The 55,689-nt window shown below is 38.8% G+C and overlaps 2 protein-coding genes and 1 pseudogene across 4 annotated transcripts; 2 read left to right on the top strand and 1 right to left on the bottom strand.

Moving 5' to 3' along the window:
- Positions 1-25,814: 25,814 nt before the first annotated feature.
- On the top strand, positions 25,815-28,217 carry LOC107831448 (lysine histidine transporter 1-like; annotated as a pseudogene).
- Positions 28,218-38,504: 10,287 nt separating this feature from the next.
- Positions 38,505-42,184, top strand: LOC107787959 (lysine histidine transporter 1-like). 2 transcript variants are annotated; one of them, XM_016609584.2, is made up of 8 exons: positions 38,505-38,664; positions 39,222-39,379; positions 39,505-39,891; positions 40,583-40,976; positions 41,186-41,291; positions 41,398-41,489; positions 41,705-41,773; positions 41,869-42,184. In XM_016609584.2, the coding sequence occupies exons 1-8, from the start codon at positions 38,641-38,643 to the stop codon at positions 41,965-41,967; spliced, it is 1,329 nt and encodes a 442-aa protein (XP_016465070.1). In that variant the 5' UTR covers positions 38,505-38,640; the 3' UTR covers positions 41,968-42,184. The 2 variants fall into 2 exon arrangements, with proteins under 2 accessions (XP_016465070.1, XP_016465069.1); XM_016609583.2 differs by having other exon boundaries at positions 38,506-38,667.
- Positions 42,185-43,377: 1,193 nt separating this feature from the next.
- Positions 43,378-54,219, bottom strand: LOC107787960 (transcription factor GTE8). 2 transcript variants are annotated; one of them, XM_075234593.1, is made up of 11 exons: positions 54,033-54,219; positions 47,020-48,308; positions 46,866-46,914; positions 46,635-46,766; positions 45,440-45,507; positions 45,259-45,322; positions 44,550-44,630; positions 44,353-44,465; positions 44,195-44,261; positions 43,972-44,102; positions 43,378-43,874 (listed from the first exon to the last, which is right to left on the bottom strand). In XM_075234593.1, exons 2-11 carry the CDS (start codon positions 48,214-48,216, stop codon positions 43,599-43,601), a joined length of 2,178 nt encoding a protein of 725 aa, XP_075090694.1. In that variant the 5' UTR covers positions 48,217-48,308; positions 54,033-54,219; the 3' UTR covers positions 43,378-43,598. The 2 variants fall into 2 exon arrangements, with proteins under 2 accessions (XP_075090694.1, XP_075090695.1); XM_075234594.1 differs by having other exon boundaries at positions 47,020-48,271; positions 54,033-54,218.
- Positions 54,220-55,689: the final 1,470 nt, after the last annotated feature.

Raw genomic sequence — 55,689 nt, 5'->3', positions numbered from 1 at the left:
TGGAAATTATGTTTTTTATTAATTCTATAAACTCGTAATATTTTGGAAATTATGAATGAAGCTACTAATGGGAATGAAAAGGAAGTTGTTAATAAAATCTTTTCAGTGATTGACTAATGGAGTACATCTCTTCTTTATTCATGGATGAGTTTGGGTAGAAGTAAGTCTAATAGGCTTGCTCGGCCGGGTTCTCTCGGTTGAGCGCCGGTTGCGCTCCCTAAGTTTGGGGCGTGACAAACTTGGTATCAGAGCCTAAGGTTTTAAAGTGTCCTAGGATGTCTCGGATCCGTGTCTAGTAGAGTCCTTCTTATCAGTGTGTTGTCGACCACATCTATAATGAGGAGGCTACTTGGACATTTAGGAATTTCACACTTCTTTGATACTCCAGAATCGTGTGATAGAGCTCAAGATAGGAAGATAATTTCCTCAGTATGTCTCATGATATTTTTCAGATGAGTAATCCACGAGTTCAAAACAACGAGGAAGGAATGACCGCTCCATTGAATCTGGGGGAGATTACACAAGAGTTCGTTGGGAGAATGCGTCGAACCGTGGAGGGGTTGGAAGAACTTGGAAGAACTTGTTGCTAAGGGAAGTGTCCTTATTCCTACCACTGTCACCGCACCACCAGATCGAGTGGTGAGAGAATCTAGGAAACGAAAGAGGGTTGTTGGTGCTAATGAACCAGATTGTGTGATTTGCAAGAAGTGACACTTAGGAACATGTTGGATGACCCTTGAAATATGTTATGGTTATGGAAAGAAGGGGCACAAGAAGAGGAAATGCCCTAGGTTGGGTACACCCATCCAGTTATGTCCATCATGCGGGGAGGAACATTTGGTGTCGTGTTGTGAGTATGCTTAGTAGCACGCTAGAGGTGGTATCTTTGGGCAATTCCAAAGGCCCACACAGCAATCCGGTGCTGGAATTGTTAATCCTGCATTGGAAGCTTGGAGGAAGGATAAGGGGTATGCTTATGATGTATGCAAAAAGGGTAAATATCAGGTCAGTGAGACGAGTCAGTTCAGCGGACCTCATCCCCGTTGTGCGAAGTGTGGGAGATGCCATCCAAGAGTGTGTCACTATGGTACAAAAGTATGCTACAAGTGTGGTATGATGGGCCACTTTCAAAGAGATTGTTATTTGTCTCGCCAGAGCATGGGCAAGGGTATGGCACAGCCAACCAGTTCTGTAGCTTCTACATCCACAACGCCTCCCCCAGATAGAGGCACTATAACGCCTGCAGGGCGTGGAATAGCTAGGGGTGGTATTCAGAGCTCGGGAGGGCCCAACAAATTTTATGCTATGAGGAGACGTCAAAAGTTTGAGGCTTCTCCAGATGTGGTTACAGGTATATTGAGTGCCCGATCTCATGATGTGTATGTTCTTATTGATCCCGGTTCCACTTTATCATATGTCACCTCTTATGTTACTATGGAAGTTGGGATAGAACCGAAACAACTTTATGAGTCGTTCTCTGTATCTACTCTTAGAACGAGGCACAGTATTCGTGAAGCCTTTTTATCACAATTCCTTATATTTACAACCTCTTGAGAAATTGAGTTCTATAATGGGTTCCCTGAATTGCGTTATAACCCTAGGTTAATACTTCCTACTGCTTCCCTAAATTCTCAACAAGGGACAATACCTGATGAATTTCATACAGAACCTTTTGATTCAAATGGATAACAGCTGCTCATTTGTGCCTATACATGCATCACCGTAATATTTACCTATGCGGTATGATATCCAATAGAAAGCAGCCTAGTGCTGAGATCCTTCTTGAGTCACTATTTTTCTCTCTGGTATATGTGACTTCTATGGTTGGAACAATTATTTTACTCCTTTATGAATAGAATCATGAATCCTTTTCATTGTCTAGTAACATGAGAGTATATCTTAGCACTTATCATATGCGTACATGCCAATTGAAAGGGGCCACTTATCCGCATAAAGTTTTTGAGCAACTTGAGATTTATCACAAATTTGTCACAGGGAGGTCTTGTTGTTTACCCATCTCAGTATGACTTTCATGTCCACCTAGATCATGCCTCAGTGAGTAACTCACCTTGTTCTCAGTATTATGGTTGCCCATGAATTGGCCTGATGTGGCAACTTGAGAGTTGTTATGGCAAAAACATGTCTAGCTCACGGCAAAGTGTTCATTCTCTCTAACTAATACATGATTTCATCCAACATTAAGATGTCCTAGTTATATGATTCCACTTGTGTGAGATTGAAAGTTGAACAGCCTTATGATGAGCATATTGAATTGAAAGACAAACTCATCATATCTCTAGTACTCTCACATAGGATCAAATATTGGCAAAGGTTAAGTTGTGGGAATGATAATAATCTCACAAGTGTTCAACTTCTTTTCATCCTCGTAAGCTTGTGGCATAGATTCCTTGTGCTAGTTACTGTTAAGAGTGTAATGCAACTTTGTGTATCTTGAAACCCATATCATATTCAGGGTGCTAGAATATTCTCATTTCGAGTTAAACTGATTTTTTCCTACATACCAAGAGGCGACTGGTGTCACATAAGTGTTATCTCTCTTTAAGGCTTACTATTGCCAAACAAGGCATGTATGGAATGAAACAATTGTTGTTGTCCTTTTCCTGGCTCATAGTATTCCAAGAATAACTGACGCTAATGTCTTTATCCTCCAAACCATGCCTCTCATATGCCACATGTCTAAAATGACTCATTTATTTAAATCTCCTAATCATGAACCTGATCCCTACATTATCTATGCCTACTAGGCAACTCTATGACTCGTGTGTTGAACCGATGGTGTCACCACAACGAATCACCATGTCAGCGCTATTGGTAGTGACCTTCATGTCTCTTAGGATATAACCTCCTGAAATGCCGTGCTCAGTACGTTGATGGATTCTTGAATATTTCCAGCGAAATCTCGAACCTCGTTGTTCCTGTTTGTAGCAAATCTATCGAGTATTGTAGGTTCAGGCATGCCAAACAAGAAGCATCATCCTATGATCAAATATATAGGATAGGAAATTTTATGGTCATAGTCAAGCTAGCACATCTTAGAGAAATTGTTGAAAGTTGCCAAAGGTTTAGTTTGGGTGTTCGGCGTGGAGATTTAGAGTTGAATAAAATTAAATGGGTTATTCTAAATATTTTCTGCATGAGGATGCTATGTGAATTGTCAATAAAGGTAAAGTATGTGAAGTCATATTAGTCCTTATAAAATTTTGAAAGGAAATAAGCAAAACTATGAGTATGATGTTTCCCTATTATTGTTCTTCGTGTACCCGGTGTTTCATATGTCTATATCTAATAAGGTGAAGATAAGGAATAATGGGATTGTGAGGAGCAACTATTTGCTATTCGTGTTAGAAAAGTCCGGGAGTTGAGATTGTGTCCGCTAATATGTTATGGCGAAATGTGTAAGTTGAGCATACCACATGGAGGAAAAAAACGTGTTAAGGAAATAAAATGTTCCCACTTGAATGTATAGTTAAATGATTGTGATTTGAAAGGTACTTCTGTGTGTTATAATTTAAATATGTGCAGCTCATGTCCAGATACCACTCTTGATAGTATATTACCTGTAATGATGAGATTAGTGATGTTGTTATACATGATGATGTTTTGTCAAGTTGCGGATGTGTTGTTAGGAATTATTTTGGTGTTGCTCTAGCAGGTGGATAGGCCCAGTTACAGGGGAGACTCTGGCGATTTTTTTTTTTGGAAATTTAAGGAGTTCGCCAAATTTTGAAACTACTGATGTGTGTGAACCAACAGTTGAACCACACTGAATGCTAATGACGGATTTTGACCCTCATTCGAGGAAGAATGATCCTAAGCGGGGGAGAATGTAACACCCTGCAAAATTTTGAAGTATTTCAGTGTAAAGCCCCGTAATTTTCGCAAGTGAATTCAAGGTTTTCGTGGTGCCGGAGTAGGCTTACGTGTTTGAGGATGGTATAAGATCTTCATGGCGAGCTTGCTCGCCGCGGTTTGAACTTTTTGGGTTGAACAATGCACCGAAAAGTAAAGAAAAATATTTGGAGGAAAAGCGCATTTATGCGGCCCATTATGTGGCCGCATAATCACTCTACGGACCGCATAATGGCCGCAGAGTGAAGCAGTAAGTTTGGCCAACTTGAGGTCCGTTTTGCGGTCGATTATGCGACCGCATATCGGTCGCATAATCCCTCTTGGGTTTTTACGGATGGAGTTCTGCGGTATATTTTTGCGATCGCAGAACGAAGTATGTGGACCGCATACTGGTCGCATACCTGGGCCGAAAGTTTAGGCCCCTGAGGGCCATTTCTGCGGTCACTTTGCGGACCGCATAACTATTATGCGGTCGCATATGCGACTGCAGACCTGTGCCGGGGCACCCATTTTGTTAATTTAAAATCCGACCCCCATTCCGTTAAAACAACCCCTTAGTCTATTTTGAAGCTCATTTCTGATATTTCTAGTGTGATAGAGAGGGGGTTCTAGAGGGAGGGCCTAATTTTCATCAATTGATCTTCAACCATCACTCAAAGCCTTGGAAATATTGAAATAGAGCACCAAAATTCTTCACCCTAAAAGGTAAGGCTTCATCACCCCACCTCTTAATATCAAACATAGCTATAATGGGGTATTAGTATGATACTTCATGGGTACGAGGGTGGTTCATCTTACATGCATGTGATAAAGAGTGTGGGAAAAATAAAAAGTGAACTAGAATCATGAACGTTTTCCTAATTTTGGGTTCAATTTGTATATTGATAAAATAGATTGAGGTTGCTAAGGGTTTTGGATAATTGAAGAGTCTAAAGAAGCGCGATTGAGGTATGTTGGCTAAACTTTCTCTCTTGGAATTGAATTCCATAATGTTTCTGTAAGTTTCAAAGTGTGGGTTACGTATTAAAAGGTTATGGCTTTGAGTCGTGTTTCAATGAAAGATAGAATTGTCTAAAAGCTTTTGTACTAAATTCATACCATTAGTGGCTGCTTTAACTAATGCTTTGATTTATAAATATATCCAGTGTGATTCGAGTTCTATATACTCATGTATTGAAATTGTACATTGTCATTTCTGGGGGAGAGTATTGCAAGAGTAAATGGTGTATTGACTGTTTATGATTTTTCATGTGTATTTCTATTGTTGGTTGGTATGCTTCATTCTTTGGGAAAAAATCATTTGTGTTTGAAGTTTTCATTTCAAATGGATTTGAAGTATATGATTTCTAAAATATCCTATATGTTGATACTTGATGGTGATCTTTGAAATTGAAAGAGGTGAAAGTGTGGAATATGAAATACGGCCATCGTGCCAGGAATAAAGAATCTTGTGAATGGCCTAATGAGCCAAGGAAATATTGTCGTTGTGAATGACTGGAAATACTAATGAGAATTCATACAATGTGAAAGATGTTTAGGTGAGTACAATTGTATTTATGATATTTCTGTTTGCAAATCAAATCAAAACTATTTTTGGGAGCATCATTAGCGATATCGAGGAAGGGTGGGTCATAAGGCCCACACCTGAAACTACACGTGCCGGTGTAGGGGTTGATTGTGATATTATTCCTTTTAATTGGGTTGAAACTAGAACCTTTGTGGATTGAAAAATTCAACCCGCACGGCATATGTGGGAAGGCGGCCTAGCTGATCGGGTGGAGATTAGACGCCATATTGCGTATATGGTGGTACTACTCTTGGTAACAACTTTATTTCGCATCACATGTCAAACCACATTGTTCGTGGGGAGATGGCCTACCCGATCGGGCGTGATCGAACTCCGTGCTAACAAAGACGGTGGTATATCGGTGCTAATGATCTCCCAACCAAAATTATATATGAAGTTCGTATTTTGAAAATTATTATGTTTTAACTTGACGTTTGGATATTGTTGATTGTGACTTGCTGTTTCTATTTGTTGTCTTTTCTTATATGGGCATTCTATTTTGAAAGAGGATTTTTAGCTATACATACTAGTGCTATTCGACAGTACTAACGTCCCTTTTGTCGGGGGCACTGCATCTTTAATGGATGCAGGTGGTTCTTCAGCAGGCGGCATTGATCAGTGGTAGCATTACACTCTTTTCAGCTGATTTGGTGAGCTCCACTTCATTTCGGGGTCATGTATATTTTGTTTCTTATGTACAATATTTTGTGGTATAGCCGGGGCCTTGTTGCCAGCATTTCTATATTACTCTTCTATTGTATTTAGAGGCTCCGTAGACAGGTTGTGGGTTATGGTTGATGTTGGAAATTGAACTAGAAATGTTGGTACTTGGAAATTATATTTTTCATTAATTCTATAAACTTATAATATTTTAGAAATTATGAATGAAGCTACTAATGGGAATGAAAAGGAAGTTGTTAATAAAATCTTTTCAGTGATTGATTAATGGAGTACATATCCTCTTTATTCATAGATGAGTTTGGGTAGAAGTAAGTCTAATAGGCTTGCTCGGCCGGGTTCTCTCGGTTGAGTGTCGGTCGCGCTCCCTGAGTTTGGGGCGTGACACATATATAAACAACCAAGTTCGATCAACCATCTTGGTTGACAAAATTAGCTGCTGAAAGTTGTCTAGTAGCATAAACAGTTTAAATATTGGGCCAAAATAAAAGCCATACTTAAACATCCATAGATAACCTACAAATTAAGTTATGCAACTAACAGACTTAAGTTATCACAAAAACAAACATTTAGCAGATCATTATGGTTGAGAGTGGTTGATGTTTTGGTGAGATTGGCTTAAGTTCGGACATGGAGACTGGCTTGGTTGAGATGGGGAATGGACTTGAGGTTGGCTAAGGCTTGTTTGAGTTTGTCTTCTCCTCAATTTTTGTTGAAGTTGCCTTTGTATTATTGCATTTCTTTCTTGCTACCTTAGTCCATGTGCATTGTATCCAAGATCAATATTAGTCTGACTAGCATCCACTATTTTTGTAGGAATATTAAATACCCTATCTCTTGATCCACACTGCATAGAAAGTCAAATTAGCACCAAAACTACTAATTTCTAAATAAAACTCTAAATCCAAATCACTTGTACTTTCTATCATTGTCCCTGAATCATTAAACAAGATACCAAATCCAGCAGTTCTTAGTTTTTCTTGAAGTCCAGTAGCTCTTGTTCTTCCTCTAACACTAGATAGGATATCCTCAGAAGTCCTTGATCTCATACTCTAGTATAATGTATAGGCTAAGTTGCTATCTAATAATGTAAAAAATGATGGTTGAGTTACAGCTTAACTAAAGTAAAAAATAAATACTTACAGATGCACTTGCAATAGCTGATAGTTGAGTATTTCTGGTACCAGCAGTTCCAGATCCACTTGCAACAGCTGATGGTTGAATTGTTCTTTGAGCAGCTTCAGTAGCTTGAGTATTTCTGCTACCAGCAGTTCCAGATCTACTTGCAGCAGTTGATGGCTGAGTTGTTCCTTGAGTAGCATTATCATTTCTGGTGCTAGCTGTTCTAGATCCTTGTCCTTTCAGAAATTTCCAAAAAAAATGAGTTAAAGAAACAAAATAGAAGTCACAAACACAAAACATATGAATGCATTATGTGATCTTTTATCAGGATATAACACCCCTTCTTGTTATGGCCTACTGTCTTACAATGAGAGCATGTCATTGGTGTCCCTTTCCTTGATCTCTTACCAAACTTTTTTTTAGGTTCATCTTGAGTTTTTCTTCTATTTTTCTTAGGTCTACCATGCATGAGGCTCAATGGTGGGATTATGAGTTGATGGCCACGTCTCCATGTTGGTTAATGGTTGAATGTAACAGCTGAAAGCCTTAAGGTATGTTTCTTTCCTGTACAGTGAACAACATAGTCAGCAGGCTCAAATTTCCTAAAAATCATTGCACATATTGCATGGGAGCATGGTATTCCTTCGTGATGCCATGATTTGCATGTGCACTCTCTATTGACAAAGTTAACAATATGTTTGTATACTCCATGTTGTATATCATACCCAGTGTCCCCAGTCCATTTAAATTCATGCCTAACTGCTTGTTAAGATTGTTCCTCTATGTATCCCACTGCTAGGAGATATATCAAAAAACCACCTTGTTGCAAATTCTCTCATGGTAGTCATCCTCTCCATAACCTTCACTCTAATCTCTTTTAATATAGTTATGATAGACTTGCGCCTAGCAGACACGATCAAATTATTGAAAGTCTCATACATGTTGTTCTTCACGGATTCATATTTACTCCAATATTTAAAGAATGCTCTACACCAATATTGTTTGGGGTATTTTAGAAAATCCTTAATTATCTTACGTCACCCAATTCTGCCAACTCATCTATCTTAGGATAGAATTGCTTCAAATGAAGCTTTTGTACATGCCCAGAACTTCTTCCTTCATTCCTCACCTTTCCATTTTGTTCCCAGGTGCTCCATATGTGTCTTTTCAGCATTTGGCATCAACACAGCTACAAATTGAACAAGTCCCTTAAGCAACAAGAAAAAGAGTTACTATATCAGAAACATATATAAAGTCATGTATTAAGAATAAAAAGAAATATATACCTTTTGCATATCATAAATGATGGCCAACCTTTCACCTTGAGATTTTGTGAGCTACAAATCATGTATGAGGCACCTAAAAACCCATGACCATGTGTTCTTTGTCTCCTTTTCAACCACTGCCCAATCAACATGGTATATTAGGTTGTTACCATCATTGCCAATATATGATAGTACCTCACCTTTACACACCTCATTCATAAAAGCTCCATTAAATTCAATAATATTTCTATATCCTTCAACCAGCCTACTCTGCAAGCATGTAGACAAATGTAAATCCCCACAAAAATCTCTTTACCATGTATTATTTCCTTTGAAGTCTTCAACACAACAGTGCTGCCAGATACTTAGCAAACTCCAGGTTGTAATACCCAGATACTTACCCATAACCTGATGTTTAGCCTTGGCACAGATGAATTTTCCCCCATACACATTGTAATTTATCCTAATCAAACCCTCCAACTTCCTAAGCTTTATGTCATGTTAATTGATAATCTTGTCCTAAATGTTTAGCTACCCATGTTGTATTAGCCATCTTGTTTCTTGTTGCTCTGAAACACTTATGAATATGATAGTAGTTGTTGATAATGAAATTCCCTGTGTGTCCCTCCAAGATTCCCAAAATATGCCATCCGCATCTTATTGAGTTCGCACATGTTGCCCTAACCCTATGTTTCTCATTAGGCCTCAGCTTAATTTGAACTCTCGTTTGTACAACATAATTTTGCAAAGCAGTTCTGAACTGTTTAATACTTTCAAAAACCATTTCCAGCTGGAAACAAATTTCCTTGCAAGCATGATCAATGTATAGCCCTGCTGGATCTTCTTAGATAAGGGTTATGTACACTATATTCTTCGAGTATTTCATCATCTGTATCCTCACTACCTGGATCTGAACTGTCCAGGTATTGATAATCCCCTCCCAACTTCCCAGCATATTTGGAACCCACATCTTTGTACATGTCTTCAAAACCAGGGTTTATACCTACATGTCCACTAGGTATCTCATCAGTATTAACTTCACTATATCTTAATTTACTACTCTTTTGATTCGCTTTAGCCTGTCTAGCAGCAACAACTTCAGGTTCTAAATTACTTGTCTCTCCAAGAATATCCTCATCAGCACCATATAATGACTCATCCGTATCATCGTCATCATCATCATTAGAAATAGCCTCATGATCACCATCTTCACTCTCATAACTTCTCTCATCACCCTCAGAATCAGTTGCTAAATGAAAGTTGTAGAACTTACTTTATCCTCACTAACTCTTCTATACCACCAACCCTCTCTTTACCCTTCCCATTCGTGTTATCACCCCTATTTATATCATTGTTAGGTAAATTTGTAGCCCTAGCATTAACACCACTTGTTTGCCCATGTGCGTTTCATTAAAGCCATATGTCTGAACATCGGTGGTGTCCATATTTAAACCACCACTACTCAACATTTCATCCAGGTCCAAATCAACACTTAGTGTATTAATTGTATGACATAGATACACATTAATAAAATATCCATCCTTAAGGTCTTTACACAAAGCTAATACATCAGCATCATATTTCAGAAATCGAAATTATCCTTTTTTGTTAATTTTACATGCATATTTATCTACTGTTAAGTTCCCTTTATCCTTAGCCCACTCATTAAAACGAATTATATGTAATTCATCTATGTCAGCTTGTAGAATAACTGGCCAAATTTGCCAATTTACATACCTCATAAATGGGCCAGCCACCAACCACCAACCACCCTAGATTGTGAAACTGTAATTTGACATATACATCTATTGAAACCTATAAAAAAAGAAGAAAAAGCCAAGTCAGATACACTTTAACCCTAAAAAGCCATACTTTATCACAATGGAAGACAAGAATATTTTGATATGCCAAAAAGCCCTAAATTTTTTAACCATAAATGCCAGATCAATCATGAAAAGACAAAATCCATAAAGTAAAGTTAAGATTCGACTGCTTTCCCCAAAAACCATAATTTAAAATCCCAAATAACAAAATAATTTGTGCATGAAGACAAAAAATAGCTTTGACTATCAAGCATAATTTATAAGAAATTAGATGACAAAAGAGAAAACGACATCAAAAGAGACAAACGAACCTTCAGATCCTATAACGACACTGGAATCGAAAGCACGGACCAAACGAAGCTCGATCAGATCGAGATTAACGGATAATAAACGAAAACAAATAAATGGGTGAGTGATTATGACCGATTTTGGAAGAGGGTGAGTGATTTTTCAGGCCATTCCTAACCTAGGTTTAACAGTCGAGGGTTTGGTTGGAGAGAGGTAAAATGAGATGAGAGGGGTTGGTCTATGGAATAAAAGAGGGGAGGACCTAAGTAAGACATTAATTGGTCATTTGCTGACTAGATGGACACGTATGTGTATGTTTAATACACGCGCACATGGTTAATGGTTAAATGTGTTTATTAATTAAGGGAAAAATGAGTTCGAGTGTTCAAATGGGAAAGTTGAAAGTTAATGTATCGACTTTTAAAAACCCGACAAATTTAAGTTGGAAGGAAGCCATTACGCCCATTTTATTTTGTCCTATTGATAAATACTGGAGTAGAAAGTAGGGAACGTTATGGAAATGTACCAGAATAAAAATTGCTATTTATCCATAGAATATCATTTATTATATTTGACCAACAAAAAGTTATCAATTATATGCAATATCCAAAAGACTAAAAAAAAATAGGTATGATCGGAATATATTTGTCACGAATCCAAATCCACTAGTCGTGATGGCACCTAACCCAACCCGCTAGGTAAGCTAATTAACCACTAACCAATTTAAATAACAATTAATAAAGTGATTAAGTAAAGAAATATCTGAATCTTATACATTCACCAAGGACTGGTAGTACAAATCATGAGTTTTTAAGAATAAAGTTTACAAAGTTGAAGTGAGATAAATACATAGTCTGTTTGAAAAGTACATAAAAAGGGTTTTATAGATCTAAGGCTACCACGAACAAGAGGCAGCTACAACCGGGACGCAGGTACATCTTCAATCCAGCTCCCATCGAACACAGCAATATCAGCAGCCAACATCTACACACAAAGTGCAGAAGTGTAGTATGAGTACAACCGACCTCATGTACTCAGTAAGTAACAAACCTAACCTTAGGTTGAAAGTAGTGACGAGCTAACACAAGGTCGGGTACAGTACCAATATTCCATAATAGTTCATAACAGCATAATACTAATAAAAGCGGTATCTCACTGAAAACTCAAATCTTTTATCGAATATGCCAAAATACGAGTAAATTTGAAAACTGTGTGTCACGACCCAAACTAACCTCTGTCGTGATGGTGCCTATCGTGGAATTAGGCAAGCCGACTCATTTCCAAAATAACCCGATATTTTCATTTCAAAGATAATTTCAAGATTATTTAACATAAAACCTCTATTTAAAGAGTTCAAATCAAAGAAAAACAAAAGTCTGGAAAAGAAAAGCCCGACATCGGGGTGTCACTAGTCATGAGCATATACTACAATCTATCTAACAATATCAAGGATAACTCAGCCCGAAAAATAGCTAAATACAACTAGAGGAAGATAAGAGGGAGAAGAGCAGGGGGCTGCGATCGCCAAACAACTACCTTGCTATCTCCAAGAAAATCTGCAATCGGAATACTCAATAACCGCTACCGTGTCCAGCTACACCTGAATTTGCACACAAAGTGCAGGGAATAACGTGAGTATGCCAACTCAGTAAGTAACAACAATAAATAAAGACTGAGCAATAGTGACGAGCAATAAAGCATATAACGTTCATATCAAAAAATCTCAGTAAAATACCACATGCTCTTAAAAATCAGAATTTGAATCAAACATCTCGTTTAAACCCAGTTCCAGTAAAAAAAAATCATTTAAAGACATTTTTCTAACAATTTTTCAAACAAAGGCTCAATGCAAAGGTAAGCAAAATGATGAATTCATAAACAGCCCCTCGGGCATAACATCACTCATATATAGCCCCTCGGGCAAACCTCACAGTCACTCGTGCCACTCGGGCATACCTCATAATCATTCTTGCCACTCAGGCATACCTCACAATCACTCTTGTCTCCCAGTCACTCAGCACTCGGCACTCGACACTCGCACTCAGTAGGTACCTGCGCTCACTGGGGGTGTATACAAACTCCGGAGGGGCTCCTTCAGTCCAAGCGCTATAATCTGCACGGACAACTCACGTGCGATAATAATAAAGTATGCTGCAGGCGGGCAACCCCGATCCACACTCATCCTCACAAATCAGGCCCTTGGCCTCACTCAGTCATAAAGTATGTTGCAGGCGGGCAGCCCCGATCCACACTCATCCTCACAATTAGGCCCTCGGCCTCACTCAGTCATAAATATCTCAAGCCACTCAGGCATTTTAGTAAAACAGGGCATTCGGGCCAAAACATTTATATGCATCAAAATAGAGTCATAAAACTGAGTTATGCGGTAAACAAGTATAAACATGACTGAGTATAGATTTTTAATCGAAAACAGTAAGAGGATGGTAAGAAACAGCCCTAAAGGGTCCAAACAGCATTGACGCAAGGCCCAAACATGGCATTCAGTCCAATTTACAGAAATTCTTTCTAAAACATATAAGTATCAGTGGTTTCAACAAAGTATGCAACTTTATAGTTGCTATGGGACAGACCAAGTCACAAATCCTCAATAGTGCACGCCCACACGCCCGTCACCTAGCATGTGCGTCACTTCAAAATAGTAGAATGATACAAAATCCGAGGTTTCATACCCTCAGGACTAGATTTGCAATCGTTACTTACCTCAAAACGTGAAACTTTTTACTCTGCTATGCCTTTGCCTCGCAAATCGGCCTCCGAATGCCTCGAATCTAGTCACATATAATTTGTGTCAGTCAATAAAATTCATTGGAATTAATTCCACAAGATAATAATGAGTTTTCCATAAACATCCGAAAATTAGCTCAAAAATCGCTCGTGGGGCCCACATCTCAAAACTCGACAAAAGTTACAAAATCCGAAAGCCCATTCAACCACGAGTCTACCCATACCAATTGTACCAAAATCTGACCTCAACTTGACACTCAAATCTACAAATCTTATTTCCAAATTTCTAAGTTCCAATCTCCGATTTACACCTCAAAATCATGTAATCTAGTCGGATTATTCGATGATAATTCAATATTATGGAGTAGAAATGATCACAAGGGACTTACCTCAAGTTTTCCTTGAAAATATATCAAAAATCGCCTCCCCTCAAGCTCCAATTTGTGAAAAATGGCCAATGGGACGAAGTCCTTATTTTTATAATTCTGCTCAGACATCCTCGGTTCTGCCTCAATCTTGGCCTTCGATATTGGCCTTCGATCCTGGTCCTCGATCCTGGTTCTCGATCGTGGCCCTCGATCCTGGGCTCGATCATGCCTTCGATCGTGGCCCTCGACTCTGGGATCGATCATGGCTCTTGATCGTGGCCTTCGACTCTGGGCTCGATCATGGCTTCGATCGTGCCCTCGACCCTGAGCTTGATCGTGGCCCTCGACCCTGAGCTCGATCTGGGCTTCGATCGTGGCCCTCGACCCTGAGCTCGATCTGGGCTCACATCTAGGCTCAATTTTTGGGCAGAAGCAAATTTCCAACAGAAGGAAATTGCAGCAGCTGTTCTAGTTCAATTTTTGATCCCTTAACCATCCGAAACTTACACGAGGCCCTCGGGACCTCAACCAAATATACCAACAAGTCCTAAAACATCATACGAACTTAGTCGAATCCTCAAATCACCTCAATCAATGCTAAAACCATGAATCACACTCCAATTCAAGCCTAATGAACTTTGAAAATTTTAATTTCTACAAACAATTCCGGAACCTATCAAATCACGTCCGATTGACCTCAAATTCTGCATACAAGTCATAAATGACATAACAGAGGTATTCCAATTTTCAGAATCGGATTCCGACCCTGATATCAAAAAGTCAACCCCCCGGTCAAACTTCTCAAAAATAAAACTTTCGGCATTTGAAGCCTAATTCCTCTACGAACTTCCAAATAATATTCCGGACACGCTCCTAAGCTCAAAATTACCATACAGAGCTATTGGAATCATCAAAATTTAAATCTGAGATCGGTTACACATAGGTCCATATCAGGTACACTTTTCTAACTCAATTTTTCAATTATGAGACTAAGTGTCTCTTTTCACTCCGAGTTCCTTCCGAACTTGAACCCACTAACCTGATATAACATAATATAACTGAATAACACAAAAAGAAGTAGGAATGGGGAAAACGGGGTTATAACTCTCGAAATGACCGGCCAGGTCGTTACATCCTCCCCCTCTTAAACATTTGTTCGTCCTCGAACGGGTCTAGAAATATACCTGGAGTCTCGAATAGGCGTGGATATCTGCTCCGCATCTCCTGCTCGGTCTCCCAGGTGGCCTCTTCCACAGACTGACCTCTCCATTGCACCTTCACTGAAGCTATATCCTTTGACCTCAACCTTCGAACCTGCCGATCTAAAATAGCCACCGGCTCCACATCATAAGTCATATCACCCTCCAACTGGACCGTGCAGAAATCCAAAACATGGGACGGATCTCCAATATACTTCCGGAGCATGGAAACATGAAACACTGGATGCACACTCGACAAGCTGGGTGGCAAAGCAAGCTTATAATCCACCTCTCCTATCCTCTGAAGCACCTCAAAAGGCCCAATGAACCGGGGGCTCAACTTGCCCCTCTTCCCAAACCTCATAACACCCTTCACGGGTGATACCTTTAGCAAAACCTTCTCCCCAACCATAAAAGACACATCACAGACCTTCCTATCTGCGTAGCTCTTCTGCCTGGACTGCGCCATGCGAAACCGTTCCTAAATCAATTTCACCTTATCTAATGTGTCGTGGACCAAGTCTGTACCTAATAGCCTAGCCTCACCCGGCTCAAACAATCCAACTGGAGATCTATACCTCCTCCCATACAAAGCCTCGTATGGAGCCATCTGAATACTCGACTGATAACTGTTGTTATATACAAACTCCGCGAGTGGCAGAAACTGGTCCTATGAACCCCAAAAGTCAATGACACAAGCACGCAACATGTCCTCCAATATCTGAGTAGTGCACTCGGACTGCCCGTCCGTCTGAGGGTGAAAAGATGTGCTTAACTCAACCTGAGTACCCAACTCTCGCTGCACGACCCTCCAAAATTGCGATGTGAACTGAGTACCCCTATCTGAAATGATGGAAACTTGGACACCATGCAGGCGAACGATCTCTCGGATGTAAATTTCAGCCAACCGCTCTGAAGGGTAAGTAGTACCAAATGGAATGAAGTGCGCGGACTTGGTCAGCCGATCCACAATAACCCAAATAGTGTCGAACTTCCTCAAAGTCCGTGGGAGCACAACTACAAAGTCCATAGTGATCCGCTCCCACTTCCACTCTGGGATCTCTAACCTCTGAAGCAAGCCACCCGGTCTCTGATGCTCATACTTAACCTGCTGACAGTTTAGACACCGAGCCATAAACCCAACTATATCCTTCTTTATCCGCCTCCACCAATAGTGCTGCCTCAAATCCTGGTACATCATCGCGGCACCCGGATGGATGGAATACTGCGAGTTGTGGGCCTCCTCAAGAATCAACTCTCGAAGCCCATCTACATTAGGCACACATATCCGGCCCTGTATTCTCAGCACCCCGTCATTACCAATAGTCACATCCCTAGCATCACCTCTCCGAACCCTGTCCTGAAGAATGAGCAAATGAGGGTCATCATACTGATGCTCCCTGATACGGTCATAAAGAGAAGACATGGAGACCACACAAGCCAATACCCGACTAGGCTCCGAAATATCCAATCTGACAAGCTGGCCTGCTAAGGTCTGAACATCTAATGCCAAAGGCCTCTCTGTTGCTGGAAGATATGCTAAACTCCCCAAACTCTCTGCCTGGCGACTCAAAGCATCGGCCACTATATTGGCCTTCCCCGGATGGTACAAAATAGTGATATCATAGTCCTTGAGAAGCTCCAACCATCTCCGCTGTCGCAAATTAAGACCCTTCTGCTTTAACAGATACTGCAGACTTCGGTGATCAGTATAGATCTCACAATGAACCCTATACAAATAATGACGCCAAATCTTCAAGGCATGAACAATGGCTGCTAACTCAAGATCATGGATAGGATAGTTCTTCTCATGGGTCTTCAACTGGCACGAGGCATATGTAATCACCCTACCCTCCTGCATTAAAACACAACCAATGCCTATCCTCGAGGCATCACAATACACGGTGTAAGAACCTGAAGCTGATGGCAAAACTAACACTAGAGCTGTGGTCAAAGCAGTCTTGAGCTTTTGAAAGCTCTCTTCACATTCACCCGACCACCTGAATGGAGAACCTTTTGGGTCAATTTGGTCAAGGGCGATGCAATAGATGAAAATCCCTCCACAAAGCGACGGTAGTAACCCGCCAAACCATGAAAGCTCCTAATCTCCGTGGCTGAGGACGGTCTGGGCCAACTCTGCACTGTCTTTATCTTCTTCGGATCCACCTGAATACCCTCGCTGGACACCACATGCCCCAAGAATGCTACTGAACTAAGCCAAAACTCACATTTGGAGAACTTCGCATAAAGCTTCTCCTCCCTCAATCTCTACAATACAACCCTCAAATGCTGAGCGTGCTCCTCATGGCTACAAGAGTACACCAGGATGTCGTCAATGAATACAACGATGAATGAGTCCAAATAGGGCCAGAATACACTGTTCATCAAATGCATGAACGCTGTTGGGGCATTGGTCAACCCAAAAGACATCACCAAGAACTCATAATGGCCATATCGGGTCCTGGAAGCTGTCTAGAGAATATCTGAATCCTGAATCTTCAGCTGGTGATAACCGGACCTCAAATCAATCTTGGAGAACACCTTCGCTCCCTGAAGCTGGTCGAATAAATCATCAATACGAGGCAAAGGATACTTGTTCTTGACTGTGACCTTGTTCAACTGCCAGTAATCAATACACATTCTCATGGAACCATCCTTCTTTTTCACAAATAGAACCGGTTCACCCCAAGGTGACACACTAGGCTGAATAAACCCCTTATCGAGGAGTTCTTGAAGCTATTCTTTCAATTCCTTCAACTCCGTCGGTGCCATACGATACGGTGGAATAGAAATGGGCTGAGTGCCCGGCACCAATCAATACCAAAGTCAATATCCCTGTCAGGCGGTATGCCCGGTAGGTCTGCAGGAAACACATCTGGAAAATCACACACCACCGGAACAGAATAAATGACAGGAGTGGAGATGCCCTCAACTTTCTATTTTTCTTCAAAGACTTCTTTTCCTCTATTATAGAGTCGACTATGAACAAAAATCGGAAAACCTACTAAAATTTTTACTTACATTGAGAGCAAGAGTAAACATGGAGAAGCTGTGTTTGAGAAGAAATGGTGTTTCGAGAGGCGGGTCAGTGCATTGAGAGCCGAGTGCAATAAAAAAATGAGTTAAGAGGCGGGTGAGTGTATTATGGATTATGGGCCATTAGATGTAATATGTTTGGGACGGAGGGACATTTCGGGTGCAGGAGAAAATATGGGCTATTAAAATTTTTAGGGGCTATACAGGGTAGTTTACTCTTTTTAAAATGCCCTAACTTCACCTCTCAACTTCTCTGCCCTCCCACTCTATATTTTGCCTAATCATCCTCCTCCATGGCTAAAATACAATAACTCACCATTGCCGACGAAGGACCACCATCGGCTATTTTCAGATCTTCACCCTTCAGCACCCACAGATCTCCCTCTCCCACTCAGATTTTTAGGCCTTAATTTAATTTTTAAATTAACATTTTTTTGTAAAATTAATCCGAGTAAATCTGGTATTCTTTGGAATTAAATTAATGATTTAATTAAAAATTTTATGGTTTGATAAGTTATCTTTCTGCCAAAGTTATATTTATTGTGCCACCATGTAGCTTTTTAGGATTAATTGAAATCATGAGAGCAAATTAGCTTCACAGTTCGTCGGCGGTGATTTGGTTGGGAAACTGTTGGCGGTTAAGTTGGGGAAGATAAACAGGGAAAGGGATAGGGTACCAAATAATAAATTAATTAAAAAAAAATATGAAATTTTGAAAAATGAAACCTAAATAGCGATTGGATCGTGAGTTGGATATGGAAGAAAAGGGTTTGACGGGTTGGAACGATTAAGATGGATCGTGAGTGGGTTATTTACGGACTAGATTTGGGTTAAAGTGTGATTTTTTAATTTTGACCAATAAGCAATTGCCAAGTCATATATAATAAAATATTTTTTCATTCAGTAAAGGTCCGTCAGAAATAAGGGCATGAATGCGCCAGATTTTTAACAGCGAGGCCAGTTTTTACAAAGAGAAATTTTCAGAAACCACTATTGTTTAGTGGCTATTAACTTCCTATAGCTACTATTCAGTTGTTACGATAGTGTATTCATTGTATTCGCGCTGCGGTATTCATTAATACAGCAGCAAAAAGCGCCTAAAAATTAGGGGGTTCAGTTGTACTCGCATGTATTCACATGTATTCGTATTGTTGTATTCATGAATACAGCAGTAAAAAGCGCCTAAATCAGGGAAGTCCAGCTGTATGCGCATGTATTCGCGCTGCTGTATTCATGAATACAACAGTAAAAAGAGCCTAAAATCAGGCAGTCCAGCTGTATGCGCATGTATTCACATGTATTCGCGCCATGAATTCATGAATACAGCAGCAAAAATGTTACATCCCGTAATTTTGTACGTTGGATTTGTCGTAAGATAATTGACATAGGTTCAAGGATAAGACTATTTTTGAGGTTATAATTATTTATGCTATTTTAAACAAGTGATAAGTATGTGTTGTGAAGGTCATAGGGTAAACGAGTTAAAAAAAGTTTCGTCGAAGTTTGACAATTTGGGATAAAATACGGTCTAAGCTATAATACCCGATATTTATGAACTTGTGCCATATAAGGTACCACATGACCATGATAGTATGATGTATAAAGTAGTATTTTAAGTAATTTGAGATAATTCTTATTTATGTGGGTAATTGATTAATTATTGGATTAATAGGGATTAATAAGTTGATTAAGGAAAAGGGGTGAAAATTTGAATAAGTTTAAGTGCATTAACGTGGCACCATGGGCTATTCAACCAAATGACTCATTAGTCTTTATAAATTGGTGGCATGTTAGGAGAAGTTTTGGATAAAATAATCCCCACATGTGGGGCCCACACCCACTAATATACAAAGATTCTCTAAACTACAAACATTGAGATGCCTACTACAAAGTAACGTATGGGATTTATCAAAGAAGGAATTCATATGAATCCTTTACAAGGCTTAGATGGCAACGTAATTTTCTTCAGTAAACTTATACAAAAGTATGTCCAAGACAAGCAATTTAAAGCCATGAAATTCATACAAGATTAGACGATAACAACGTGATTTGCTATAACAAAATTTCATACAAAGTTATACTACGAAATAGCAAGAGGATTTGCAATTCTAAGGGAGCCTGGTATAATCTTTCTCAAGAGAATCGATTCAGGTATGTTAAGGCTATCCCTTCTTTCCTTTTGGCATGATCCAAGTAACGATACGTAAACATAATGTTATTCCATAAATGGTTCTACTCTTAGCTGTTAAGGATTTCTATGTTATTCATTCATGTAAAGTGATATTCAAGCATGTCTAAGTATGTTCCTAAGTTTCTATTGAGGTATTTGATAAAGATGTTAATTTTTATAATATTGTGATAAATGCATCTTTATTTACCACTGTGCTACGGCCGGTCGGGCAGTTATCACCGGTTGGACAGTTATGTATCATTATTTACCACCGGTTGGGCAGTTATACATTTACCATCGTGCTACGTCCGGTTGGGCAGTTACACACTTACCACCAAGCTACAGCCGGTCAGACAGTCATGCATTTACCACCGCGCTACGGTCGGTCGGGTACTACTGATTAGTTGGGCAGTTATGTATAATTATTTACCACCGGTTGGGCAGTTATGCATTTACCACCGTGTTATGGCCGGTTGGGCAGTTACACATTTACCACCGAGCTACGGCCGGTCGGGCAGTCATGTATTTGCCATCGCGCTACGGCTGGTCGGGCAGTTACCACTGATTAGTTGGAGAGTTATGTATCATTATTTACCACCGATTGGGCAGTTATACATTTATCACTGTGCTACAGCCGGTTGGGCAGTTACATATTTACCACCGAGTTACGGCCGGTCGGGCAGTCATGTATTTACCACCGTGCTACGGCCGGTCGGGCAGTTACCTCTAATTAGTTAGGCAGTCGTGCATCATAAGATATGGACAATAGTCTCAAAGAGAAGAATTATATATATCTAAGTATATTAAGTATGCATATACGGTGGCACTTCAGAGATTCAGGTATAGATAATCAGTTAGACGAGCCCTCATAGTAGACGAGGTTAGCATTCAGCGAAGGATCGGTAAGACTCCACTTCATTCGGAGTGCAGCTGAGTCTATAAGTCATCCTGTCAGAGTTTTGCTACAGATTTATGGGTAGGCCGGTACCCTGTCCCATTTGATATCAAATAATCTTAGAGGCTTTGTAGACATAGGTTCATTTTGTATAGTATGTCAGAGGCCTTGACGGCCCATATGTATTCATGTTTTAAGAAAGATAGTTCATTGTTACAGTGTTTTCCCACTTACAGTTGTACATTATGAGTGGTGGTCATGTAGGCCCATGATAGTTACAAAAGGAATGAGTTCAGTTAACTCGACCTATGTATGTTCTAATTTTGGTCGAACGATCATGAGTTACAGAGTTGTTCGCTCTGGCTAACACGGCACCGGGTGCCAGCCACGCCTCCCCAGGTTTGGGGCGTGACAAAGTGGTATCAGAGCCAGGTTGTGTCCTAGAGAGTCTACAAAGTCGTGCCTAGTAGAGTCTCAGTTATGGGTGTGTTGTATGCCACATTTATAACTGAGAGGTTATAGGGCATTTAGGAAATGTTACCCATCTTTTGTTTCCAGATCGTGCCATATATCGAAGTCGTAAGAAGTTAGTATGAAGCTTCCACCGAATTTTGTATGCACTAGAGGTTCAGGTATCACAGTAAAGCTTTAAGGTGTAATTTTGACCTATATGGAAGGGAGGTTATGAAAGAACAGAAGATACGATGCGAGATTGAAAAGTAAGTAAGGTAAAGGTGAAGAAGATATGAGATACTCAAGTACAAAAGGTTGTGAATAGCCGAGACTTAAGATATAGTTTGGGTTTTAGTTTAGTTTACAAAGGATACCTTAGCAAAAATTTTATAAATCTCTAAGAGTTAACATTCGAGGATGAATATTTCTAAAGGGGAAAAAATGTTACATCCCGTAATTTTGTACGTTAGATTTGTCGTAAGATAATTGACATAGGTTTAAGAATAAGACTATTTTTGAGGTTATAATTATTTATGCTATTTATAACAAGTGATAAGTATGTGTTGTGAAGGTCATAGGGTAAACGAGTTAAAAAAAAGTTTCGTCGAAGTTTGACAATTTGGGATAAAATACGGTCTAAGCTATAATACTCGATATTTATGAACTTGTGCAATACAAGGTACCACATGACCATGATAGTATGATGTATAAAGTAGTATTTTAAGTAATTTGAGATAATTCTTATTTATGTGGGTAATCGGTTAATTATTGGATTAGTGGGGATTAATAAGTTAATTAAGGAAAATGGGTGAAAATTTGGATAATTTTAAGTGCATTAACCTAGTAACATGGGCTATTCAACCAAATGACTCATTAGTCTTTATAAAATGGTGGCATGTTAGGAGAATTTTTGGATAAAATAATCCCCACAAGTGGGGTCCACACCCACTAATATACAAAGATTCTCTAAACTACAAACATTGAGATGCCTACTACAAAGTAACGTATGGGATTTATCAAAGAAGGAATTCATATGAATCATTTACAAGGCTTAGATGGCAACGTGATTTTCTTCAGCAAACTTATACAAAAGTATGTCCAAGACAAGCAATAAGAAGCCACGAAATTCATACAAGATTAGACGATAGCAACGTGATTTGCTACAACAAAATTTCATACCAAGTTATACTATACAATAGCAACGGGATTTACAATTCTAAGGGAGCCCGGTATAATCTTTCTCAAGAGAATCGGTTCAGGTATGTTAAGGCTATCCCTTCTTTCCTTTTGGCATGATCCAAGTAATGATACGTAAACGTAATGTTATTCCATAAATGATTCTACTCTTAGCAGTTAAGGATGTCTATGTTATTCATTCATGTAAAGTGATATTCAAGCATGTCTAAGTACCTTCCTAAGTTTCTATTGAGGTATTTAATAAAGATGTTAATGTTTATAATATAGTGATACATGCATCTTCATTTACCACCGTGTTACGGCCAGTCGGGCAGTTATCACCGGTTGGGCAGTTATGTAGCATTATTTTACCACCAGTTGGACAGTTATGCATTTACCACCGTGCTACGGCCGGTTGGGCAGTTACACATTTACCACCGAGCTACGGCCGGTCGGGCAGTCATGCATTTACCACCGCGCTACGGTCGGTCGGGTACCAATGATTAGTTGGGCAGTTATGTATAATTATTTACCACCGATTGGGCAGTTATGCATTTATCACGGTGTTATGGCCGGTTGGGCAGTTACACATTTACCACCGAGTTACGGCCGGTCGGGCAGTCATGCATTTACCATCGCGCTACGGCTGGTTGGGCAGTTACCACTGATTAGTTGGAGAGTTATGTATCATTATTTACCACCGATTGGGCAGTTATACATTTATCACTGTGCTACAGCCGGTTGGGCAGTTACACATTTACCACCGAGTTACGGCCGGTCGGGCAGTCATGCATTTACCACCGTGCTACGGCCGGTCGGGCAGTTACCTCTAATTAGTTAGGCAGTCGTGCATCATAAGATATGGACAATAGTCTCAAAGAGAAGAATTATATATATCTAAGTATATTAAGTATGCATATACGGTGGCACTTCAGAGATTCAGGTATAGATAATCAGTTGGACGAGCCCTCATAGTAGACGAGGTTAGCATTCAGCGAAGGATCGGTAAGACTCCACTTCATTCGGAGTGCAGCTGATTCTATAAGTCATCGTGTCAGAGTTTTGCTACAGATTTATGGGTAGGCCGGTACCCTGTCCCATTTGATATCAAATAATCTTAGAGGCTTTGTAGACATAGGTTCATTTTGTATAGTATGTCAGAGGCCTTGACGGCCCATATGTATTCATGTTTTAAGAAAGATAGTTCATTGTTACGGTATTTTCCCACTTACAGTTGTACATTATGAGTGGTGGTCATGTAGGCCCATGATAGTTACAAAAGGAATGAGTTCAGTTAACTCGACCTATGTATGTTCTAGTTTTGGTCGAACGATCATGAGTTACAGAGTGGTTTGCTCGGGCCAGCGCGGCACCAAGTGCCAGCCACGTCTCCCCAGGTTTGGGGCATGACAAAAAAGCGCCTAAAATCAGGGCAATCCAGTTGTACACGCATGTATTCGCGTTGTTGTATTCATGAATACAGCAGTAAAAAGCGCCTAAAATTAGGGCAGTCCAGCTGTATGCGCATGTATTCACATGTATTCGCGCCATGTATTCATGAATATAGTAACGACAATCACCTTAAAATAGGTATGTCCAGTTATCTAAGAGAGAGGAAAAACATAAATAGCGTATTTCATGCCTTATTTCATGCCCCAATGGTGGTATATACCATAAATACTTATTTTACAATAAAATATAAAGGGTAGCTATAGAAAATAATATTTTAAAATTATTTTAATTTATAATAAATAAGGTGTATACCTTTGCTATATGAGGTAAAAAAAAAAATTTACAAAATAGATAGACGAGAGGTATTTTTAGACCAAAGCAAATAGGTTATGGGCAATTTTGGCCCTTTCCCGAAAAATCTATTCATTTTTCTTTTCTTTCTTAAAGATCAGATTTTATAATCACCTATACTAACTGATTAAATAATTGCTTTTCACTACGTCTCTCAAAATGAGGTGAGAATGCATATGATTAACCATATTGATCAAGTACCTAAGTCAATTTAAATTATAATAAAAACACATTATATATATATATATATATATATATATATATATATATATATATATATATATATATATATATATAGCGTAAACAATATGATTGAATTTGTTTATTATTACTCTTTGAACGACTTACATGCTAAATTGAGCACACATTAATTATTGCCGAAAAAAAAAAAAAAAAGGGAACAATTATGATGCAATTGCAAAAGTGTTACTTTCGTTGATGAAGTTGAAAAAAGGCTAAGCAAGACAATTTTTAAATTTAAAAAACAAAACAAAAAAGGAGATTCCAATTTGGATAAATAGAATGACATATTAAGTAACACTGCAATTTCAACGAAGATTCTAATATATATAAATACTAAATAGAATGCCATATTAAGTAGCACTGCATTCATATTCTTTCTAATTTGTAAAACAATTACTATATAGGTTAATGAGATGATCAATAAAAGTTGGAAATGAGTGTGTGAAGCATTGAATGATATTCCTATTTGTCTGTTTTGGTAATAAATTTTCATTGCTGTAAAAGATTACAAAGGCAATCAGCAGAGAAACATATAAGGAAAAACTTTAAAAAAATATATTTTCTTTAATGCATTTTCCATAACAGTAAACCGAAGGCAATATAAAAAAGAAAAGCATTGTTGTTTGGGTGTTCAACCTCTGTTGTGGTTACAAACTAATCAGAGAACTGATTCTCTTATATGAAGAATCACCTTTCTAGCTCTCATCACACAACAATATGGTACTCCATTTCCTTTACTTACTTTTACATGATTTTATATCACAGTTTAATTCCTTCATAACATGTAAAATAACTTATAGTATCTGTTAGTATAATATATTTATTTTTTGTAACGTTTAAATGAGTATACGTAGTTGGTTGAATTTTCTTAAAAGAATATAGCTAGAAAACAAATTTTGGTATATCGCATGTGCAAATATCAATTGCAAGAGATGCAAACTAGTAGGAAAATCCTCAGTGTCCTCTCTGGAATTTAATTAGTGTGAATTAATTAGCATATGTTTGTCGACAAAGTTTTGATACATATTTGTGCATTGATTGAGCGCTCGGATTGCTACTGTATATTCACTTATGAAAAAAATTAAAGGGGCTATAATCAAATGACAGGCTGATGAAAGATCTGCAGAACAGAAGAAAATAGACGAGTGGCTTCCCATTACTTCTTCTAGGAACGCAAAATGGTGGTATTCAACATTTCACAATGTTACCTCTATGGTTGGAGCTGGTGTTCTCAGTCTCCCTTATGCTATGTCAGAGCTCGGGTGGTACGTACTCTTTTTTATTTTTTATTTTTAGAAACAGCCAGAGACAAATTCAAGATTTAAAATTGATTTATTCGAAATTTCATATCTTAGTGATTATTATACCTATATCGTTACAGCCTTGGCTTCAAATGAACCCATTGTTAACATGTTAGTATGGTACATTCACCCTTGTTAACAGCCTTGATGTATTCAAAATTTCACCTTTTTTAAGATTTTAATGATTATTATACGGTCGTGGGTTCAATTGAACCCATTATTAATATGCCCCCCTTTAACAACCTGATCAAGATGTTATTACTAGATGAGATTAGCCTTAGAAGTAACCACCAGATGGTAATTAAATTGTTTGAACGTAGTACTAGTTTTCAATTCTATGTTATTGATAGTGTGTCAATTTAATTTAACTGATAATTGCATGTTATTGCTCTATGTTTAGATGGCCTAAACGTTCTTTACCTTGTCAGTGCACAAAACGTAAACTCAATTATATAGCTCGCTAATTAGTGCAGAGTTTTTGTTCACAAGTATTACTTAATGAGTTTGGGTGCAATTTCAGGGGACCTGGTGTAACAGTACTGGTGTTATCTTGGATTATCACTTTATACACACTATGGCAAATGGTTGAAATGCACGAAATGGTTCCAGGGAAACGTTTCGATAGATATCATGAATTGGGGCAGCATGCTTTTGGAGAAAAGCTCGGGTTATGGATCGTAGTGCCTCAGCAAGTAATCGTTGAAGTTGGCGTCGACATTGTTTATATGGTGACTGGAGGAAAATCTCTCAAGAAAATCCATGATTTATTGTGCAAAGACAATTGCACAAATATGAAACTTAGCCACTTTATCATGATCTTTGCCTCTGTCCATTTTTGTCTCGTCCATCTTCCCAACTTCAATTCAATATCTAGCATTTCTTTGGCAGCAGCTGTTATGTCTTTAAGGTATATATACAAAACTATTAGTATCTGTGGCTTACTGTTTATTTCAAGGTTGTTCTCCTAACTTTTATTGTGTACGTGACAATGAAGTTACTCCACCATTGCTTGGGGGGCTTCAATTAAGAAAGGCGTGCAACCGGATGTGGACTATGGATACAATGCTAAAACCAATATGGGAGCTGTTTTCAACTTTTTCAGCGCGTTAGGAGATGTGGCTTTTGCTTATGCCGGTCACAATGTGGTGTTGGAAATTCAAGCTACGATCCCTTCAACGTCTGAGAAGCCTTCCAAAGGACCAATGTGGAGGGGCGTTGTTGTTGCTTACATTGTTGTCGCTGTGTGTTATTTTCCAGTTGCACTTATTGGATATTGGGTGTTTGGGAATTCTGTGCAAGATAACATTCTCATCTCTTTGGAAAAACCTACTTGGCTCATTGTTATGGCTAACTTTTTCGTTGTTGTCCATGTTATTGGGAGCTACCAGGTACTGAAAAATAACCAGTCTTATTAAGTTAGTACTATAATTTAGATCCTAAGATTTACTAACGCAAACATTGTTGATGTTGTGATGTTGTAGATCTATGCAATGCCAGTGTTTGACATGATTGAGACTGTGCTTGTTAAGAAACTTAAGTTCAAGCCAACTTGGTACTTGCGATTTATTACCAGAAACCTTTAAGTTGGTAAGATATTAAAGCTTGTTTTCATCTTTAGTGTTGCTTTTAGTTCAAGAATTGTATGATTTTCTTCGGTTCAATTGCAGCTTTCACAATGTTCGTTGGAATCGCGATCCCTTTCTTTGGTGGGCTTCTTGGATTCTTTGGAGGATTTGCATTTGCCCCAACAACATACTTTGTAAGAGATTTTTGACAATTTTCTCTTAATTTTCTGGTTTTAGACTTTGTAGTGCAGATTTTTGACTATGTTTCCTTCTTCAGCTTCCCTGCATAATGTGGCTTGCAATCTATAAACCAAAGAGATTCAGTCTATCTTGGATTATTAACTGGGTATGTTACAAATTAGTCTATTATTCACATTTTAAAGTTTTCTGATTCTGCCTTTTATATATACAATGACAACTAAAATGATACTATTAATGACAGATTTGCATAATACTGGGACTTCTGTTGATGGTTATAGCACCAATCGGCGCCTTAAGATCCATCATCTTATCAGCCAAGTCCCTCAAATTTTTCTCTTAGACAATTAATTAAGGAAAAATCTTTTCTGATTAAGTTTCTTAAACTGCTGAAGTGTGTTTTATTATAGAGGACTTTCTAGTAAGGTTGTTTTGGTTGAGCACTTTTTACAATATAGACTTCTGCAGATTTTCATATGATAAATTATTATGATTAAATATGAATATGAGATATTTATGAGCAACATTAGCTCGCAGTTTACATTCCTTTTGATTTTGTGAATTTTGCACTTGAAACGTACCAATTGTTTCCTGTTCACTAATAATACATACAAAAGCAATTATAAAAAACTCTTTCATCTGTCATGTTTAATACCTCTTCTGGCAAGACAAAAGAAAGTTGTTCAGCCTGCAGTTTCTCGCTATCTCATATTGTATTTAGCATTAGACAAACAATCTAAAATATCTCTTGTACATATAATTATAAATTCTTGTTCCTCCATCATGCGTATTAGGTTCATCTGAATTCAATACTCTTGATACAGAGCATAAATTTATACGTAAAAATCTACTAAATTTATAATAAATAGAAGATATAAATTCATAATTTTAAAAATATAGTGAGATAATGTTAAGAACTTAAAAATTGGAATTCATAGAGCTTAAAGAGATTTAATTATGGTACAATATATAGAATCAGATATTAAGTAGCACTGCAATTTCAAATTTTCCTCATTTGGAATATAGCAATTACTATAATTTAATGAGAGAGTGTCTCTGTGATTAATACATTGCTATAAAAGACAACAAAAATTACTAAAAAGTAAAAATGAGAAAAAGTCAAAGTAGCAGAGTAATATAAATATGGCGAAAATTTTGTATCTAGCTCCTCTCTATTTACATTCTTTTAATATATTCTTTTTGGATGTGCCAAGCTTCTATTTGTTCATTTAAATTTAAAAGGTTCAGGATAAGTTAACCTAACATTCTAATAATGGGGAAATAATATCTCATTTCCTCAAAAGTTTGCCAGACATTAGCACCTCCCTTTTTTTCATCATTTATTTTACTTTTGGACTTATCCAATTCAATTGAATTTCTGTTACTCTTCTTTTAGTTATGTTTTTTATCATAACTACGTGGACCAAAACTTGTTGATAGACAATATATTGAATATAGACTTTCTTTCTTTCCTTTTTAATAATATTTTGCTTATAACAGCGTAGCAAAGTCCACCGACCAATTTGTATTAATTTTACCTATATGTTCAATATTCGAACTCCGTTGCTCTTAAATCTAATATGAGCATATGCAATTCTCTACGTGTCTATATATTTATAGTATTCTTAATTTCTTATTTGCCAGATTCAATGTTTCATTCATTAATAATAAATTCTTCTCAAACTTGTTTTATCAAATTGAATTTGTTACGGATCAAACCAGTGGTGGAGCCACCTTTATCCAAACACTCAATATCTCAACGAGAATTACATTGTGTAATTAGGTAAAAAAAAGTTATGTATATGTATATACTATATGTTAAATTCTCTAAAAATTTTCATGTGTTTACTTTTTTATAATTTGACCCCTTAATAATTGTAGCACCGCCACGGGCCAAACTATCCCTTTAACATCATTTATTCATTTAAATGATAGTTTGCTATTCTTAGGGTGTGTTTGGCATGAAAGAAAATATTTTTCAGAAAAAAAAATTCAATTTTTCCATGTTTTGTTGGCTTAAATGTTTTGGAAAATATTTTTCTCCAATTGGAAAATATTTGGCTTAAATTCAATTGGAGAAAAATATTTTCCCTGTCAAGAGAAGGGAAAATATTTTTCAAAACTCCTTCTCAACCTTCCCCACCCTATTCCCCATCCCCACCAACCCAACCCTAATTCCAACACTACCACCCCACCTCCACCCTAAATAAAAATATTATTAATAGTACTTTCTTTTCATGTTATAGATAAAAAAAATTCATTTCAACAAATGAATTTTTTTTTCATGATATAAAAAAGTATTTTTATTTTTATTTTAACCAAAAAATACTTTCTTTTCATGCAGAAAAAATATTTTTTTTCATTTCAACAAAATGAGCATTTTCTTTTCATGATATAGAAAAAGTATTTTCTATTATTTCAATAAAATGAGTACTTTATTTTCATGTTGTAGAAAGAATACTTTCTTTTTCAATCAAAAAAAGAATATTTTCTTTTTAGTTATGGAGCACAAATTTCAACGTTACTTTTGCGTAAAAAAAGTAAAGCAACACATTAGTTCCTTTGGTTTTTGTGAATTTTTAGAGACTTGGGGGAAGGGAGGAGAAGGGTGAGGAGAGTAGCATAAAAAAATATTTTACTAAAAAAATATTTTTTACTCTCTAACCAAACACTAGAAAATATTTTTCGAAAAAAGTTTTTCACTCACCAACCAAACAAGAAAAAATAAGTGATAAAACCACTCATTTTCCATGCATTTTCCTTCGTACCAAACACACCCTTAGTTCTTAAGAATCTTAAAAGCAATATAGGCTCCCTTTCATATTTTATTTATTTTACGGAAAAGGGTCAGAAATGTCCTTAACGTATTAGAAATGGCTCAAAAATGTCTTCATTCCACCTATGGGTTCAAATTTGCCCTTAATGTTATTTTTAGGCTTAAAAATGCCCCTCTCTTAACGGAAAGATGACATGGCATTGATGAGCATCTTAACATTAAGGGCAAATTTGAACTCATAGGTGAAAGGAGGACATTTTTGAGCCATTTCTAATACGTTAAGGGCATTTCTGACCCTTTTCCGTTTTAATTAAACATGTAGCATTTATTTCGTGTGGAAAAAAGTGAATTATTTTTTACTAAAAACTGGGAAAAAATGAAAATATATTTTTTTCCAGTTTTTACAAAAAAACTGCTTTAAAAAAAGTTGAAAAATATTTTCTAAAATAATATTTTTGTAAAAACTGGAAAAAAAAACTGAAAAGCAATTTTCTAAAACAATGTTTTTGTAAAAGCTGAAAAAAAATATTTTCTTTTCTTCCTTCCTTGTTTGTCCATATGCTTTCTGAGTTCATTATATATTTTAGTTCTTCTAATGAGTTAGTACATCAAAACTTTAAAAAATTTGTTTTTTTCAGTTTTTAGTAAAAAAAATTTATTTTTTTCAGACTAAATAAATGCTACATGTTTAATTAAAATATTATTTTTCCAGAACTCAGAAAGTCAATCTATTCCTAAATAAATGCTACATGTTTAACTAAATAAATGCTACATTTTCTGAGACTAATGAATTATTTTTTTACTAAAAACTGGAAAAAAATAAAAATATTTCAGTTTTGATATACTGACTCATTAGAAGAACTAAAATATATTAAAAAAAATAAACTCATAAAGCATATGGATAAACAAGGAAGGAAGAAGAAGAGGAAATATTTTTTTTCAGCTTTTACGAAAATATTGCTTTAGAAAATTACTTTTCAGTTTTTTTTTTCAGTTTTTACAAAAATATTGTTTTAGAAAATATTTTTCAACTTTTTTTAAAGCAGTTTTTTTGTAAAAACTGGGGAAAAAATATTTTTATTTTTTTTAGCTTTTAGTAAAAAAAAAATTCACTTTCTTCCAGACTAAATAAATGCTACATGTTTAATTAAAACGGAAAAGGGTCAGAAATGCCCTTAATGTATTAGAAATGGCTCAAAAATGCCCTCCTTCCACCTATGGTTTCAAATTTGCCCTTAATGTTAAAATGCTCATCAATGTTATGTCATCTTTCCGTTAAGAGAGGAGCATTTTTAAGCCTAAAAATAATATTAAGGGTAAATTTGAACACATAGGTGGAAGGAGGGCATTTTTGAGTCATTTCTAATACGTTAAAGGGTATTTCTGACCCTTTTCCGGTTTATTTTACAATGTCTCTTTCTATTCTCCATAAAGTTCAATAGCATTAGAACTGTCATGGGCGGCTTTCCAGCCATGCCCCATGATCCCTTGGACGCGCCCCGTGGCGTCCTGGCCAGCCTCCCAACGCCCGTCGCCACGGTCGGCCCCGTGGTCTCGGCAGCTCCAAGTGACAAGCGCGCATGTGCCTCTGTCGCCCCACCGATAGCCATCGCCAGCGCCCAGCCACAGGCAAAAGCCAACAGCGCCGCGCGCGCAGACAATGCCGCGCGCGCAGACCCTGATGCTAAAGACAAAGTTGCTGCCAACGGACTTGCTGCTGCTTTGTAGAAGACTAAGTCCTTTTCATTGTAAATATAGAGTAGTTTTGCTGCATTTTCTTTAAGTGTGATTTTCCAGCTTTCATAGGTCTAGTCATGTAACTTTGGTTTATTTTTTTTAAGCATTATTAAGGGGAACCAAGCAATCAAAACTTTCAAGCAAGCAAACAATTCTCTGTACTGGTGTCTCTCCCCCCCGACACCGTCTTGTTTTCTGTAATAGCTTTCATTCAATGCAATCAAGCTTTCTTTAATTCTCAATTCTCTTTTCTGCTCTCTTTCAATTGCTCATGACATTGGTTTTCCCGTACGGCACTGACAATCTAGTCTAGCGTACGGAGGGGACCTCAGTTGGCGGACAGCAACCGTACTGACATCGGTTGCCTAGCCTTACGTCGCCCTTCCAAGGAACTTCAGGAAGGCGCCGCGTAACAGTTGGTATCAGAGCCTAGGCTCGACATCGGACGAGGGATCACATTGCAATTACCACCATTTCTGACCATGGTGAATTATGGGGATCGCATCGCGACCCTTGAGGGAACGGTTGACGCATTACGGCCCATCATGGAAATAGTGCCCGATCTAAAAACCAGCCTAGTGTAAAGGTTGGACGACCTGGACCGCAGACTCATCCAAGCCGAAGTTGACATAGAAAACATCAGCCGCGACTCTGAAGGAGACCGGCAAACAGCAGCCACAGAGGCAGCTGAAATTTTTGGTAAATTTGAGGTCCTACAGCAGGAGCGTGCCGAGGATTTAGCCAACAGGGAACAAGAGGCAGACAGGGTGACTGCCATGCAACAAACCATTGACAACTTGACAGGCTAGCTCAATGTTGTCAATGCTGCTTTACAAGGCCTACTTCGAGGAGGCGGAAACCAATTTGGGGGTGGTGTGAACCTCGCCCCCATGGCACAAAAGCTGAAAATTCCTGAGCCAAAGCCATACAGTGGAGCTCGGAATGCCAAAGAAGTGGAAAATTTTATTTTCGACATCGAGCAATACTTCGATGCCGTGGGAAGCCTGGAAGAAGCTAAGAAGGTAGCAACTGCTGCCATGTATCTTCAGGGTGATGCCAAACTCTGGTGGCGGGTGAAGTACGAAGCCATCAAGGCAGGTGAAGATGCCCTCGACACAAAGGCGGAACTGAAGGCAGCCATACGCCTACAGTTCTTCCCCGAAAATGTTGAGTACAATGCCAGGAGAAAGTTGCGGGAGCTCCGCCAGACCAAATCAGTGCGAGATTACGTGCGGGAATTCTCCGCGCTCATGCTGAACATCCGTGACATGGGGGACAAAGACAAACTCTTCACCTTCCTGGAAGGGTTGAAACCTTATGCCCGGATGGAGTTGCAGAGACAAAGGGTAGACACGTTGCCTAAGGCAATCCAAGCAGCAGAGTGCCTTGGGGATTACCAAGTGGAAGCCCGGAAGGATAGGCCTCAACAGCCTGTCCGAGGAGGATACAAAGGGGGCCAACCAAACACTAGTGGTCCTAGCAGAAGTGGAGGAGACCGGAGTGCACCCAAATCCAAGACTCCCTCTTCCGGCAGTACTAGTGCTGCATCTAACAACAATGATCGGGGGAGGAAGCCCCCCTCAGGATGTCGCCATTGCGGCGGACCACATTGGAATAATGAATGTCCACATGCACAGATGAATGCCCATCAAGCTTTTGAGGATGGGACGGATGACGACGCCGATGATGCGGACCAGACCGAGCCAGTAGGTGCATTCAATGCAATTATTGGCTCCATTTCTGAGCCCTTAGCGGGAACCAGTGCCGGCATCCGCAAGAAGAAGGACCCCTGTCTAATTGCCAGGAAAGGAAATAAGAAGGCGAATTTGAGGACTCCTCCTCATCAAGAGAGGACCCTAATGTTCGTTGACATGAAGGTAAATGGCAAGCCCATTCGGGCAATGATAGACACGGGTGCCACCCACAACTACTTAGCCTCGACTCAGGTGGAGCGTCTTGGACTAGTTGTAGGAAAGGGCAAAGGTCGTGTGAAGGCTATCAACTCACCACCTCAACCAGTGGGTGGAATAGCCAAAGAAGTACCAGTGAAGCTTGGCCCTTATGAAGGAAAGTTCAACCTGCGCGTAGTGATCATAGATGACTTTGAGTTAATCGTGGGGTTGGAATTCCTGAGACAGACCAATACCATGCCCGCACCGTATGCAGACATGCTACTGATGATGGGGGCAAATGGGGCCAAGCCCTGCATTATTCCGTGCATTCCCATGAAGATGGCAGCCGAGAACATCTCGGCCTTGCAGTTGAAGAAGGGGGTAAAAAGACATGAACCCACGTTCCTGGCTACCCTCTGCATGGAAGATATAGAACGCTCCTCGGGTCCCATTCCTGCACCCGTGAAGGAGTTACTTCTGGAATTTGAAGACATCATGCCACAAGACATGCCAAAGCGTCTTCCGCCTAGGCGAACTGTGGACCATGAGATTGAGTTGGTGCCGGGTGCGAAGCCACCTGCCCGGGCGCCATACAGAATGTCACAACCCGAACTCGCTGAGCTTCGGAGACAATTGACGGAAATGCTAGACACAGGGATCATTGTGCCCTCTAAGTCCCCATACGGGTCCCCTGTGTTATTCCAAAAGAAACATGATGGTAGTTTGCGACTCTGCGTGGATTACCGGGCTCTAAACAAAATCACCGTGAAAAACAAGTACCCTATTCCGCTAATGGCAGACTTGTTTGATAGACTGGGTGGTGCGACGGTATTCACCAAAATAGATCTGAGGACAGGTTATTGGCAAGTTCGGATTGCCGATGGTGATGAGCACAAGACGACCTGTGTGACAAGATATGGGTCGTACGACTTCCTGGTTATGCCCTTTGGCTTGACTAACGCGCCAGCCACATTTTGCACCTTGATGAACCAAGTCTTCCGAGAATACATTGATGAATTCGTCGTGGTTTATTTGGATGACATTGTGGTATATAGCCAGACACTAGAAGAACACCTGGAGCATTTGCGGAAGGTCCTAGCCCGATTGCGGGAGCACGAACTATATGCGAAGCTATCCAAGTGCTCCTTTGCTCAGAAACAAATTGACTTCCTCGGACATGTCATCGAGGAAGGGAGGATCAAGATGGACCAGCAGAAGATTCAGGCCATAACAGAATGGCCGCCTCCTAAGGATATACATGCCTTGAGGTCGTTCCTTGGCCTATGCAACTTCTATCGGCGGTTTGTGAAAAGTTACTCCCTCATTGCAGTGCCGCTGACAGAACTTCTCAAGAAGGCCACCCTGTGGGATTGGGGCCCCAAGCGGGCAAAGGCCTTCGACGCATTGAAGATGGCTATGTCTAGTAGCCCAGTCTTGGCCCTCCCTGACTTGGCCAAGCCATTCGAAGTGCAAACGGATGCCTCCGACTATGCACTTGGTGGAGTATTGCTACAAGAAGGGCATCCCGTAGCGTACGAGAGCCGGAAACTGAAGGATGCAGAGCGACGCTATGCCGCCCATGAGAAAGAATTATTGGCTGTCGTTCATTGCTTACGCCTTTGGAGGCATTATCTACTGGGAGCCCCATTCGTGGTCAAGATAGACAACACAGCCGTTAGCCATTTCATGACCCAGCCAAAGCTGAATGGACGACAGGCTAGGTGGCAGGAACTCCTAGCAGAATTTCACTTCAACCTGGAGTACCGAAGTGGAAAGACCAATCATGTTGCTGATGCACTCAGTCAGAGAGCTGATCTAGCATCGATGTGTGTACTCGCCGCCCTAAAGGGAAGCGAAGTAACCACCACCATAAAAGACCAGATACAGGATCTACTCATCAAGGATCCTGCTGCACAGTATTTGGTTGATTTGGTAGGACAGGGCAAGACTCGCCAGTTCTACACCGAAGATGGGTTCCTGAAGGTGAAAGGGAATCGACTTTATGTTCCTAAAGGAGGAGATCTGCGACGGACTCTTCTTGCAGAATGCCACGATACTTTGTGGGCCGGTCATCCCGGCGAGGAACGCACCATGGCATTGCTTCGCCGTGCATATTATTGGCCTCAAATGGTCGATGACGTCGCTCAGTATGTGAAGACTTGTCTAGTATGCCAGAAAGATAAGTCAGACCGCTTGACGCAGGCAGGGCTCTTGGAACCACTAGCTGTACCAAAAAGACCTTGGGAAAGCGTTTCCCTGGACTTCATCACCGGATTGCCCAAGGTCGGAGATCTCACAACTATCTTGGTTGTGGTGGATCGGTTTTCCAAGTATGCTACCTTTATAGCAGCCCCACAATATATATCAGCAGAAGATACAGCTCGACTATTCTTCTCTCATGTCGTCAAGTATTGGGGCTTACCTAAAGACATTGTTAGTGATCGCGACTCACGCTTCACTAGCAATTTTTGGACCCAACTCTTTAAGTGCCTCGGGTCAAAATTGAGTCATAGCTCAAGTTTTCATCCGCAATCTGATGGCCAGACGGAGCGATTCAATGGCATGCTAGAGGAATATCTCCGGCACTTTGTGACCGGATCGCAGAAGAATTGGGTGAAGCTTCTGGATGCTGCTCAATTGTGTTTCAATTCACAAAAGAGCTCAAGTACCAACAAAAGCGCTTTTGAAATTGTTACCGGACAGCAACCGCTACTCCCACACACAGTGAACGCACCAAACATGTCAAAATCTCCTCGGGCTGCCAGCTTCTCAAAAGAATGGAAGCAAAATTTGGAGATAGTGCGGAGCTATCTTGTCAAAGCCCAAAAGCGGATGAAGAGGCATGCTGATCAGAATCGCCGCTTTGTGGAATACCAGGTGGGAGACAAAGTGATGGTCAAAATCCCAAAGCGGTACTTGTTTGCAGGGGTCCATGACCCTCGCCTATTGCAAAAATATATTGGACCCTTGTCCATTGAAAGGCGCATTGGGAAAGTTGCATACCGGGTGGATACCCCAGCTTGGTGGAAAATCCATCCTGTTTTCCATGTCAGTCTCCCGAAACCTTTTCAGGAAGATATGGAGGATCCTTCACGAAGCCAACTCACAATACCAAGTATTCGAGGCCCCAATTCAACCGGGAAAAGGCGTGCTGAAGCTATTCTTGATGATCGAGTGATTCACGCCTCAAGAAAAGATCACCAGGAGTTCTTGGTGAAATGGCAGGGATGTGATGCAGAGGAGAATACTTGGGAGAGGGGAACAAACCTCAAAGCCTACAAGAGCCTGATTGATGATTACCTTGCAAGGAAGGCGCCGAGGACGTCGCCAACTCAGGTGGGGGAGAATGTCATGGGCGGCTTTCCAGCCATGCCCCATGATCCCTTGGACGCGCCCCGTGGCGTCCTGGCCAGCCTCCCAACGCCCGTCGCCACGGTCGGCCCCGTGGTCTCGGCAGCTCCAAGTGACAAGCGCGCATGTGCCTCTGTCGCCCCACCGATAGCCATCGCCAGCGCCCAGCCACAGGCAAAAGCCAACAGCGCCGCGCGCGCAGACAATGCCGCGCACGCAGACCCTGATGCTAAAGACAAAGTTGCTGCCAACGGACTTGCTGCTGCTTTGTAGAAGACTAAGTCCTTTTCATTGTAAATATAGAGTAGTTTTGCTGCATTTTCTTTAAGTGTGATTTTCCAGCTTTCATAGGTCTAGTCATGTAACTTTGGTTTATTTTTTTTAAGCATTATTAAGGGGGACCAAGCAATCAAAACTTTCAAGCAAGCAAACAATTCTCTGTACTGGTGTCTCTCCCCCCCGACACCGTCTTGTTTTCTGTAATAGCTTTCATTCAATGCAATCAAGCTTTCTTTAATTCTCAATTCTCTTTTCTGCTCTCTTTCAATTGCTCATGACATTGGTTTTCCCGTACGGCACTGACAATCTAGTCTAGCGTACGGAGGGGACCTCAGTTGGCGGACAGCAACCGTACTGACATCGGTTGCCTAGCCTTACGTCGCCCTTCCAAGGAATTTCAGGAAGGCGCCGCGTAACAGAACGTATGATAAGAGAGGGAAAAAAAACAGGTGTATTATCTCCGAGAAATGAGCTGATATTGTTTCTTTTTTGGGAATTCGGGTATTGGAATAACTGTGTATGTAAAATATACATTCCTTATCTTTAGTTAATCTTAATCTGAACCTTTGGAATTTAAATAGGGCATGTGTGGCATAGAGGAAATGAAGAGTATGTTTAACGGAGGGGGAGTCACATTCGGACTTTTTCAAAAGAAAATTTTTCTTCAATAAAATTTCTAATACTGTATGTAGACGTTATTTATTGAGAAATTAATCTGTGTTATGGTTACAACTTGGGTATTCATAATCACAACTGGTTCAAATCTGGCTTCAATCTTCATACCTTCCATCAAATAACTGTAAATCTTATTCATTTTTCAAGCCCTCGTAACACAACAATATGGTAGCCTCACCAGACAACAATGTGGTATTCTTCACTTAATTTCAGATAATGTTTTATATTACAAACGTATTAGCTTTCAAACTTATGCATGTCTCTGTAGGGAAATAGTGATTTTAAAACAATTAATTTGTTAGTAAGTACATATTTCTTGTAATTTACATGAAAAATGAATGTGGATACATGGTTCGCGGATTTTTCTTAGGAGATTACATCTAATCAAAGAAACAATTTTTAGAAAAATAATTATTATGATTATCGTTTATACAAATAGCAGTTGCAAGGCATGACAACTATTAATGGCAGTGGCAGATCTATGGATTGAGTTATGGGTGCTTGAGCACCCATTACTTTTGCAGCCACACACTATTACTTGTATAGAAAAATTAGTAATTCATACAAATATGTTAATTGAGCACCCAGTTTCAGATTAAAAATAGTTGAGCACTCCGCAATGGGAATTGATCTTATGATACATTCTTGTGCATGGATTGAGAGTTTGGATAGATACTGTATTGTGTGAATCGTTATTAACGTAATGTTTCAATTCCTTGTTTAATGGGAATATAATCAAATGAAAGGCTGATGGAAGAACTGAAGAACAAAAGGCGATAGACGAATGGCTTCCCATTACTTCCTCTAGGAATGCAAAATGGTGGTATTCTGCATTTCACAATGTTACTGCAATGGTTGGAGCTGGTGTCCTCGGTCTTCCTTATGCCATGTCAGAGCTCGGATGGTACGTACATTTATCTATATCTTAGGGTATTCGACGATACTAACTTTTCATATACTTTAATTTCTATCTTATAATACATTTCATTTCTTAATTAGTTATTGAAATGAGTTTGGACGTAATCTCAGGGGACCTGGTGTAACTGTGATGGTGGTATCATGGGTTATAACTTTATACACGCTATGGCAAATGGTTGAGATGCACGAAATGGTTCCAGGGAAACGTTTCGATAGATATCATGAGTTGGGGCAGCATGTTTTTGGTAACAAGCTTGGCCTATGGATCGTGGTGCCTCAGCAATTGGTTGTTGAAGTTGGCCTTGACATTGTTTATATGGTGACCGGAGGAAAATCGTTCCAGAAAATCCATGATTTAGTCTGCAAAGACAATTGCAAAGACATCAAACTGACCTATTACATCATGATATTTGCTTCTGTCCATTTTGTGCTTTCTCATCTTCCCAACTTCAATGCCATATCTGGTGTGTCTTTGGTAGCAGCTATCATGTCCTTAAGGTATAGAAATTACTTCCTTTAGCTTATTGTTATTGTTCTTGTTCCATTAATATTTAGGACATCGCGCTCCTAACTTTCTGACTTATGTATACCTGTTTGGATGGGCTTGTTGTAAGTGACTTTTAAGCCAAAAGTCATAAGTAAGGAATTCTAGTTTTTGTCTTTTGACTTATTTTTGTCATTTTAGCCTAAAAACAAGTGCTTAAAAGCACTTTTTTACTTTATTCAAACACTACAAAATGACTTAAAAGCTATTTTGGCTTAAAAGCCACATTTTTATTTACTTATGTATGTTTTCAATGCGCTCCCTCACATTCTTTTTCATATGTCAAACACATGGAAATTCTTTTTGATAATGGGGCGATGGCAGGGGCGGATCCAGTATAATGTTACCGGGTTCAACTGAACCCAATATTTTTAGCGCGAAGTATAAATTTATGTGTAAAAATCTACTAAATTTATAAAAAAAAATAGTAAATATGAACTCATAACTTTAAATATATAACTAATTTTATATCAAGAACCTTAAAGATTGAACCCGTAGAATTTAAATCTTGATCCGCCTCTAGGCGATGGTGAGACTCGAATTGAGGATCTCTTCCTACACTTATAGTACCATATACTATCTAATCTAAAAGTTTAAACTGTTAGAAATAGGACAATTTTATTTACTTAATGATGTTTTCAACAGTTACTGTACCATTGCTTGGGGGGCTTCAATTGACAAGGGTGTGCAACCAGATGTGGAATATGAATACAGGGCTGAAAACGCAGGGGAAGGTGTTTTCAACTTTTTCAGTGGATTGGGAGAAGTGGCATTTGCATATGCAGGTCATAATGTTGTGTTAGAAATTCAAGCTACAATCCCTTCAACACCTGAGAAACCTTCTAAAGGACCTATGTGGAAAGGAGTCCTTGTTGCTTATATTATTGTGGCTCTATGTTACTTCCCTGTTGCTATTATTGGCTATTGGATATTTGGGAATTCAGTATCAGACAACATTCTTATCTCTTTGGAGAAACCTACTTGGCTCATTGTCTTGGCTAATGCCTTTGTCGTTATCCACATTATTGGGAGCTATCAGGTATGGCATGAAACATATGTTGCTCGGACTCTCCAAAAATGATGTCGTACTCGTGTCAGATCCTTCAAAAATATACTACTTTTGAAGGATGACATTTTTGACGAAACATTCTTGTTGATTGAGTTCCCATATATATTAGAACAGTTTAGTTATGAGTGGAGTGTAACATTTTTATCTAACGAAATGTGCTTATTTTTGTGTTATTGTAGTTGTATGCAATTCCGGTGTTTGACATGCTTGAGACTTACCTTATTAAGAAACTTAGGTTCAAGCCAACTTGGTACTTGCGATTTATTACCAGAAACCTTTATGTTGGTAAGTAAACTTGCCTTCATTTTGTCCTATGTAATAAAAATTCGAAGTGGTAAAGTGGTGTTGCTTTCAGTTCGAGTACATTGTAATGCCTTTGCTTTTATTGCAGCTTTCACAATGTTTGTTGGAATCATCTTCCCTTTCTTTGGGGGGCTTCTTGGTTTCTTTGGAGGATTTGCTTTTGCCCCAACAACCTATTTTGTAAGTTCCCTTGTCTGTTCTTGGTTTGTAGACTTTGTAGTGCCAATAGAGGCAGAGCTAGGTAGACGTAAGGGATTCAAAAATAAGTTTGGGGTCGGTTAAATTCTAGATGTGACCATTCTTGTATTTATTGAATTTTTGGCTCCGCCACTAAGCGTCGACAGGAGAAAATGATAGCCAGCACTAACACAATGTACTATTTACCCTTCTTTCAGCTCCCTTGCATCATGTGGCTTTCGATCTACAAACCAAAGAGATGGGGTCTCTCTTGGACGACTAACTGGGTATGGTTCAACTTCTTGTGCTTTTTTGATAGTCATTTTATCTGATTCTGTTTTTATAAGCTAAAAACCAAAACTAATTGGACAAATTATTACAGATTTGCATAATAGTGGGAGTAATGTTGACTGTTTTAGCGCCAATTGGTGGCTTAAGAACCATCATTATGCAAGCCAAGGATTACAAATTTTTCTCTTAGGCATCTCTCGTATGGCACACATTCGGAGAAAAGGGTGATAATTGGAGGTCTCATTTTATGTTTCTATTAAATAGAAGATGTGTGTTACATCACAAAGATACTTCTCTGTGTTTTGGGCTTGTACTAGTTTCAGTATACATTTTCGTGTTGCTTCTTGTGTCATGTAACTATAATTAATGTTATATTACTGTCAGGAGCATTTTCAAAGTGGCATTTAGCACTTTGTTTTCTCTCTCTAATCAAACTTCAAAAAGATGCAAACGCACTCAACACTTTGTGATCGTCATCGTTTAGTTCTGTCTTTCTAATCAAACATGAAATTGATGCATACGCGTTCAACGGTTCAAGACTTTGGAATCTTCATTGCTTAAAGAGTAAATGTTTATTCGAAGTCTTTTAAGCCTAAGAATTGGTACTAATTAGGCTGCTATAGCCTCGTTCAGCTGAATTTTGGAAAAATGACATTGTAAATTATACAAAAATTATACAAATTTTATATATTTTTTCGGGGCGCGGGCTAAAAGTGAAAAAAGCTCATGAATAAGACTGTTACAGGAGTCGAAAGAAATAGACTATTACAATTCTTGAGAAATAACCAAAAAGTCAGCCGTTCGGCTTGCAGTTTCTCACTTTTCAGAACGTTAATCTCTGAAACTGAAACAAAATCATTCGGGGAAAAAGAAGTTTAAGTAGATCAAAATTCGATCACTGTCCCATACGTGTCATTTTTTTAACTTCATCTGCTGATTTGACCCAGAAGAAAATTGTATATTTGAACTAGTGATGGAACAAGGATTTTCGTTAAGAGTAGTCAAAGTAGACGTATATACACAATTGATTTTCCTTCATCGGGGTATCAACATATTGTAGCTACAATATTGGCACCCCCTTGAATAAGGTGCTCCGCCACTGATTTGAACCCCCAAATTGAAACATATTAAGTGTCCTCCACGTAAAGTTCTCCTTCATAGATTTATTGAAACATATGAAGTGTCGTCCACGTAAAGTTCTCCTTCATAGATTTATTGAAACATATGATTTGGTTGAAATTTGAAAAGGCCGAATTTGAAGTTAGAAGTTGGAAAAGAGTCCTATCTAGGCCGAGTCCAAACTGAAATTTTCTCATATCAAAAGATGAACAAGATCTTGACCTTAAAATGGTTTACAGCCTATAATCACCCATAAAAAACATGAAGAAAACATCCCTTGCCCTTTTCTCCAACCACTCCAGCGATATTCCAACAACAAAACTGTGTTAACCTTTTGGCGACTTTATTCAGTTCTAATTTTTACATAATCTATTTTGGGTCCTCCTGTCAAATTTTGAAGTCTCCTCAAAAATTGAATCATCATAACTAAAATCATGGATAAAAAGATTTAAAATATAAATATAAATGCGAAGCTGAAAGATCAGAAAAGGCAACTGCAGAGCACTTCCACACAATTCTTTTCCACATCCAATAACAAACTGAATGCCAAGTCAATGTTTTCCAAATTTTTTTCTTATATGTTATTTTTTTCTTTTTTCTTTTCTGTTTTCTTCTTTTTTCGGCTTTCAATATGGAATAGGATTTATGTCATTAACCTATTAGTGATCTCTAAAACACTATGATACAGCTATAGAGGGCAGCTTAATCAATTTCACCTTCCTCGGGCTCAACATCCTTAGGATCACTTGGGACAGTAGCGGGCTCACATTCTTCCTCATCATCATCCATCTTCATGTACAACCCAAGTTGCTCCAGAGCATTACTGCCTCCAAATTTGAAGCCACCTAGCCCATCCTGGGAATGATCTGGACTGGTCTCATCTACCGAGCTAGGTAATTGCTCGGGTGGGACAGCAGTCAGCATCTCCAAATCCTCAAGAAACTTTGAATTCTCATTAATCTCTACAGTCTTTTCCATCTGCACGAAGCAATGGAAGTTTCATGTGATTCTTTAGCTGAAGTGCGTCCAACGTTAAGCACGAGACCTTCTACAACATGGGATAGTTTCTACTCACCTGGAGCAATGCCTGTCTTGCTGCTTCTCTATCGAGCTCTCTCCTCCTCTTAGCCTCAGCTGCAGCTTCTGCTTCTGCACGTCTTTGAGCTTCTTCAGCAGCTTTGGCTTCTGCTTGCAACTTAGCTTTCTCTGATCATGGAAATTAACTTTATAAGGCTACCAATTCACATGCAAAGAATTTCCTCCATCTTTTTAGATATTGGGAGTGTGAGGGGGGCTACCTTTCCTCCTCCGCATCTCAAGTTCCTCCCTTTCACGACGAAGTTTCTCTGGATCGCCCTTCTCGACCTTTATAGCAAATTACAGGATGGAATGACAAGCTGGTCAAAATATTAAGGCTAAAGCAGTAGCAAGTCCTATAACAAGCAGATATACTCACCTCAACAAGTGTCTTCTCTCGAGCTTTTAAAATTGTATCTGCAAATCTGTTCTTCAGGAGAGCAGCTCTATAGAGCTTTTCAGGGGAGACCCTCCTGTCTGGCACACTCTCCCCTAAAATGTTAATAGCACAACGGATGAACCCACAAAACAAAAAAGGCAAAGGAATTAGACCAACTTTTCACTTCTCAAACTAACCGTCTTGATATGCTTCTGACTCAACAGATATTGGCATTTGCTGAGAACTTTGTTCCAGCTGGTCCATGCCACTGATAGACTCTGGAGATTAAAACACGGATTGAAATAGCAACATCTACCAAGTCAAGGGATAGAAAAACATAAGACAATAACCTGACTACAGGAACTATGACCACATGACAGAGCTGAAATAATTCAACAACATAACCTCAATACACCCTCTTGCACCAGTGAAAATCAAAACCTACAGAGCTCCCCCCCCCTCCTCCCCCCCCCCCCAAAAAAAAAAAAAAAAAATTCCTCCTCATTCCTGAGGTTTGATCTCTTAGCACACTCCCTTTCAATTCTATACATGCTCTATTCAGGACACTCCTAACAACAGCGAAGCACAAAGCTTTAGGAGACAATAAAGATCCCTTAAACCCATTCCACAAAACTACTAGTCGCCGCCCTTCATAAACCTTGTAGGTATTCTGCAGATATATCCACTTCCTAAATATCAGATAAGTGCTCAGTTTCAAATACAGGATTAACCAACAAAAACTATTAGTCGCCAGCCGCCACACATTCCAAACCTTGTAGGTATTCTGCAGATGTATCCACTTACTAGATTTCAGTTTCAACTACTGGATAACCATCAACAAGATCCTCTGCTATATAAAACAGAAAAGAACTACTTATCCAAAAAAAAAATCAGAAAGAAACTCACGATCTCCATCAGCTAAACTATTGCCAGCTTCCTTCCCATCTACCTTTGCTGGCGAACTGTGATTCTGTGGTCAAACACCAGAGCAAAAAGACGTATTAGGTTTCCAATTACTCTAAAAGCAGGTCCGATGACAATAATCATCATGAGGGTTCAAGTAGAAACTACAATGAGCTCTCTTCACCTGCTCAGCATGATCAGATGTTCTTTGAGCTTCAGACTCATCATCAGAAGAGCTACTAGAATCTGAATCTGGATGGAAGGGAGATGCAGGAACTAGAGTTAAGAAAGCATTGGGAATTCTTACAACGAAAGCTTTTCCTACTAAATCAGCAGATACAAGTTGCTTTTATATGGAGAAATAACGCTAAAGTACACTTCTATGGATGAACATGAATTTGTAACACCAATTAAGTATTTAAGTTTCTTTTCCAGCAAATATGGAGGTCTGTAGAAGACAAACATGCGCGCAAATGATGCTGGAATGAATTTTCATTTTTTCCAAAAAAGTTGCATTGTCAAAGAAGCTTGAATATGAATGAAATAAAAGAAGAAGAAGAAACTCAATTCAAGCGACACAAGCAAACAATGATCAAGTCTTGATAAAAAAGAACCACTGGGCAAGAGAAGTACAAAACAAAATAGTAGCATAGCACAAACTTCAAAAAAGAAATAAGTAAAGCCTACAACATAGAGGAACATAAAATTAAGGTAACTTCAAGCTCAAACGTAAAGCAAAATCTATGAATTTCTTGAATGAAGTAAATGTGGGGCCACAAGCACCCCATTTTTTTAGCAATTATGCAACATTACCAGCCAGGATCATCACTTATATGGCAAAACACTTGACTGGAAATTGATGAGTACCCAAAAGAGGGATAAAACAGCAAGTAATCGGTGTTTTGATTGACTATCATTGAGAGGAGTACCGCAAGGGAGAACTGAGAAGGTTATGATATGACTATGACAAGCTTGACTTAAAAGATTTCTCCAAAAGTATTAACAATACAGCAACTTAATGATAATCCTCACTATGTAGTACAGTGAAGAACCTGTAAAGAGGATATAAGATCAAACAATAGAAGATCTAATACTCCTATAAAACATTTTAAGTTATTAAAAATAACATTCAGAATATAAAATATTCATCAAGCAAAAACAATTCAGAGTGTTAAAGATTTCCAGGTAATAAAAATTTAAAGAAAAAAGATGGTACAAGATGGTAAAACTAGTCTTATGACCAAAAGGCTTTTAATTTCATCTTGCTGGCCCTAGAAGATAAGACGGGGAAGATTTGAGATGATTGAACATGTAGGATGCACTATAAGAACGAACCAGCACAAATAAGATGAAGAGTATAGATGACTAATCTGAATTACCATTGGGACCCCCTGTATTTATACATTCATCTCTTTTCAGATCTGTATCTTTTTCAATCTCAACTGAAGGATAACTAGAGACAGGAGGCTCATTTCCACCAATATCAACCTCCTCATCGACATGGTCATTACCTGTACATTTCCATTACTTAGAAGGAAAATCATTGAAGTTTGAAATCTAACACCAAACCATATACAGCGTGCATGAAATCAAACAGAAAGAATAAGAACCTCCGTCTACGTGCATGGATGAATTACTAAGCCCCAATTCATTTGGCAGCTGAAAAAACAAATAAGAGGGCACAATAATTCATTAACATCAACCACCCGGGGACAGCCTAATTCTACTTTGTATTTGAAGATGTATTCTTTGATTCTAAACTACCTCTATCTCACAAGGTTCAGCTTTTGCATTGCCTTTTTGTTTCTCTTGCAAAAACTTATCTAGAAGCTCCCGTAACGTGAACAAAGTATCATGGGGAAGAACATCAATGTCAATCTCAATCTCATCATCTCCAGCTGCTGTTCCATTTGAACTTTGTTCCTTCAAAAACTCAATGATGTTGTCTGGTAGATCACCAAGTGAAGCTTCTAGTTCACTGCTTAGTTTATGTTTCTCTTCATCAGTCATCTTGCATTTAGGAGGTTCTGGCATAATTACATGCTGCATTGGAGAAAGTCTCCTCTTCTTTGAAGCAGTTTCATTTTCTTCATGCAAACCGGATTTTTCTTCCACTGATTCAGCATGGTTAACAGGTAGCTTTTTCTCAATAGTTTTCCATCTTAGTTCAAAAAACTTGCTCATTGTATCAGCCATGATATGGACAATATTACCAGGGGGGTTATAGATCATTGCATTGGAGAATGTCAGTCTCACATCAGCAAGAAATTCCAGTGGACTCAAGTACGCACCTGAAGTAAGCCTCTTCTTTATTGTCCCCAAATCCATTGGATGTTTAATCACAGTGAAATAGTCGGGTATTTTTAACTTAACTATGTCAACAGGCTCATTAAACACGGGACCATGCTGATGCGACATCAACTTTTTCAACAAGTTCTCACACTGTTTCATCAATGTTGCTTTTGAAGTGGATGGTGCTGAAGCAGATTTAAACCTGCCAGAGGTCTCCCTGTTCAGGGCCGACGCCTTCTGACCAAGAAGGTTTGACTTTTTCCCGGGCCCAGTTCCTGCAGATTTCTTCTTGCTTGCTAAAGGAGGCCCTTTGTGTGCATTGCTACAGCTAACAATATCGCTAGAAGATGAAACTGCAACTGCACTTGTCCTATAAAACTCAACTTTCTTCTGCAGAATTCTTATTTGGTCAAGATCAGATCTCAACTGCAGAACCAAGTTTTTCCTCTCAGATGGTGACAGCTTGGATAACGAGATAACTTGGATTGGCACAGCAAAACCATCATGTGAAGAAGAATTTGTATTTATCCATCTCTGCTGAGGAGCAAAAGAATGTCCTGAAACAGCAATTCCAGCATCGAATCTACATGAACTGCCAGAGCCTTCTGATTCGTAATTAGTGGCAAATGCAACAGAACCACCTCCACGCAACTTATCTTTCTTTGCCATTCAGACTGTAGAACAGGTACTATTTGACCTTAGCTAAAAAAAGATTTTCCCCAACCTATCACAAAGGAAGAGATGTTCTCAGAAAGTCAATCCTGAAACCATCCATAAAAACCAAAAGAGTTACATTGGCAGAAAGTCCTAGATTATATAACAGAAGCATGATACAAAGAGCTCTAAGTGTAGAATATAGCTGTTACAACAGTTCAGAATAAAGTTTAATTAGACATTTTCAACTTTACATTTAACTATTTAAGTCAGTTAATAAATTTCCTCTTTTCTCTTATAACCTTGTAGCTAGCTGTCCCATCTGAAATCAGTATGCTGCGAGGTAGTTACAAGCTCCATCGCCTTTAATACTTTTTTTTTGCAATGTGTTACATGAATGAATGAATTGAGCACGTTTTCGTATTATTTTCTCCCTTCTCTTCTCAGTTTCTTCAATTCTGTTTCCAAATTTCATTTTTTCTCTTGTATTTTATTTGATCTTTCAGCTCGCACCAGCATCGTTCTGGAGCTTCTGAATATAAACCAGGGCGGACAACTAGGAATTCAAAGGAATTGATGGAGTTACAAGGCTTAAATCAGAATTTCAAGCTTTTGTGATCGAGAGCGACAAAAGGTTCAAGCTGCTGTGAACTGCTCACTCTCATTTTGTTGCCAGTCCTCTCTTTCTGCTGTGCTGGTTAAGGACAATTTGGAATCAATCGGAAGAGAGAAGAGAGTTATTGCAGGATGGAGACTATGCTTATTTGGATAGACACTAATGGGCTTGCTGAAAACTCTCATCCTGCTCTGATAATAGTTATTCAAGGAACTCCGATGACATATAAGCAACAATCCTTGTGGGTGGAAATACAAGGCCGATTCTCTACCACCAACTCCAAAGATCACACCTAGATATAGAAGATGGTCTTCCCACTGCTTCAAAATGTGCAAAAGGGGGAGAGAACAAGGAAATATAGCCTACTTACCACTTTCAGCTTTCTCCTTACGAAGGAGCTCTTGTGGATCAAGGTACAACTTATTCAAGGTTAAGAAGTAATCTCCTTTATGAATACATTAATGGTTAAAAAGACAGTAAATACTTAATGGATAAGTATGATGCTCATTAGGAATATGATATCACTTGCTTCTCGAATGATGATGTTTAGGAATAAAAATTAGAAATTTAGTATAAGAAGATCGGTCCCATGCTGAATTAGAAATTTGCATCAAATATATGCAATCCTCACTAAAACTCGTGCTTTAATTGTGCCTTTGCAATAAAACCCCAACAAACACTTGTTGCTTTTCTAAGTTGATTCGCTTTTGATAACACTAGCTATAAAGGGGGTGAAAGTCTCAAGAATCTGATTAAAGCATCACGTGAGGGAGCTATACCTGAGACCTCTTTCCAGAATAGGTTAGTTTGGTACAACAGTAAGTTATTCAACACATGACTCATTAGAAGGGATCCATGTCTCCTAGCCATTCATAAGAGACAGAGCAGCATTTATTGGCCTTCATTATTCGAGGACGGCAGAAAGCAGGTTATAAGTGCGTGATACTTGCCAAAAGTGTAAAGTAGAGAATGTGGCATATCTATGTTACTACAAAACCCTGCCTATTCTTGAGAGGGCACTTGAATATGCAGTTATGAATTTTATAATGGGGCGGCCAAGTAAGAGGATCTCTGTGATTGTAGATTGTTATAGCATATATGTTAATATTTTCTCATTAACATACTCTTCTCCGTTGTCCAAGTGGCTAGAATATTCTCAGATAATAAACAGCATGGACTACTTACAAGCAGATTCTCTACCAACGAGATCTTCTAAAACCTTTTTTCAGATGGAACTTTTTTCAAGAATACAGGTCAAATTACAACTTAGCTTAGTCAACCCTCCACAAATAGATGGAATGCCCAAGCAACTCGACAGCTTCCTAAAGACCTACTGAAATGTGTGAATAGCCACAAATCCGGTTGGATGTCCTACACATAATATTTGTAGAATAAGAAATAACCCCTCAGCTCCAGGGATGACACCATTTCAGACCATTACAAGCTTTACAGATTTAGTAGGCAATTGACTGCCAAGTCCTACCGAACGACCTCACTAAAACCCAAAATGGAATGAAACTTCAAGCTGACCAAAGGAGTTCCTGAGGAAGAAGCTGAAGTGGGTGATTGGATTTCCCTTTATATTACAATCGAAAGGGCAAACAACCATGGCTATTAGAAGGACCCTTAAGCTATACCAAAGTACTACTGGCGAAAAAACGAGGGACATATGGTCTTTCACGCGTCACAACTTAAAAAAGAGATTGAAGATCACATCGTTGCTTCAGTCGAGCTACTAGTGAGCACTTCCTTTTTAATAAGGGAGCTAACAGTGTGCACTCGTAATGGACAACCATAAGTGAAACCCATAGACGTACTCAATCGAGATTGGTCACCAAGGAATATGCTGCAACAATGAAGTTTTGGTTACAAGAGATAGCTAAATTGGAGGATTTCAACTTTTTATCCCCCCATTCCCGGATTTCAAACCTTTCGGAAAAGGTACAACCGAGGGAGGAGGGAAAGCAAAATGAAGGATCCAACGAAGAGCTCGAAGGATAGCATGTACCCATTGTGGCAGTTAAGAATGAAGCTTAATTTCCGAACTTCCAAATTTTGTCGTTTAGTCCCATTTAAAATTTTCCTTTTATTTTACTACCTCATTGCAAGCTTTCCCGTGGAATCAGTGCGGCCCAAAGTTTAGGGCTTTGGTTTAACAGCACCTGGGAGTTTAGTTTAACAATACTGCAAAATATATGATAGGCGCATGTCGCGAGTTCGGATCTTGTTTAGTGAACCAAGACTAATTTTTATGTGGAGAGGCATAGAAGGGCAAGCCTATTTTTCACCAACTTTCAAGAAAGAAACTCCATAAAAAGAAGGCATTGGTTCTAAGAAGAATAGCGAGACTAATTGGTCCAGCAGTCTCATACATTCGTCAAAGTCCTCCTAAGAATTTAGCGATGGTGACCTATTATCATTGTTTCCTGGTGACCTATGTTGACTACGGTGCGGTATCCGATACAGATGCGGATCTAGAGGTCGAATTCTCTGTCACATAAATTTTAGGATTCGAGGTTATGATTAGAGTGCGGATATGAGTGTTGTGATACAACCAATAAATGTATATTACAACATATAAAGTATATATTTCGACTATTAAGGTTATAGAATTAAAACTAACAAAATGTAATTCTTTATACATACCTAAGGGTCATTTGGTTCAAGGGATTAGGTAGGTTATCTCGATATAAATTTTGAGATTAAATTTATCCCAGGTTTAGTTGGAGGTATAGTTAAAATAAGTATTTTTTTAATACCAAAATCTCGGTATAACTTATCCCATATAGAGGTGGGATAAGTTACCTAGGTTTAAATCCTGGTTATAATCTAGATATCCTGGTTTTGAACTAGACGATCCGCTTATATTTTATTCATAAGATATCTCAAGTAATAGCAAAGCATTCTCATACTTTATAACTACACACACATATGTGTGTATCTGTATAGGGCACATTAAAAACAACATAATGAGATGTGTTACATTCCCCAAATCAGGCGACTAGCCAAGTACGCATTTGTAATCTCTCGATGGCGAATCAATTTTCTTTATTTTGCCATTTCTACTCAGGGGACGGCCAGTGTCCACCGTCACTCTCTATTTTTCACAACCACCTTTCTCCTTCCCGCCATAACAAAAGAGTGGATATTTACTAGGAGAAAAAGAGACAGAGAGTTGGTATGAAATTTCCTCACCATAGAACCAACAGAATTGGATGTCATCTATTTCTACATTGTCGGCTAGAATCTCATGCTAAATTGATCTAAATTGATCACCATCTCCAAAACTCCCATGCTACATTGTCGGCTAGAATGTTGTTTAAAAAACTTATTGTGTTTGATTCAAGCTTTATCAGTTTTTTCTTTATTCCTTTGGTTCGCCATGGACGATGGGAAGGGAAAGAATAGAGAGTAGAGGAGAAGAACTAAAAGGTGGGTTTAACTTTTGGTGAAAAGATAAAATAGTCCATCTCATTGTGTTGTTTTAATGTATTGGCATGGGTATTTTGGGCCATTTAAAAAAGGGTACAAAGCTAAAATACTACCTTCATGTAGTATGTTTGTAAGACCCTAAGTTACTCGGACTCGGCAATTTGGGCACTGTACCCGTGTCGACACGACACTGACATGGGTAAGGTTGTGGGATCTGTGTCGGATCCGGTCAGACGAGATCGGGTGTGCTGACCAAAATTTTAAGGAAAATTTCTGTAAGTAAAGGAAGTGGTACAAATCTCTTTATATTTTTTATTGTACTATCCCATGAAAAGTGATTTTCTTGTCCAAAAAGTAGGGTATATAGTGAACTTTCTTGTCAAAAAAGTGTGGTAGTGAACTTTATTGTCTAAAAAGTGGGGTACAGAGTGACCTTTCTTGACAGCAAAATACATCCTTCCTATCTTTTCTCTATCTACTTTCCCTCCAAAAGACCAAGAAAATGGACAAAGAAGCCATTCTCTCTCTGCTTCATCTCGACTTTCTGTGACCAAAGCCAAAAAAAATCAAATTTTTTTCTTCATCCAATTTATAGCTATATTTCTAGATTTTTAATTTATTTTTCGCCGAATCCCCGCACCCGTACCCGTACCTAGATCCATATCCTCGAATCCTAAATTTAGATCATGAAGGATCCGACCTTTGGATCCGTACCCGCGTCGGATACTCCTACCCGAGTCCGAGTAACTTAGGTAAGACCTACATACATAGGGTCTTGCTGACATACTACATGAAGGTAGTATATTAGCACTGTACACACTTTCTAATTTCCTTAAATGCCCTCAAATACGATATGGACACACCCATGTCGTGTCGTCACAGGTGCGGCAGAAAATTTGAAGAGTTCGAGCAACATAGCTGGCAACCCCTCATTCAAGGTGTTGCTATTTTCAGGGTCATGCCTAGCCTTGATCTAGAAGGAGATAGGATGGAGCGAGGAGCTCGGGTCCTCGAGATCTCACATACTGCACATTCGTTGGAGAAACTTCATGTCCTTCTCTCGAGATCCTATCTACATACGAATCTTACTCTCATGTCCTTCTCTCGAGATCCTATCTACATAGAAATCTTACTCTCTTCCACACATTACCGATGGATATTGCCACAGCCACTATCACTTTGGGTGTGATTTGAGCATATGTCTTTTTACTTTTTCTAAATCTTTCCTTATTCTCTTGGTTACTTCTGCTATGTTTTCAAATATCAGTCTATCTTTTATATTATGATTGATCTTTCAGCTGTAGTTACAAATTCTTACATATATGGTAAACACCGCAGAAAACTCAAAGGGGCAAGCTTTTCCCATTAATTTCATGGTAAATGAAACCTAACTCGATCATGGGAAGAACTTTATCATGTAAAATTAACATAATAGATATTCCAAAAATTGAGTAGATACCTAATCAATCTACAGAACAAGCTAATTACAGAGTGCTCACTAATTTTACAGCTTCAATTTGACCGAACTTGTTATTCCACGAAAAAGGAATACAACAGGACAATTAGGAGTAGTTATCAAGACTCACTCGCTAATATTAATTACCTTTTGCTTAATCACCAGTTGATCACCAGAGGCAAAGCCCAATTCCACCAAGATTATATGATTCGATGAAATAAAGCAAAATCAAACAGGAAACCCTAGAATTGTTAACCTAAGCCCCAATTTGATCTCTAGCACATGCAAGAAGAATGAAATTACGCGAGGAGTTGAATTTTTACGAACCTTAGAATGAAAATTGAGCAAATTATAGGGCAAGCCGCTGCGGATCACAAGCGAAGCTGAAAGCACGAAGCACCAGCTCTTCTTCAATACTAGAAAGCAGATAACTTTTTTTTCTTTTCCTTTTTTCTTTTTCTCTCGCTCTTTTATTTCTGTTAAGAGTGAGAAACGTGGGCAAAGTACACAAGCGGGTTTGTCGTACCGTTAACGCCTTTAAATAGACGAGAATTGTTGACTTTCCTACCGACCTAAGTCAAATCTCAACCGTTGGATCTTGCGTGCGGCTAATCCAACGGATGATATCATCTATAGGGCTTCTGTACATATCTTGATCTGACGGGTGAAAACCACCTGAGCTTAGGGTGTGTTTGGTAGGAAGCGAAAAATATTTTCCAATTTTTCCGTTTGACTTAAATGTTTTGAAAATGTCATGGAAAATATTTTTCTTATCAAGAAAAGGAAAAATATTTTTCAAAATTCCTTTTCAACCTTCCACACCCTCACCAACTCATCCCCACCCACCCACCCAATCCCACCCCACACCTACCCACCCCTCTCTCCAAAAAGACTTTTTTTTTCAAATTTTAGTTTATTTTCCGTCACCACCCACCTTGCTACCCCCACCCCCGCAAAAATACTTTTTTGCGGTAATCAATGTGTTATAGGAAACTATATCTCTAGTTTTCATTGATTGAACTACTTTCTCAGCATCTCTCATACTTACGCACTTGGAATTTATGAAAATCGGAGCATTGTACCTGAATCTTAGCTTTTCATGTACGTAACTAAGTTCTTATATGTACCTAATTCATCAAAGATTTTCCTAGCCATAGTTAGGTTCCCACGTTTGGCATACATGTCAAGAAGCGCAGTCTTGGCAAAACAATTTAAGCGATCATCCTTCTCATTTATCATCTTGACAAGGGCTTCGGCAAGGCTAGCATCACCAAGCAGAGATGACAGTAACTCATGTAGTTTCATCATGGTGAATCCCACAATTCACCATCTCATTATAAACAAACCTTATAATAGACCCATCATTATTTTTGAGCGCACCCTGACAATATTGCATTCCAAACACAACATTTCTCTCCGGCATTTGATCCAAGTATCTTCGCACATTTCCTTATCGATTTGAGAAAAAAACTCCCACACTTTTGACTTTTAACATGTTGGCAAGCTTTGGCTTCCTAATTAAACACTTGGAATCAACTCTTTCGAAGGTGCAAAGTATGACGTAAGAGTAGAAAATCACCTGGCAACGTTGTCCAACCTTTTATATTCTATAGTAACTTAAAATATCTTTCCACTAGCTAGTTGGAAAGTTACATGAACTAACTCTGTAAATTCAATAAGTTACTTTAAAACCTTCTTTTTAATTAAAATAGTCTAGTTTCGTTTAATTCTCTCTCTAATCATTCTGATGTTTGTTAGGAAAAACTTTAGTAAAATGTAAATTTTTCGTGTATCTTTCATTTTAAATAGGTCTATTCTTCTCACTACAACTCCAGTCTCCAGTAGAGCTTTCCTTCGAAAGATGCGGAAACATCGAACAACATATGTGGGTTCAATTAACTTGAGTGCATAAGCATAGCACCAACTAGTATTTACGTTATACCTTACAGGTTATTTGGTCTTTTTTTCAGTTTAACTTGTATGC

Source organism: Nicotiana tabacum, chromosome 17, assembly GCF_000715075.1.
Source record: "Nicotiana tabacum cultivar K326 chromosome 17, ASM71507v2, whole genome shotgun sequence".
In the NCBI taxonomy this organism is placed as follows: domain Eukaryota; kingdom Viridiplantae; phylum Streptophyta; class Magnoliopsida; order Solanales; family Solanaceae; genus Nicotiana; species Nicotiana tabacum.
The sequence above is the reverse complement of the archived record's forward strand: the minus strand, read 5'-3'. Positions and strand labels throughout refer to the sequence as shown.

What these genes read in the sequence shown, in the direction of transcription:
- LOC107787959 (XM_016609583.2), top strand. Translation starts at nt 38,641, where the DNA reads ATGGTAGCCTCACCAGACAACAATGTG. An exon ending in GCAGCTATCATGTCCTTAAG is followed by an intron (nt 39,892 to 40,582) that starts GTATAGAAATTA and finishes TGTTTTCAACAG; the next exon opens with TTACTGTACCATTGCTTGGG. An exon ending in TCTCTTGGACGACTAACTGG is followed by an intron (nt 41,774 to 41,868) that starts GTATGGTTCAAC and finishes AAATTATTACAG; the next exon opens with ATTTGCATAATAGTGGGAGT.
- LOC107787960 (XM_075234593.1), bottom strand. Translation starts at nt 48,216, where the DNA reads ATGGCAAAGAAAGATAAGTTGCGTGGAGGTGGTTCTGTTGCATTTGCC. An exon ending in TGAGATGCGGAGGAGGAAAG is followed by an intron (nt 44,103 to 44,194) that starts GTAGCCCCCCTC and finishes TTCCATGATCAG; the next exon opens with AGAAAGCTAAGTTGCAAGCA. An exon ending in CAAGACAGGCATTGCTCCAG is followed by an intron (nt 43,875 to 43,971) that starts GTGAGTAGAAAC and finishes TGCTTCGTGCAG; the next exon opens with ATGGAAAAGACTGTAGAGAT.